The sequence below is a fragment of the Mustelus asterias genome, chromosome 28, assembly GCF_964213995.1.
Source record: "Mustelus asterias chromosome 28, sMusAst1.hap1.1, whole genome shotgun sequence".
Taxonomy (NCBI): domain Eukaryota; kingdom Metazoa; phylum Chordata; class Chondrichthyes; order Carcharhiniformes; family Triakidae; genus Mustelus; species Mustelus asterias.
The window spans coordinates 12,702,812-12,754,497 of record NC_135828.1 but is presented as its reverse complement, the minus strand read 5'-3'; the positions used below and the strand labels follow the sequence as shown (position 1 = coordinate 12,754,497).

Sequence of the window (51,686 nt, the reverse complement as noted above, 5' to 3'; positions counted from 1 at the left end):
TAGCGCGCAAGAAACAATACTTCTCACTGAATGTTAATACATGTGACAATAATAAATCAAATCAAATCAAATCAAATTTTGCTTTCCAATTGGTGTAGGAAGGGGAGTGCGTCACAAGGATGGATGTGATGGTCGGTTGATAGCTGAAGTGGGAGGTGGGGGTGTGGGGGTGGGGGAGGGGGGGGGGAAGTCGTGTGATGAAACCTCCAGGAATACATTTAATCAGAGTTGGCAACCCTATTCAAGAAGAGTTCAAAGATGGTTTATTGTTGTCTTAAACATTCTCTAAATATGTTAGCTGGACTGAGGTGCTGGAGTTATGGTGGTCAGATGAGACTGGCCTAGCTTTGCGGGGGAAATAGTGGGGAGATTACTTTTTTTTCTAAATACACTGCTAGTTTGATGAACAGGTTTGATTGATCCAAATGGATCTGGATCAGTCAATCAGCAGAAATATTCATTCTGCTGTGCTTCGCTGTTGGCTGCGTCTTCAGAATCTAAGCTGGACCTCGGTGACAGAAGTCTATTGGACTCATCTTTATTGTGGCGGGTCAGGTACTCTCCTTCAGTGGCACTGGGCTTGGGCCCTGTCGACAGGCTCTCAAAGGTGACAAAAGAATCATTCTGGAAGCCCTCTTCAGGGGGCTTGATCAGGAATTTTCTGCAGCGCCTCCTCAGGGCCCCGCCGCAGACAATGAGCGTGAGGGGGACCACAATCACACAGGCCACGGTGATCACCACCACGTTGATGAGTTTCTGTGTCCCGCTCGCGTGAGCCACCTCGTCAGTGGAGAAAATCACGCACTGCTCTTTCCTGGGCACCAGACCTTTGACACAGATGCAGACAATATATTTAGTTTGTGGCATTAAACCGTCAATGGTGATTTTGGTCTTTCCAGGACCCACATTGATTCGCCGCATGTCCCTTTCACCAAACGTAGTGTATAGAATACTAAAAATGGTGACATTTGTAGCCTTCGGGGATCTCCAAGCCAGGGAAACACTATGATAGGTACCCCCTATAACTCTAACAGATCTGACCAGACAGTCTGGCTCTGGCTGTGTTGAATAAGGACTGAATGTAACATTATCGGGATCATCGACACTTCTTCGTTTTTCCAATAAGCCTCTAACTTCAGGAGGGTTCATATTCTGTGAAACGATCACTGGTGCATCTTCATTTGGTTCAATCTGGTGATTACGCATGAGAAAATAATCTGTCCTACCTACAGCATAGGATCTCCTCGGTGACTCCCCTTGTGACACTGTGGTGGTCGGGGTACTCACATATCTGGCCATCAGCTTCCGACTGTATACTCCAGCCTTTTGTTTCCTCATTTTTCTGACGCACGTTCTCTTGGGCGTGCTTTTGGCTGGTACCAAAGCAATGCCAGAGTTCGCCACGAGAAGGGATATCGAAGCATCTGATGTACCCACCAAGTTATTGGCCCTGCACAAATATTTACCAGAATCCTGATATGATGCAGCTGGTAGACTGAACGTAGACCATTTTAATCTCTCGCCAGAATTGTCCAGTATCACTGTAAAACACAATGATTGCAACATGCAAGATTATATTTGGGAAAGGACAAAGCAGCCTGCTTGATCGGCACCCCATTCATCACCTTAAACATGCACACCCTGCACCACCAATGTACAGTGACAGCACTGTGTACCATCTACAAGATGCACTGCAGGAACTGGCCAAGACAGCACCTTCCAACCTGCAACCTCTAGAAGGACAAGGACAGCAGATGTATGGAAACACTACCACTTAAAAATGTATTTATTAGTCACAAGTAGGCTTACATTAACACTGCAATGAAGTTATTGTGAAAATCTCCAAGTCGCCACACTCCGGCGCCCATTTGGGTACACTAAGGGAGAATTTAGCATGGACAATGCACCTAACCAGCACGTCTTTCGGACTGTGGGAGGAAACATGAACACCTGGAGGAAACCCACGCAGACACGGAGAGAATGTGCAAACTCCACACAGACAGGGACTCAAACCGGGAATCGAACCCGGACCCCTGGCGCTGTGAGGCAGCAGTGTTGACCCTAAGGACTCCTAATAAGAACATAAGAACTAGGAGCAGGAGTAGGCCATCTGGCCCCTCGAGCCTGCTCCGCCATTCAATAAGATCATGGCTGATCTTCTCGTGGACTCAGCTCCACTTACCCGCCCGCTCACCATAACCCTTATTTCCTTCATTGTTCAAAAATTTATTTATCCTTGCCTTAAAAACATTTAATGAGGTAGCCTCAACTGCTTCACTGGGCAGGGAATTCCACAGATTCACAACCCTTTGTGTGAAGAAATTCCTCCTCAACTCGGTCCTAAATCTGCTCCCCCTTATTTTGAGGCTATGCCCCCTAGTTCTAGTTTCACCCGCCAGTGGAAACAACTTCCCTGCTTCTATCTTATCTATTCCCTTCATAATCTTATATGTTTCTATAAGATCTCCCCTCATTCTTCTGAATTCCAATGAGTATAGCCCCAGTCTACTCAGTCTCTCCTCATAAGCCAACCCTCTCAACTCCGGAATCAACCTAGTGAATCTCTTCTGCACCCGCTCCAGTGCCAGTATATCCTTTCTCAAGTAAGGAGACCAAAACTGTACACAGTACTCCAGGTGTGGCCTCACCAGCAGCTTATACATCTGCAACATAATCTCGCTGTTTTTAAACTCCATCCCTCTAGCAATGAAGGACAAAATTCCATTTGCCTTCTTAATTGCCTGCTGCACCTGCAAACCAACTCCTTGAGATTCCTGCACAAGGACACCCAGGTCCCTCTGCACAGCAGCATGCTGCAATTTTTTACCATTTAAATAATAGTCCATTTTGCTGATATTCCTACCAAAATGGATGACCTCACGTTTACCAACACTGTACTCCATCTGCCAGACCCTCGCCCACTCACTTAGACTATCTATATCCCTTTGCAGACTTTCAGCATTCTCTGCACACTTTGCTCTTCCACCCATCTTAGTGTCATCTGCGAATTTTGACACACTACACTTGGTCCCCAACTCCAAATCATCTATGTAAATCGTAAACAATTGCGGTCCCAACACTGATCCCTGAGGCACACCACTAGTCACTGATCGCCAACCAGGAAAACACCCATTTACCCCCGCTCTTTGCTTTCTGTTAGTTAACCAATCCTCTATCCATGCTAATACATTACCCGTAACACCATGAACCTTTATCTTATGTAGCAGTCTTTGGTGCGGCACCTTGTCAAATGCCTTCTGGCAATCCAGACACACCACATCCACAGGCTCCCCATTGTCCACTGCACATGTAATGTTCTCAAAGAATTCCACCAAATTAGTCAAACATGACCTGGCCTTTATGAACCCATGCTGCGTCTTACCAATGGGTCAATTTATATCCAGATGTCTCGCAATTTCTTCCTTGATGATAGATTCAAGCATTTTCCCTCCGACAGAAGTTAAGCTAACTGGCCTATAGTTACCTGCCTCTTGTCTACCTCCTTTTAAGGAACTTACAGGTTCCCCTCCAAGCCACACAAGATCCTGACTTGGAATTGTATCACCGTTGCTGGGTTAAAATCCGGAACCCCCTCCCTTACAGCACTGTGGTTCTATCTACGCCACATGGACTGCAGCGGTTCAAGACGTTGGCTCACCACCATCTTCTCAAGGGCAATTAGGGAAGGGCAACAAATGCAGGTCCAGCCAGTGACACCCACATCCCGTGAATGAATAAATATAAAGATAGGAGCTACTAACACATTGCGCTTTTTAAAAAATTAAGAATTAAAGCCATTCAAATGTGCCGATTGTCCTTCCTCAACTATGTAGAAATTGCCAACAAGTATTGTAGCTCTCAATAAACAAGGCAAAGCAATTTTTTAAAAACAGAGAAAAAGACATTCGCTTCATGATGAGTTCTCTGACTTGAAGCCTAAAATTTACAAGTTACAATTATTCTTTGATTGACACATTTTCAAGGAGGTCCAATCTATCTCCGGAGACCACTTTCCGATCAGCAGTTCTTAAAGGGTGGTCTTAAAAAGACAGGAAACTAAAAATACCAGACAGATGCATTTCATGTCAATATATGTTGCATTGCACAGCATAATTTCAAGACCTTGATCATTTGCCACTGCCTGCATGTTTTGCAAAATGTTACGGGTAGATTATACTGGGCAGGCTATTGATAAGTTTATGTTCAGCAAGGGAATTAAGTCTAATTGAATCAAGAATGGTAATGGAGTTGGGCTACAAATCAGTCATGATCGAATTGAATGGCGGAGCATGCTCGAGGGGACAAATGCCCTACTCTTGTTCCAATGTTCCTCTGCTAAAGTACAATCCTTAATCCCAGTTAATTGGGTTAATCCAAGAATAATCCAAGGAACATCAAAGTTTTATTAGGAACACTGGAAGCAAATATTTGTTTCCCAGCAGCAGTTTGATGCATTTTCTGAAGGCAAAGCAATATTTATGGACACGTAAAATGGGTTATACAATACATGGGAAGGAGGAATCTGGAGCACCCGGAGGAAACCCACGCAGGCATGGGGAGGACGTGCAGACTCTACACAGACAGTGACCCAAGCTGGGAATTGAACCCGGGTCCCTGGCGCTGTGAGGCAGCACTGTGCCAATGTGCCACCCACTGGCCGTGCTAAATTCTCCCTCAGTGTACCCGAACAGGTGCCAGAGTGTGGCGACTAGGGGATTTTCACAGTAACTTCATTGCAGCGTTAATGTAAGCTTACTTGTGACACTAATAAATAAATTTTAAACCAATAGTTCTTTGATATGCTTTAATCAGTTAGAAAATGACTTTATCCACCTTCACAGTGATCAAACATCTACCTGTTCCATTCAGCAGGGTATTATCCAGCCTGGCCCAGCTGATGCTGGGAATGGGAACCCCTGTTGCCACACAATGCAGTGAGACACTGCTCCCTGTGACTGTGGTTACTTCAGCTTCCTTGGCATGGATGGTTGGACACTGGCACTTTTTCAGCTCTGTGCTGTTGAATGGGGATCCTGCGAGGTTTTCTGGCCCAGTGCACATCAGTCCAGGGTCCATCAACGCTGCCGTTGGACTGTGCCTCTTTACAAAACGAACGAGTTCTGACAATCTGCAATCACAGTTCCAAGGGTTGTTGTGTAGTCCTGTTGAAGGAAGCACATTTGCATATTTTGGTAAGGTGAAAAGTTGACAAAAATGTCATAGATTCAAACAGTTGTATATAATTTCTTCCATTTTGGAACATACTTCATTGAAATATACTCCATACACACTCTTTAATTATAGATTCATAGAAGCCTCAGAGAATCCCTACAGTGCGGAAGGAGGCCATTCGGCCCATCGAGTCTGCACCCGACCACAATCCCACCCAGGCCCTGTTCCCATTACCCCACATATTTACCCTGCTAATCCCCCTGACACTAGGGTCAATTTACCATGCCCAATCAACTTAACCCGCACATCTTTGGACTGTGGGAGGAAACTGGAGCACCCGGAGGAAACCCACACAGACACGAGGAGAACGTGCAGACTCCGCACAGACAGTGACCCGAGGCCAGAATTGAACCCAGGTCCCTGGTGCTGTGAGGCAGCAGTGCTAACCATTATACCACTGTGCCACCCCAAATTCTGCCCCCGTAGTAGTTTTCAGGTCTTTTCTGAAACTTTGATGAGGAACTATCTCCCTAACGGCATTGTGGGTCAACCCACATCACGTGGACTGCAGCAGTTCAAGAAGGCAGATCACCATCACCTTCCCAAGGGCAACTTGGGATGGGCAATAAATGCTGGCCAGCCAGGGACACCCATGTCCCATGAATTAATTTTTAAAATGTTGTCTTAGAGCATTGTTCAATAGATCCTAGCAACCCAAGGGACTAACCAATCATCATGCAATGAGCCTTAGTAAAGTATTGTACTCTGGACCAATTCTGAACCAAACATTAGCATATCTCCATCTGACATGCATAATTATTTATTTATTTATCAGTCGGCTTACATTAACACTGCAATGAAGTTACTGTGAAAAACCCCTAGTCGCCACACTCTGGCACCGTTCGGGTTCACTGAGGGAGAATTTAGCACGGCCAATCCACTTAACCAGCACATCTTTCAGACTGTGGGAGGAAACCAGAGCACCTGTAGGAAACCCATACAGACACGAGGAGAACGTGGACATAGATTAGGAGCAGGAACAAGTCTTCATTAATAACACTGGCTTGACTTTTCCCATCACTGGAAATGCCAAACCTAGTTGTAGTGTCCCCATCGCCACACTACCTGAGAACAGCGAAATCGACACATGTAATACAGTAAATTTATGGCATTTTCATAGAATCCTACAGTGCAGAAGGAGGCCATGCACTGACCACAATCCCACCCAGGGCCCTGTCCCCTAAATAGTCCCCCTGAGACTAAGGGGCAATTTAGCACGGCCAATCCACCTAATCTCCACATCTTTGGATTGTGGGAGGAAACCGGAGCACCCGGAGGAAACTCACAGTGACACGAGGAGAACTTGCAGACTCCACACAGACAGTGACCCAAGCCGGGAATCAAACCCGATCCCTGGCGCTGTGAGGCAGCAGTGCTAACCACTGTGCCACCGTGCCATCCATTTCTGGTCTGTTTAGAACAGTACAGCACAGAACAGGCCCTTCAGCCCATGATGCTGTGCCGAGCTTTATCTGAAACTAAGATCAAGCTATCCCACTCCTTATCATCCTGGTGTGCTCCATGTGCCAATCCAATAACCGCTTAAATGTTCCTAAAGTGTCTGACTCCACTATCACTGCAGGCAGTCCATTCCACACCCCAACCACTCTCTGCATAAAGAACCTACCTCTGATATCCTTCCTATATCTCCCACCATGAACCCTATAGTTATGCCCCCTTGTAATAGCTCCATCCACCCGAGGAAATAGTCTTTGAATGTTCACTCTATCTATCCCCTTCATCATTTTATAAACCTCTATTAAGTCTCCCCTCAGCCTCCTCCGCTCCAGAGAGAACAGCCCTAGCTCCCTCAACCTTTCCTCATAAGACCTACCCTCCAAACCAGGCAGCATCCTGGTAAATCTCCTCTGCACTCTTTCCAGCGCTTCCACATCCTTCTTATAGTGAGGTGACCAGAACTGCACACAATATTCCAAATGTGGTCTCACCAAGGTCCTGTACAGCTGCAGCATAACCCCACGGCTCTTAAACTCCAACCCCCTGTTAATAAAAGCTAACACACTATAGGCCTTCTTCACAGCTCTATCCACTTGAGTGGCAACCTTTAGAGATCTGTGGATATGGACCCCAAGATCTCCCTGTTCCTCCACAGTCTTCAGAACCCCACCTTTGACCCTGTAATCCACATTTAAATTAGTCCTACCAAAATGAATCACCTCACATCTATCAGGGTTAAACTCCATTTGCCATTTTTCAGCCCAGCTTTGCATCCTATCTATGTCTCTTTGCAGCCGACAACAGCCCTCCACCTCATCCACTACTCCACCAATCTTGGTGTCATCAGCAAATTTACTGATCCACCCTTCAGCCCCCTCCTCTAAGTCATTAATAAAAATCACAAAGAGCAGAGGACCAAGCACTGATCCCTGTGGCATTTTGATAAAATATTCCACATCCTATCTAACATAACAGAAGGATATTTCTGAGAAGGACGTTGAACAACCCTTGAGTTTAAGGCGATTAAGAAAAACATAAAATTAATCCTTATATTGATTTAGCAGTGTCTGGAACATATAGCAGAACTGATAAGTGATGAAACCAACAATCTACATGGACATACACCCTTATGTTTGCAACCACACTGTGTTTCGTTGTTGATATTACAATATTAACTCACTTTCGGGTGTAATAACAGCAAATATCGACATTCGCCATCGTAAAGAAGTGGTTTTAATTAACATTAAAGCCTTTCTTTTAAGACAGGTACTTGAAAAATTAAATATCATGATGAAAACATGCTGTGAAATTACAGCAAATTAATTGCACTCCTAACTTATTATGTGGTAAATGTCAATGATGATTGTACAGCACACAAGTGCAATACAGTTTAATTTTTGTACCAATAATTGAGCACAGTGCTGATATTTTCTTCAATGTGGTCTGAAACGATAATAGGAAAAGTCAAATGGGATGTACAGTGGCCACAACATTGTCCTATTCTTTTGCATTATAGGGATGTTTGCCCTTGCTATTAAGCTATGAACACAGTTTCCAGCTGTTTTAGTGCCAACAATGTGGCAGCTTAGACCTATTTCTTAAACACACACACACACACATGCACACAGACAGAGACAGATACATACGCACAAACAGACATGCACACACATCAACACACAGATAGACAAACACACACGCACACAGACAGACAGACACACACACATGCACGCACACATGCACACAGACAAACAGATACACATGCACACGCACACACACAAACAAGCACGCACACACATATGCACACAGATAGATAGACAGACACGCATGTGCACACACACTTGCATACAGACACATGCATACACACACACTTGCATGCACACACGCACGTGCACGCACACACACGCACACACACACACACACATGCACACACACACAATAATAACTTGCAATTCAAAAATCCTTGCAGCAGCAATAAGTTAAAACTTTTAGTTAACAGAAATAAAATTGCCTTGAAGTAATAAGGCACCTTACTAACATGTAGATAGAAGATAAATTTAGTAAGTTAAGCAAGAGATATTTTAAATAAATGCATGAGTAGTAAAGAGTGATAAAGGAGAAGTGGGGCTGATCAGGGACTGAAAGGGGATTTGGACATAGTAGTAGAGGGCATAGCTGAGGAATTAAATGAATATTTTGCTTCTGTTCTTGCTAAGGACAAAGATGCTGCCCAGGCCATGGTGAAGGAGGAGGGAACTCAGACACAAGGATGGCTTATAATTGATAAGGAAAAGGTATTGAATAGGCTGATGATACTTAAAGTAAGGCACCAGGACTGGTCGAGATGTGGCACTGTGGCGCAGTGGTTAGCACTGCTGCCTCACAGTGCCAGGGATCCCGGTTCGATTCCTGGCTTGGGTCGCTATCTGTGCGGAGTCTGCACATTCTCCCCGTGTCTGAATGGGTTTCCTCCTGCTGCTCCGGTTTCCTCCCACAGTCCAAAGATGTGTTGGTTAGATGAATTGGCTGTGCTAAATTCTCCCTCAGTACCTGAATAGGCGCTGAAGTGTGGTGACTAGGGGATTTTCACAGTAGTGTTAATGATTTTCATTGCAGTGTTAATGTAAACCTACTTGTCACACCGATAAATAAACTTTAAAAAAATATGCATCCAAGGATACTGAGGGAAGTGAGGGTAGAAATTCATAGAATTGAATCATAGAAACCCTACAGTGTAGAAAGAGGCCATTTGGCCCATCGAGTCTCATTGACCACAATCCCACCCAGGCCCTACCCCCATATCCCTACATATTTACCCACTAATCCCTCTAACCTACGCATCTCAGGACACTAAGGGGCAATTTTAGTATGGCCAATCAACCTAACAGAGATGCTGGCCATTATTTTTCCGTCTTCCTTCGACCGGGGGAGTGGTGCCAGAGGATTGGAGAATTGCATCTTCTTCAAAACATGGTATAAAGATTAATCCAATGACGACAAGCAAGGCAGTTTAATTTTGTAGTGAGGAAACATCTAGAAACAATAACCAGGACAAAATCAACAGTCACACGGACAAATATGGGTTAATTAAGGAAAGTCCGCATGGATTTCTTAAGGGTAAATCGTGTTTAACCAAGTTGAGGTTTTTTTGAAGAGGTAACAGAGGTGATAGTTGAGGGCAATGCACTGGATGTGGTGTACACAGACTTACAAAAGGCTTGTGAGTCAGTGCCACACGGCAGACTTATAAGTAAAGTTATAACTCATGGAATAAAGGGTCACTTGCAGAACGGAAACAAAGTTGTCTGATTGAAAGGAAGCAGAGAGTTTTTGAAGGTTTGTAGTGGAGTTCCCCAGGGGTCAGTGTTGAGGCCTCCGCTTTTCCTGAAATATATTAATGACCTGGACCTTGTTGTACGAAGTTGGTCAACGTTTTTGGATGATGTGGTACTTGATAGGATTGTAAAATGTGAGGAGGGTAGTGTAGAACTTCAAGAGGATATGGGCAAGATGATGGAATAGGTGGCCAGATGGCAGATGAAGTTCTGTGCAGGGAAATGTGAAGTCATTAATTTTGATAGGAAGAACACGGGAGACAATAGACAATAAAGGGACAAGGCAGAGTGAGTATGTGGGAGCAAAGGGATGTGGGTGTCTACGTGCAGGACAGGCTCAGAGAATCAGTACAGTGCAGAAGGAGGTCATTTAATCCATCAAACCTGCACTGACAACAATCCCACCCAGGCCCTATCCCCGCAACCCCACATACTTATCCTGCTAATCCCCCCTAACCTTAATCATAGAATCCCTACAGTGCAGAATGAGGCTATTCGGCCCATCGAGTCTGTATGAACCACAATTCCACCCAGGCCTATTCCCGTCACCCTATGCATTTACCCTGCTAATCCCCCTGACACTAAGGGGTAATTTAGCACGGCCATTCAACCTAACCCACACATCTTTGGACTGTGGGAGGAAACCAGAGCACCCGGAGGAAACCCACACAGACACAGGGAGAAAGTTCAAACTCCACACAGACAATGACCCAAGGCTGGAATTGAACCTGGGCCCCTGGTGCTGTGCGGCAGCAGTGCTAACCACTGTGCCATCGTGCCACCCAGTTTCCGGGGCAATTAAGGGGCAATTTAGCATGGCCAATCCACCTATCCTTCACATCTTTGGACTATGGGAGGAAACTGGAGCACCTGGAGGAAACCCACGCAGACACGGGAGGAACGTGCAGACTCCACACAGACAGCCAAGGCCGGAATTGAACTTGGGTCCCTGGTGCTGTGAGGCAGCAGTGCTAACCACTGTGCTGCCTGTTGAGAGAACAGCTCATAAAGTATAATATAGCCTGGGCTTTATTATTAAGGGCATAGAGTACCAGAACAAGGAGGTTGTGTTGAACTTATATGAGACACTAGTCTGGCCCCAGCTGGAACATTGTGTTCAATTCTGGATGCCGCACTTTCGGAGGGATGTGAAGGCATTGGAGAGAGTGCAGAAAAGTTTGACAAAAATGTTCCAAGGATGAGGAACTTTAGTTATGAAGATAGATTCGAGAAGTTAGGACTGTTGGAGAAAAGAAAGCTGAACGGAGATTTGATAGAAATATTCAAAATCATGAGGGGTCCGGACAGAGTAGGAAGGGGGAAATTGATCTCACTCATAAAAGGATTGAGAATGAAAGGGCACAAATTTAAAGTAATTAGTAAAAGATGCAAAAGCGACATGAGTTAAGAACTTTTTCAGGCAGTGAGTGGTTAAGGTCTGGAATGCACTGTCTGCGAGTGTGGTGGAGACTGCATTTGAAGCATTTGAAAGGGAATTAGACTGTTATCTAAAATGGAAGAATGTGTAGGGTTTCAGGGGAGAAGGCAGGAGAATGTTGAAGTGAATTGCGCATTCAGAGAGCACGTGCAGACATGATGGGTTGAATGGCCCCTATCTGAGCTATAAGTTACTTCTGTGAGTTTAACCATGGCAGGCTAAAGTCAAGTGATTCAAAGTAAGCAAGTTGAAGTGACAATATAGCAGAGAGACACTTACTATGCTGCAACGGCACGGTGGCACAGTGGTTAGCACTGCTGCCTCACAGCGCCAGGGACCCAGGTTCGATTCCCGGCTTGGGTGACTGTCTGTGTGGAGTCTGCACATTCTCCACATGTCTGCGTGGATTTCTTCCGGATGCTCCGGTTTCCTCCCACAGTCCAAAGGTGTGCAGGCTAGGTGGATTAGCCATGCTAAATTGCCACTTAGTATCAGGGGGACTAGCTCGGGGAAATGCATGGGGTTATGGAGATAGGGCCTGGGTGGGATTGTGGTTGCTGCAGACTCGATGGGCTGAATGGCCTCCTTCCGCACTGTAGAATTCTATGATTCTAAATGTGTGAGCAAAATGTGCGACATGAGAATAATAAGTTTCTGATATGATACTGTAACTTTCTCCAAAATTGTGAACTCAACAAGAAAGTACTCATCAATCCAAGTATATTACTTTAAAGGAGTTTTACACCAACAACTCAGATATAGATCTACCTTCCATTAAAATAGAAAGATGTTGATGGGTTTGTGTAGAAAAGATTCTACCGAACAATAGGGTTAGGAGAGAATTACTGTTCCTTGAGCCTACCTAGGATGAGTTTTGAATTGCCGCTTGTGTTGGTCATCTTTGGAGCGGTCAGCCATGTTGAGATGACTTTGGCTGACAGTGTAGTCAGCCTGTTATCCGATAAATCCAGGTAGGTGATATTTCGGATATAAGTGACAGCGTGGTTGGGGAATGATCGCAGGGTGTTGCCACGCAAGTCAAGGAGCCAGAGTTGCGGCAGATAGGCGAGGGCTTCCCATGGAAAAGCCGACAGAGCGTTGCCGTCCAGTCGAAGTTCCCTCAGTGCGGTCTGGCCTCGCAAACTCTCCCCACTGAAGCTGCTGATGGTGTTACAGGACAGCCAAAGGCACTCCAGACTGGGGGCAGAGGAAAAGGCTCGCGTGGAAACTTGTCTGATTGATGTTTTCTCGATCACCAACTTCAAGGTTTCAGCCGGAAGGTCGTTTGGAATCTGGGTCATTTCTTCCTTATTACAAAGCACAGTCCTGAAAGCAAAGAAAGTCTTTAGTTGGTTCAATCATTCTCTGTAAGCCACAACATATAGGCGGGACAGTAATTTGCAATGAGGAAATAAGAACCTTACAAATGGATAGATATAGATAGGTTAGGAGAGTGGGCCAAAATGTGGCAGATGGAGTTTAACGTGGATAAGTGTGAGCTCGGAAAAATGGGAAGGCGACTTATTATCTAAATGGGTAGAGACTTCAGGGTGGTCCGGTGCAGAGGGATCTGGGTGTCCTCATTCATGAGTCACGGAAAACTAGCATGCAGGTACAGCAGATAATAAAGAAAGCGAATGGGATATTGGCATTTATAACTGAAGGAATAGAATATAAAGGTAAGGAAGTATTGCTGCAACTATACAAGGAATTGGTGAGGCCGCACCTGGAGTATAGTGCACAGTTTTGGTCCCCTTATTTGAGGAAAGATGTAGTGGCATTGGAGGCAGTTCAGAGGAGGTTCACTAGATTGATTCCAGAGATGAGGGGTTTGTCGTATGAAGAGAGATTGAACAGTTTAGGCCGATACTCTCTGGAATTTAGAAGAATAAGGGGAGATCAAATTGAGGTATACAAGATGATAAAAGGTATGGATAAATTAGACGTGGAGCGGATGCTTCCTCTTGTGGGGCATTCTAGGTCGAGAGGTCATAGTTTTAGGATAAGGGGTATAAATTTAAAACAGAGTTGAGGAGAAACTACTTCTCCCAAAGGGTTGTGAATCTGTGGAATTCACTACCCCAAAGTGCGGTGGATCTGGGACAGAGAGAAAATTTAAGGAGGAGTTAGACAGATTTTTAATTGGTAATGGGTTGAAGGGTTATGGGGAGAAGGCAGGAAAATGGAGATGAGGAGCATATCAGCCATGATCGAATGTTACCTGGAAAGGCAGGGTGAGGAAAGCAAAGACAGATCCTAGCTTCAGCTGATCACCATATCAATAACTTCTCCATTGCTGAAGTGAAGAACAGGATCCCTGACTGATTTGACCCTTCTGAACCCAGCATGACCTGACTCCAGCCTTCTCTGAAATCTAGCCTTGGACTTGCTTTGCCTCTGGCTCCACTACCTGGAGCGTAGGAGGCTTAGGGGTGATCTTACAGAGGTCCATAAAATAATGAGGGGCATAGTAATAATGAGGGGTAGATAGTCAACACCTTTTCCCAAAGGTAGGGGAGTCTAAAACTAGAGGACATAGGTTTAAGGTGAGAGTGGAGAGATACAAAAGGGTCCAGAGGGACAATTTTTTCACTCAGAGGGTGGTGAGCATTTGGAACAAGTTGCCAGAGGTAGTAGTAGAGGCGGGTACAATTCTGTCTTTTAAAAAGCATTGAGACAGTTACATGGGTAAGATGGGTATAGAGGGATATGGGCCAAACGCAGGCAATCAGAACTAGCTTCGGGGTTAAAAAAAAAGGGACGCCATGGACAAGTTGGGCCGAAGGACCTGTTTCTATGCTGTAACCCTCTATGACTCTATGATTATGACTCTATTGATAATATATACAGGAGAAAAACCAATTGTATCTCAATCTAGTGAAGCGATTGTAATCATTCAAACGTATCCTTTAGATAAACACGCTTTTGATATTTGTCATTAAGTAAGATATGGCGGCATGGACAAGTTGGGCCAAAGGGCCTGTTTCCATGCTGTAAACCTTTATAGCTCTATGACTCTACCAATGAAAAGCATTTGGCTCAAAAAACCTTATCGCCATTCAGGTGGCTCTTAGTTCCACTGCTCAGAACAGCACATGAACCCAGGGACAGAAAGGTGTCCCTTACACTGAGCATTATTGATGCATAATGAAAGGGAATGTAGCGTAGAATGTATTTCCATCATTTAGGAGTAATTATGATAAACCTGATGTCACCTCAGGTGGAAAGTATCGGAAGCAGCAAAGACAAACGGGGAGATGGTGAGGTGATTCCCAAAGAGGTTTCACCACATTCTATTTCAATCCTGCATCTAATGCACCTGAGTAAAAAATCTAGTTTTTTTACAACTTTCTCTTCAATGTTCTCATCAAATACACTCCTGCATTTGACAGTAACATGTATTATAGCTCTGCAATCATAGAATCATAGAATCCTACAGTGCAGAAGGAGGCTATTCGGCCCATCGAGTCTGCACCGACCACAATCCCACCCAGGCCCTATCCCCATACCCATGCATTAATCCTAGCTAGTCCCCCTGACACTAAGGGGTAATTCAGCATGGCCAATCCACTTAACCCACACATCTTTGCACTGTGGGAGGAAACCGGAGCACCCGGAGGAAACCCACGCAGACACAGGGAGAATGTGCAAACTCCACACAGACAGTGACACAAACCGGGAATTAGAACCCGGGTCCCTGGCGCTGTGAGGCAGCAGTGCTAACCACTGCGCCAACGTGCCGCCCCTAATCTAATCAATCTAAATCTAGATGCCTTAATGAAGGATAAGGAGACTCAGGTTAAAGCAGAGGAGATGAAAAGGTCGTGACTAATCATTAAGAGCAAATGGATTAGGCCGAAGCTCGGGAAGAGTAGCATCTGACCTTACATCACAGCAACGCAAGAACTGCATAATAATCTCCTGAACTGAACATTATTCCAGTATTTGTCACTATGCATTATTTCACACGAAACAATACGGCCAAAGTGTAAAGCAAACAATATCGAAGAAAAATGCAATGATAAATATTAAATAATATGCACAGGATTTAGGATACTGAAACACGGCAAAGTTGTCCTTAATACTTTTGGAGCATTTTAATATATTTATTTAATAATACTAATACTTAATACACAATGATATTTTGCAATTTACCATGGTACAAAATGCATATACATTAATATTATCCCAGATACCCAATCATCAAATATAGTCACTTAAAAGAACAGAATCAAAATGAATCTCTGCAATAGATTAAATGTCGGCGATGATAAATGATGAGTGTGGAACTTTAGAAAGGAGAATTTCCACTGTATAAGTATGCAGTCTGAGTTGTTAAAGAATGACAAGTTCCTACTAATCTAAGATCAAACTTGAAAGGCTGCGATACCTTGCCTTGAGTTCATCACTGTAACTCTGGAAGGTGCAGATACACTGGGAAGGGCAGGAGCAGAAGAATGGAGACAGGCATCCAAAGCACACAATGAAAAGCAGCCAGATGTTGGGTGACATGTTCCCTGCTCCAGCAAGGTCCGGTCTGCTTGACTGGCCCACACCAGCAACCCGTCCTCGTGTCCCACACTCTCAAAGTCCTCAGCTGCCGCAGCGCATCCCGAGATAAAAAAGGATAGAAAAGGATTATGGAAGGCTTTTTACTTTAGATGCTTATTGCTTTCTGCAATCGTGAGAATGACGGAGATATTATACTGAGGGAACCAACATGCAAGGCTGTGAATTGTCCCAGTCGTAATCTCTGCATAAATATTTATATACATAGATGAGATTTACTGCAGAGTAACATTCTATTATGCTTGTGTAGGAGAGTGGGATTAAATCAGATGGTTCAGATAGAGCAGAACACTATTTTCTTTAGTCATTTATGGGATGTGGGTGTCGCTGGCTAGGCCAGCATTTATTGCCCATCCCTAATTGCCCTTGAGAAGGTGGTGGTGAGCTGCCTTCTAGAACCATACGGATGCCCATATGGTGTAGGTACACCCACAGTGCTGTTTGGGAGGGTATTCCAGGATTTTGACCCAGCGACAGTGAAGGAACAACGATATATTTCCAAGTCAGGATGGTAAGTGGCTTGGAGGGGAACTTGCAGATGGTGGTGTTCCCATGTGTCTGCTGCCCTTGTCCTTGCGGATGGTAGCAGTCATGGGTTTGGAAGGTGCCATCTAAGGAATCTTGGTGAGTTCCAGCATTGCATCTTGTAGATGGCACACATAGTTGCTGCTGTGCGTCAGTGGTGGAGGGAGTGAATGTTTGTAGATGGGGTGCCAATCAAGGGACTGTTTTATCCTGGAGCTTCTTAAGTGTTGTTGGAGATGCACTCATCCAGGCAAGTGGAGAGTATTCCAGCACACTCTTGAATTGTGCCTTGTAGATGGTGGGCAGGCTTTGGAGGCGAGTTACTCTCCACAAAATCCCAAGCCTCTGTCTTGTTCTTGTAGCCATAGTTTTATGTGGCTAGTCAAATTCAGTTTCTGATCAATGGTAACCATTAGGATGTTGGTAATTGGGGAATTCAACAATGATAATGCCATTGAATGTCAAGGGGTGAAGGCTAGATTTTCTTTTGTTGGAGATGGTCATTATCTGGCATTTGTGTGGCATGAATGTTGCTTTTTCAGTCATCAACCTAAGCCTGGATATTAGACATGGACTCATTCAGTCAACAATGATGCTGAACATTATGCAATCATCGATGAAATCTCCATTTCTGTCCTTATGATGGAAGGAAGGTCCCTGATGAAGCAACTGAAGATGGTTAGTCCTAGGACACTACCCTGAAGAACTACCCTAATATTGAATTGATGAATATACAAGCATATGAATTAGGCGGTGCACATTAGTGGGCCACTTGGCCCCTCGAGCTTACTTCGTCATTCAATAAGAGCATGGCTGATCTGATTGTAACCTCAACTCCATATTCTTGTCTACATCGATAATCTTTCACTCCTTTTTTATCAAGAATCTGTCTACCTCTGCGTTACAAATATTCAAAGACTCTGCTTCCACTTGTTATAATTCAGGTCAGAAACTCCAAAGTGTTTTATGGAGCCTGCCTGGATCATAAGTTTTGCATCTTGAATTTGGCTAGGATAAGCTTGATATGTTTCACTTCAGGTATGATTCAAATGACCCACCAGGGAGCTTTTATCAAAGTTTAATTAAGAATATAGTTAACATGTATGGAAAGAAAATTAGTAATAACTTTTATCAATTACAAACAAAAACAAAACACCCAAGATAATATATAACCCTTAACAAATATATCTAAGATGTTCCAATCAAATATAACTTCCCAAAGACAAAAACCCTTTCCACAAGTTTAACACAGCAAAGACTAATGCTCACGTGATACTGGAACTGAGCCCTTTCGTTGGAGAATTGAAATGCTGACTTCTCAACTGCTCGCAGCTCTCTGGATATACCCAGAATAGTTTGAAGTCAGAACAGCTTCCCAGAACACCAGGGAGAGAGACTCTGGTCGATAGCTCCAGGAAGGCAAGAAACCTTGCTTTTAGCTAACCAGCAGAATTTCCAAAACCAGGGAGAGAGAGAAAAACACTTCTTCCCAACTTGATGTCCCTTCTAAAACTAAACTGCAGCCAACCAAACAAAAAATGAAATCTTAAATTCACTAAGAAGGAAAAATAAAACTGTCTGGAACACCTTCCTCCAGACAATGCAGGGTCATAAAAGATCCCAAGGTAAAAATAAGCAAGCCCCATTTAAGGAGCAATAAAAGGACTTCTCCAGACAACCCAGTGCCGCAAGGAAAAAAACTGAAGCTGCGAGAGATGTAGAGAACATGATGTTTTAAAAACCCCTTAAAAGTAGACTAACGTCACACACTGCCTTTTGAGGAAGAGAGTTCCAAAGACTTATTACCCTCTGAGAAAACAAAGTCTCCCCATCTCAGTTCTAAATGAGCAACACTTTATTTTTCAATTGTGACCTTTAGTTCTAGATTCTCCCACAAAAGGAAACATCCTCTCCACATCTACCCTGTCAAGACCACTCAGGATCTTAAATCAAGTTAGCTCTTACTCTTTTAAACTCCAGTGGATAGAAGTCTAGCCTTTTCAACTTTCCTCATAATACAAACTACCCATTCTTGGTATTAGTCTGCTAAATCTTCCCTCAATTGCTTTTAATGCATTTACATCCTTCCTTAATTAAGGAGACCAATCCAATACACAGTATCCCATATGTCCAACAATGAGCCAATGGTCTGTTTCTGTGTTATATCGTTCTAAATCTCTGAAACAAAAGCAATCCGTTAAATCTTCAATTGTCAAATATTTGATTTTGAACACTGGTCATCAAATGTTAAACTTCCGCAAAGCTAAAGGTAAATGCTGTGTGTAGTATGGTTGACATTCTGTCACCTTCGCATCTTTATTACCCTTCACTACGGCAACAAAGAAATCCAATCTCAACAATGACACAAATCTCAAGCTGCAGTTTTATAGAACCTTAGTTAGGCCGCACTTGGAACATAGTGTTCAATTCTGGTCGCCACACTACCAGAAAGATGTGGAGGCTTTGGAGAGGGTACAGAAAAGATTTACCAGGATGTTGCCTGGTATGGAGGGCATTAGCTATGAGGAGAGGTTGGAGAAACTTGGTTTGTTCTCACTGGAGCGACGGAGGTTGAGGGGCGACCTGATAGAAGTCTACAAGATTATGAGGAGCATGGACAGAGTGGAAAGTCAGAAGCTTTTTCCCAGGGTGCAAGAGTCAATTACTAGTGGAAACAGGCTTAAGGTGCAAGGGGCAAGGTTTAAAGGAGATGTATGAGGCAGATTTTTTACACAGAGAGTAGTGGGTACCTGGAACTCGCTGCTGGGGGAGGTAGTGGAAGCGGATACGGTAGTGACTTTTAACGGATGTCTTGACAAATACATGAATAGGATGGGAATGGAGGGATATGGTCCCTGGAAGGGTAGGGGGTTTTAGTTAAGTCGGGCAGCATGGTTGGTGCAGGCCTGGAGGGCCGAAGGGCCTGTTCCTGTGCTGTAATTTTCTTTGTTCTTTGTTCTTTGTTCTGTGCGTGAATAAAATAATTGAGACAAAACCCGGTGGAGGAAAAGACCTCTGGGCAACTGTAAGTGGGAAAACGTTTCAAAAGGGAATTCACTCAAGGCATTAGGCCTTTTGTTCCCACCTGGTGATTGGGCTTTCATGAGCTGGAATGTCAGGTATAGTTATTTGGTTCTGTATTTTCTCACAGGCCTCAAATCAATGAGGGTTGGGCAAGATATACTGGCCATGCACTAACTACAGCATCCTAGAATCATAGAATCCTACAGTGCAGAAAGAGGCCATTTGGCCCATCGAGTCTGCACTGACTACAATCCCACCCAGGCCCTATACCATAACCCCATGCATTTACCCTAGCTAGTCCCCCTGACACTAAGGGACAATTTAGCATGGCCAATCCACCTAACCTGCGCATCTTTGGACTGTGGGAGGAAGCCAGAGCACCCGGAGGAAACCCACACAGACACAGGGAGAATGTGCAAACTTCACACAGACAGCGACCCAAGCCGGGAATAGAACCCGGATCCTTGGTGCTGTGAGGCAGAAGTTCTAACTACTGTGCCACCATGCTGCCTGAAAATGAATGGGAAGTAAAAATACACTTCATTGGCAAGAATGTTGGCCGTCAGGAAGCCTTCAAGGTAGCATGTTCGAAGGATGAAAGGACAAGTGGAAAGATGTCAAGAAGAGTTGGTGCTGACTCGATGGGCTGAATGGCCTCCTTCTGTAGGAATTCTAAGGCCAAGCTTCCTGATTGGTGTTCCGTGCTCTTCCGGCCACACCTACACCCCAACAATTGCAAAGAAGTAGAAAAGCTTACCTGGGCAGACATTGGTAACGGGTTCCTTTTCCCAGTGACGTCGGTGGAACTCACAATGGCAGCACAATGAGCTATGACTGTCTAACACTTGGCGAGGAGGACCTTTTCACAGCATGGTACTGTATGAAAGAAGGCAGGCCAACATGTTCAGGAAACAATGTGGCCTCTTTGCCCACACCTATCAAAATGCCACAAAGTATTTCTGTGGGCTCTACCAAACTCAGCATCCATATCTTTACATGTTTACATCCTTAGATCTTGCTACTCCTCCACGTATGTTAGCATCTTCCCATTGAGTGAATGCTTTATTTTCTTGGTTTTCCTTATCACGTCTTTTCATTAGGCTTCATCTTTCACATCAGGTTGTTTTGCTAACCTATCCGTGCCTTCCTGAAATCCTTTACTCTGTTCTTCACTTTTTACCGAACTGTTGAGCTTTGTGTCAAACAACAAATATTGATATTATCCTCCTCAGGTCCAAGCACAAATCATCAGCCGTGTTCAACAACCTAGTTTTATCTCTGATGGGTCGCATTTTACTTTGTGCTTTGGCTAACTTTATCCAAAGTAACTACTTTCACCAAGTTACCACAGCTGCTGAATACATTAAAATAACGACATTATTTAGTCACGTCGCATTGCTCTCTCAATTAGCCTCAAAACAACTCTTGTTCCAACCGGTGGCATGGTGGCACAGTGGTTAGCACTGCTACCTCACAGCGCCAGGGGCCTGGGTTTGACTCCCAGCTTGGGTCACTGTCTGCGCGGAGTCTGCACGTTCTCCCCGTGTCTGCATGGGTTTCCTCCGGGTTCTCTGGTTTCCTCCCACAGTCCGAAAGACGTGCTGGTTAGGTGCATTGACCCGAATAGGCGCTTGAGTGTGGTGACTAGGCGAATTTCACAGTAACTTCATTACAGTGTTAATGTAAAACTCACTTGTGACTAATAAATAAAGTTTTGGCTCACTGTCTGTGTGGAGTTTGCACAGTCTCCCCGTATCTGCGTGGGTTTCCTCCAGGTGCTCTGGTTTCCTCCCACACTCCAAAGATGTGTGGGTTAGGTGGATTGGCCGTGCTAAAAAAATTGCCCTTTAGTATCAAGGGGACTAGCTAGGGTAAATGCATGGAATTGTGGGGATAGGGCCTGGGTGGGATTGTGGTCAGTGCAGATTTGATGGGCCGGATGGCCTCCTTCTGCACTGTAGGATTCTATAATTCTAAAACTTTAATAATAAGATGGCTCTCTATGACTTTGTGTCTGTTAATTTTACTCTGGCCAGAATTCGCCAACCTTGCCCTGCAGCTGGGATTATCCAGTCCCGTTGCAGTGAATGAAGATTTGGCTGAGCGCCAAATTCTTTGTTCCTGTTGGTGGTGGTAGTAGGGTGTAGGGGACTGGAGAATTCCGGCCTCTGGTTTACATTCTTTGCAAAATGATTTGTGAATTTCTGCATTTTCGAATTGTTAATTGCGAGTGTGCAGCCAGTGTTAAAGGACTGCATTATGTTTATAAATATGGCATGGCCTCCAGTCACAAGTGTCATCTCGAGTTATGATTTCCTTAATCTACCCCAGTGCTCGGCCCGATCTGAAAATCCAAACCAAATGATGATTCACATCCTTCACCATCTGTTATTTTGCAATTTACGGAAAACATACTTATCTTAATAAAATCTGACCTCACTGAGATGTAATGTAGATGGATTATCACATTCACATGCTATGATGATATGAATGTTCCCCGGGGGTGATTTTGGGCCCAAACTCTCTGTGTGTCTGTTTACCGGAGTGTTGTCAAAATGTGAGACTGGGAAAGTGAGATTCGCGGCAGTGTATTCGAGTGGTGTGATTTTCAAAGTCCTTCACCACTGGGGTACTCATTTTAATATATTTGCATCTCATTATCAGGCACCCTCTCTGGATTTTCACCCCATCACGGGATATCCACAGGATGCCGGAGTGACGCCACGCTGGTGTGATTTACAACACCTCCATAAAACTGTGAACCTGGCGCCTTACCTCCTAGAGGGATTTCAGAGGCGAACGCTCCAGGAAGTCAGGGCTCAAAGCCCTGGGACATCGGAGAGGACGCAGGATATGCGGATAAGTGGAACACAAAGCCAGGAGAGGGGATCATTTGCCCTGAACCCCAGGGGAGAGATCACCTGCAGGCCTTACCTTCCCTTCATGCCAGAGCACCCCTTGCTTTAAAGGGGTTCGGTGGCTGGCATGTAGTCAACCCTTCCCATGTCCTCCATGCTGGGCTTGTGTTCAAATCGTCGCTGAGTGAGTGCCCTCCCTTGGTGGGAGCTTGATCGGAGGTGGGAGGAGGTTTCAAAGTTTAAAGTTTTTATTTATTAATCACAAGTAGGCTTACATTAACGTTGCAATGAAGTTACTGTGAAAATCCCCTAGTCGCCACACTCCGGTGCCTGTTTGGGTACACCGAGGGAGAATTTAGCATGGCCAATGCATCTAACCAGCACGTCTTTCGCACTGTGAGAGGAAACCGGAGCACCTGGGAGAATGTGCAAACTCCACACAGACAGTGATCCAAACCAGGAATCGAACCCGGGTCCCTGGCGCTGTGAGGCAGCAGTGCTAACCGCTGTACCAGCATGGCGCCCAGGTACAGAGGGTCTGTACTGGGCCGGCTATGTGCTCCCTAGCTGCGGTTCGGTGAGAAGTCAGGCTGCAAGGGCAGAATGGGGTGTCTCAGGAATGGGACACTTCCCTGCCTCCTGAAGTATGAGGACTTGGGGGAGTGTGCAAAACCCACACTCAGGCAGCAGAGTGAGGCCGAAGGAGTAGAGGTGCATGGGAGCTCAATCCACTTGTCAGGGAGGTTTGAGTGTTAGGAATTAGTGTTGGGATGGATGGCCGTGGCCAATGGAAGCCAGGTCAACACTACAGCCCTTGTGACCTGGGGAAATCAGGGTGCCCTCTCGGGCTGTGCTTGGCATGCTAACCGCAATCCCTTCATGAATCAGCAGTGCTTCATCAGCCAGAAGAGGAAGTCCAATGTCAGACTAGCAACCTCACCCTCCCCTGACTAGTCATTCTGTCAATTAAATGCCCAGAGCTACGAGTGTGCCTTTGACTGGAGCCCAGCTCCTAACCCTTGGCCCCAAGCATTGAGAGGCAAAGTTCATATGAACTTCAACATTACATAGATGACGTTAATGCGTACCCCTATGCAAGGGGACCAATATGTGGCGATGTAGCTATAGTGTCAGGGGGGAGGGTGTGAGGGATAGCGGAGAGGCAATCACTGAAGTGTGGAGCGCTTGGATGGAAGTGGCAGAGGCATTGAGAGATGAGGGTCAGAGCTCTGTCAGGAACCCTCATAGCTCACTGTGGTGTTCTCTTCCTTTCAGTGCATGATTCTGGAGAATCCTGGAGCCAGTTGAGTTGGCTTTTCTACTCATAGCACTGGAGCAGCATCGGAGACACTGACTGTGAACTGTCAGGACTGGTGCCCTGCAGATGAGCGGGAATCTGGGCCTGTAGATGTTGCAGGAGCCTCGGAGGAGACACTACCAGCATAGGGCTTTCGATACCCGTCATCCTACCTACAGATGACGAAGTTTCAGTGCTGGAGAAGACTGCATCTGCGCAGGAGGATGATAGACAGCCTTTGCCAGGTCCTGTAAGAGCTGGCACCACATGGAATGGGAGGATGCCCGCAGCCTGGGGACCTTAAAGTTACCGCTGCTGTAAACCTCCAGGCAAGCAGCTGGTTTCAGGGCAGCATGCACTGCCCTTCTCGCTGTGCTGGGCTGGAGGTATGTCACTCAAAGTGAGGGGAGTGTCAGATGGGTTGGGCACCCCCAGCGTCCCCTGAGTGGAAACCCCCATGCAGTGCTCATGCCGTTCCTCTTCCCTCTGGGTGCCTGAGGTCCCTGTTCTCCTCCATGGGTTAGAGGGACAACTGGAGTGAGATCCAGAAATCCCGCCGTCCTCTGGCATACTCACAGATTCCCACCAGTGCCTGCACCATGCTGTTGAAGCTCTGCGCCATGGGGGTCAGGAGCTGAGCCACGGGGCGGACATCGCCCACCATGGCGTGCACCTCCTGCACCAAGGTCTCCACTGCCATCCTTGCTGTAATGCTCTCATTGCATGGGAGTGAAGGCACCATCTCATCAGATAGAAGGTGACAGAAATTCTCCAGTCAGCCTTGCACTTCGAGGAGAGATGCCGTTATCCCTTCTTGATGCTTGTGACTCTGTCTGCAGTTCCAGCAGCCCTGGAGACAACCAGACCTAGGGCACATCATCAGCCAGGGGTTCAGCAGAGTCCTGGGCCTCACTGTCTCTCTCTGAGTGCCGGTTCCCTGGTTCGTTCTTGCCTCCAGCTGCAGTGGATCTTCTGCTGTGAGGTGCTCACCAGTGAGAGACCCAGAAGCCTGCCTACTTGTTAACCTCAGCAAGGTGTGAATATCTGCGCTGGTGGAGGGTGTGGCTGACAGATGTTACACCTTTTCTTTGGTGTCCCGTGGTCTCCACGGGGCAGGTGGATGGTGCTGGCTGCTGGACTGTTTGACCTGCAAGGGAGCTGGCACTGGTGCATCATGGGGGATGAGTGCAGGGAGGATTGAAGACTGCATCTCTTCAGGGTTCTCACTTTGGTCTGCTGCCCCTCCTTTGCCCTCTGTGCAGGGACAGTCTTCATCCTCTCCAGCCAGCTCCAGGGCCCTTTACTCATTCACTCTCCCCCCAGTGAGATGGTCCTTATGCCTCATGAGGCAGAGTAGCTCCCCATCACTGAGACCCCCCATTCTGCCCTTACAACCTGGTCTTCCCAAAGCAGGACCCCAGGATTTCATGGCCTCACCCAGTGCTGCCCCCCTGTTGTGGCTGCCTCCCACTCAGTTTGCAGCTCCTACAAAGAAGGGCACTCCCTCAGCTACTGTTCGAACACTAACCCAGTGTGGAGGAGCAGAGGAGTGATGTCTGCTTGCCTGCACTTGACTGCGGCCCCAGCATTCTCCCTGGTGCCCCTTGTGTTGGATTGCCCATGGAATAATGGCTGCCTGAGCACTCACGTCCAATATCTCCCCTCGGAGGTGTCGGCCCCAGGTTCACGCTTACATAGAGCTGTTATAAATGGCCCCGAGGTGACGTCACACCAGCACCAGCTGAATATTTGGTGCGGTTTCAATATCTGACCAGAGTGCTTGCTAATGAGATGCAGATGCATTCAAATTAGGTTCACGCCCTTCCCCGGCATGTCCCACATCACTCCACTGGCAAGGTTAGCTCCAAATCGGGAAACGCGATCTTGCTGGCGAGAATCCCGCTTTTCCAAACACTCCGCATTTTGAGTCCGTGCCGCTATTCCCAGGGACGGCAAACATGGGCTCGAGATCCCGCCCTAAGCTCGATGTCAGTTTTTTGATGGCATTCTTTTCTCCATTTACCATTTCCCTTGAAACAACCGACTCGTCCTGACTGGTGTCCCCTCAAGGTAACTGGCTAAATGGTCATTCTCCATATCATCTTGACAGCAAACATTAGGAGCAGTAGAATCCCTACAGTGCAGAAGGAGGCCATTCAGCCCATTGAGTCTTCACTGACCACAATCCCACGCAGGCCCTATTCCCGTAACCCCACATATTTACCCTGATAATCCCCCTGACACTTGGGTCAATTTAGCATGGCCAATCAACCTAACCCACACATCTTTGGACTGTTGACCATGGGGTGACCAGGAATTCATTGAACTTGGGGAGAATCTCAACACAGGCTGATCCAGTCCTCACATGAAGTCCGCACATCTATTCTTGCAAGAGGGGTAAAAGCATTAACCCTGTCTATTTCCCCATACCCTCAGCCAAATGTATAGCTGCCAGTTTTAATGCTCACTGCTACAAACCCCAGCTGAGAACAGTTCATTCATCACAATTGGGCCAGTGGGCTGACGAATGGCGGATGGAGTTTAATTTAGATAAATGCGAGGTGATGCATTTTGGTAGATTGAATCAGGGCATGACTTACTCAGTTAATGGTAGGGCGTTGGGGAGAGTTACAGAACAAAGAGATCTAGGGGTACATGTTCATAGCTCCTTGAAAGTGGAGTCACAGGTGGACAGAGTGGTGAAGAAGGCATTCAGCATACTTGGTTTCATAGGTCAGAACATTGAATACAGGAGTTGGGATGTCTTGTTGAAGTTGTACAAGACATTGGTAAGGCCACACTTGAAATACTGTGTACAGTTCTGGTCAGCCTATTATAGAAAGGATATTATTAAACAAGAATGCGTGCAGAAAAGATTTACTAGGATGCTACTGGGACTTGATAGTTTGAATTATAAGGAGAGGCTGGATGGACTGGGACTTTTTTCTCTGGAGCGTAGGAGACGCAGGGGTGATCTTATAGAGGCCTATAAAATAATGAGAGGGATAGATCAGCTAGATAGTCAATATCTTTTCCCAAATGTAGGGGAGACTAAAACTAGAGGGCATAGGGTTAAGGTGAGAGGGGAGAGACACAAAAGGGTCCAGAGGGGTAATTCTTTTAGACAGAGGTGGTGAGTGTCTGGAACAAGCTGCCAGGGGCAGTAGTAGAGGTGGGTACAATTGTCTTTTAAAAAGCATTTAGAAAGTTACATGGGTACGATGGGTATAGAGGGATATGGGCCAAATGCGGGCAATTGGGACTAGCATAGTGGTTAAAAAAAGGGGCGGCATGGACAAGTTGGGCCGAAGGGCCTGTTTCCATGCTGTAAACCTCTATGACTCTATGACTATGTCTCTGTTGATAATATATACAGGAGAAAAACCAATTGTATCTCAATCAAGTGATGCGATAGTAATCATTCAAGCGTATCCTTTAGATAAACATGCTTTTGATATTTGTCATTAAGCAAGATTATTTGCAAACATCAGAGGATTGTTGCTAAAGAATGTCTGGGAATAAAAGCAGTGTTGTACCTAAATGGGACTGTAAGCTGCTGACTGCAGTCCTCAACACAGCTCTGAATTACGGCTCCTTCACAAAGACCTTGTTGTGATTTAATGAATGCCTTGCAAGGTCTGCACAAACAACTTAGTAGGCTTCTGTACTCTCGCAGTCATGAGACACTGTTCAAGGTTGCTAAACCTTCCCTCCGCCCTCCCCTCTCTCCCAGAATTTACAAAAACAACCGGCATGTATCCGTGCCAGGCTAATGCCTTTCCAGAAGTGGCTGTGTTTTTGCTAAGCCGTGCTTCTAGGGAATAAGTCAGGTTCTTGCCGGACCCAGAGTGTGAGGATGGTAGCTCAGAAACCATTTATCGAGGGATTCAGTGAGCTGGAGGTTTTTGCACTGGGGAACGCTCTGTTACTGGAAGGTAAGTTTATTCCTGATTGCCTGGTTTCACAAAAGCCAGTGAAAGTGATATATGTTAATGTACGTTTGACCAATTGCTTCTGTCTCTTCAATTCCTGCCATTGTTTATGAACAGCGACAGTGCAATGTGCCTGAATATCCATGTGCCTTAGCGTATTAATGTTCATGTGAACATGTGAACAAGTAGGGTTATGGAAGTCAGTGGAATTTGTGTATGTCTAATGTGTGACTGCGTGTTTAGCAGGAGAAAGGTTGTTACTCTTCCATAAGTTTTGTTTTAGCATCAAGTTGTGTGCAGCCAAGAGAATCCCATGACACCAATGGGAATTTTGAAAGTGTATGCCTGGCGGTAAGTATATTTTAGCTACAATGTGCATTTGGTGAAATGCTGTAAGGTTTGGATCAATTTTCTGTTTGATTACGTTGTAAGTGTAAGAGCTAGTTTGACAATGAACTAAACTTTTCAATCTGTTTCACCACTACCGAATAGATGGGTATTTTACGAAATGGTTATGTGTAGATAGAAGTTCTTCAGGTTTCAATTAAGTTTAAAGATGCACTTGTCTCGTGGTTTTGTCTGAATTAGATTCTGCTTTTCCAAAAAAAACAGCGTTACATTTGAGTGACCCAATCCAAATGAATAACAGGAACTTGCGTTTTTGCCACTTGAACTCATTCTCAGATTTCTCTGATCTCTCTCTCACAGCTCTTCTTGGACTGCTCCTGAACGCCATAACGATTTTGTCCTTTTGCAAGATAAAAGAACTCCGGACACCGAGTAATCTCCTAGTAGCCAGCTTGGCTGTGTCTGACTCTGGGATCTGCCTGAATGCATTTGTAGCTGCTTTCTCAAGCTTTCTGAGGTAGCTGTGCAAAATCAATCATTCAGTTTGGTTTGGGGGGGATTCTGTAGAGTGTACATCACAGAAATAGGTCCCTGGGCTGTACCAGTGTTATTCCACACCAGCCTCTCCCACTGTACTTCATCCCAACCACTCCCACTGTACTTCATCCCAACCACTCCACAGAATGTTCTATTCCTTTCCCCTTCCCGTGTCCTCTTAAATGCATCTATGTTATTGGTAGCATGCTCCACATTATATCCATTCCCTGGATAAAGACGTTTCCTCTGAATTGAAAGGTTATAATGTTTATTTTAATTAGTGTCACAAGTCGGCTTAGATTAACACTGCAATGATGTTACTGTGAAAATCCCCTAGTCGCCACACTCCGTTTTAGCACGGCCAATGCACCTAACCCCCACGTCTTTCGGACCGTGGGAGGAAACCAGAGCACCTGGAGGAAACCCACGCAGACACATGGAGAACATGCAGACTCCGCACAGACAGTGACCCAAGCCAGGAATCGAACCCTGGTCCCTGGCGCTGTGAGACAGCAGTGCTAACCACTGTGCTGCTTTATTAATGGCCATTGCATTTTTAGGATATTTAATTTTGGTCTCCCATAGACACCTTTATACATCTCTTGCCTGCCTCCCTCCTAGGTACTGGCCTTATGGAACTGAAGGTTGCCAGACCCATGGTTTCCAAGGATTTCTAGCATCCCTGGCTAGCATTAATGCATGTGCAGCCATTGCCTGGGACAGGTACCACCTAAGCTGCAGCAGTAAGTCATTTCAAACTAATTCTTTGACGCAATTAACGCAGATTAAATTGCTAGTTGGCAAAGCATCTGTGCATGTTTGATTCTATCTTATTCTCAGTTTGCGTTTTCCTAAATAAATCTGAGGGGGAGAAGTTCAGGAAATTTGAGACTTACAAAAAAGAAATGGGCATTGTGTTTTGCCAGGAGCTCTAGATTAAGAAATTGCCTTAAATTGCAAGGAAAACATTGTTAAAATATTTGCAGGCGACGGCTTGCCTGATGTGCCACACTGAAACCCCTGGGGAACACGCAAGTTTGTTTATCCGAATGTCAGAGATGTGAACAAAAATGTGAAGGCAGAACAAAGAATTCCAAATCCACTTGAAGCCTGTTGATGTTGTGTCCAGATCATCTTCAAAGAGGCAGTCTCCGAGTCTCATTAGAATTCAGCCTTTGCAAGCAAATTAAGGATTAGTGAAAGACTGGCCTTAGTACGTTTTTAAATTGATCTTTGTTCACGTAATCAGTTGGTTTATTTTTGCCAAGAAGTTGGAGCTTCTACTTATTTCAGTTTCTCCCTTGACAAAACATTGCAAGCAATGTGATTTCTGACAGTTGGAACGCTGTTCTGTTATGTAAGGAGCTGTGGAAAATAATCCCTTTCTTGGACTCAGCTGAGCACTAAAGCTGATTTCATTTTTAAATTGCTACCATTCTCCTCCTCGAACCCGAGGATGAGGACTATAATTCCCTAGCTCACAGTGTGGCCGCCATTCCCCAGTGAACCATAGCTGTACAGCCGTCACAAGCAGCTTAATTATAGGCAAGGCATGGGGGCAACCCCAAAATGGTCCATATGTGCACTTTTGCTAGAAAAAGGGGTTAAATTCCCCTAGCCTAATCTATCATGGATCAAACTTTGGCCCATGTTGGTATATCATTCGCTGAATGGGTGATTAAAATCACTGAGCCATTGATATCATTTTGGGAGGTCTAATACAGATAGGAAATATACAGTAAATGGCAAAACCCTTAAGAGTATTGATAGGCAGAGGGATCTGGGTGTACAGGTACACAGGTCACTGAAAATGGCAACGCAGGTGGAGAAGGTAGTTAAGAAGGCATACGGCATGCTTGCCTTCATCGGCCAGGGCATTGAGTTTGAAAATTGGCAAGCCATGTTGCAGCTTTATAGAACCTTAGTTAGGCCGCACTTGAAATATAGTGTTCAATTCTGGTCGCCACACTACCAGAAGGATGTGGAGGCTTTGGAGAGGGTACAGAAAAGATTTACCAGGATGTTGCCATGCATGGACGGCATTGGCTATGAGGAGAAGTTGGAGAAACTTGGTTTGTTCTCACTGGAATGATGGAGGTTGACGGGTGACCTGATAGAAATCTACAAGATTATGAGGGGCATGGACAGAGTGGATAGTCAGAAGCTTTTTCCCATGGTGGAAGAGTCAATTACTAGGGGGCATAGGTTTAAGGTGCGAGGGGCAAGGTTTAAAGGAGATGTACGAGGCAAGTGGATACCTGGAACCTGCTGCCGGGAGAGATGGTGGAAGCAGATACGATAGTGACTTTTAAGGGGCGTCTTGACAAGTACATGAATGAGATGGGAATAGAGGGATATGGTCCCCGGAAGGGTAGGGGTTTTTAGTTAAGTCGGGCAGCACGGTTGGTGCAGGCTTGGAGGGCCGAAGGACCTGTTCCTGTGCTGTAATTTTCTGTGTTCTTTGTTGATACTTTATCTTTAATGTGTCGTAATTATGACTGTTAAAGTCCAGATCAGAAACTCCAAGGTATTTTATGAGGTTTGCCTGGACCCCAACTTTTACATTTGATTTTGGCATTAGGGTGGGCATAAGGTGCTTCACTCCAGGTATGATTCAAGTGACCCACGAGGGAGCTTTTATCAAACTATATACCAAAAAGAATTAGCATAACTTTTATCAAATAAAAGACTTAAACATGACAAAATATAATTCTTAACAGCTAGCTATCTCTGTTATTCCAATTCAGCAGTATCCCCCTAGATGTAAATCCCTTCTTTGGAACTGTTGGAACAAACAACAAATATGCTTACAAGAAGCCAGATTTCCAGCCTTTTGACACTTCTGGAGAATGATCTGGACAGACACCTGGCTTCTAATTCTCCTGCATCTGTTTCCAGAGAAAGCTCCACCCCCAGAGCATAGAAGCTCAGAGAAAGAGATTTATTTCTAGATTCCAGTCTCCAGACCTCAGATGGAGTGAGAGATACAGAGAAAGCGATTTCTCTCTAAAGATCCCAAAAGCAGACTGCCTTGAATTTTTTGTGAAAGCCTAGCTCTACCCAGTTATGTGACCTTACCTATCAATCAGCCTAATCACCCTACTCTGCAATATCCCAGGGGAAAACACACAGTAACAACAGAACAGCATCAGTCCAGGTGAACAAGGTAGCAATTAAGATCACTAATGCTGTCCCAGAAGCAATAGAAGATGCCGCTTATGTACAGAACGGCCCTGATAATAAAATAAAAACTGCTACAACAGACCCTGCACAAAAAAACATGATAAATACATTCCTTAAAGGCACAGTATCATCACATAACCATTGTTGGCCCATGGCCTGATAATTGAGCAAGCTTTGATATTAAACGCTGACATATTTTGTAAATTAATCACTAAAATTCTAATTGGCAATCTCAATGGTATGAGTTGGTTTAATTTAAATGTTCTCTCATTGAAGGCAATGGACCATTGATCTGCACATTGACATCCATGTATTAAACCTATATTACAGGGTCAAGACTGCAATGGAGGAGCATTGCAGTTGTTCTAGCAATTATCTGGGGGTTTGCTGCATTCTGGGCCGGGATGCCACTATTGGGATGGGGTGAATATGACTACGAACCATTGAGAACTTGCTGCACTTTGGATTACTCCAAAGGTGACAGGTGCGTATGTGAATTTTTCAAAAATGCAATTCATTCTCAGGATGTGTGGGCCTGGCTGGCAAGGCCAGCATTTATTGGTAAACCCTAGCTGCCCTAAGAAGGTTGTGGTGAGCTGCCTTCTGTGTAGTAGCTTGGTAGAATTGGGTTTGCTACACAACTTCGGGGAGCAGGTAAGAATCAACCACATGGCACGGAATGGGAGTCACAATGAACATAAGAACTAGGAGCAGGAGTAGGCCAACTGGCCCCTCGAGCCTGCTCCGCCATTCAATAAGATCATGGTTGATCTATTCGTAGATTCAACTCCACTTACCCGCCTGCTCACCATAACCCTTAATTCCTTCACTGTTCAAAAATTTATCTATCCTTGCCTTAAAAACATTCAATGAGGTAGCCTCAATTGCTTCACTGGGAAGGGAATTCCACAGATTCACAACCCTTTGTGTGAAGAAGTTCCTCCTCAACTCAGTCCTAAATCTGCTTCCCCTTATTTTGAGGCCATGCCCCCTAGTTCTAGTTTCATCTACCAGTGGAAACAACTTCCTTTCTTCTATCTTATCTACTCCCTTCATAATTTTATATGTTTCTATAAGATCTCCCCTCATTCTTCTGAATTCCAATGAGTATAACCCCAGTCTACTCAGTCTCTCCTCATAAGCCAACCCTCTCAACTCCGGAATCAACTCCAGAAGCCACATCAGATAAGAAGACGAGGGATTAGACTTTTTGGAGTTTATGGGAGGAAGCATGGAAGTGGGCAGGTACAGATTTCATGCCACCAGCTGGCACCATTCTTGCCTAAGAGCCATTTATCTGGATGCAGGGTGGGGAATGGTAGGGTTAACCACCCATAAGTGGGAGGTAGCCAGTTAGGTCTCTTGAGAAAGGCTCTTTAAGGCTGATGGTCAAAGGCAGACTAGGATCTCCCAGTCAGTCTCCAGGTTCCCCAGAGGCGTCGGGGAGCAGGTCAGCTGGGTAGAGGTGTCGTCCCCGCGACAGCCCTTTATTCCAGGGCTCCAGGCAGGATTGAGGCCCCTCCCCTCCCCGCCTGCCTGCCTGACTGCTGCCGCTGGCTGCCCCGTGAAAGGGCTGCCCCTACATAATGGCATCCTGGCTGCTGAAGGGGATTTTTAATTTTAAAGTTAACAAAGCAGGTAAGTCCACCTTGAGACCAAAGCGTCGTGTGATTTCAAGAAGAAATTAGATATAGCTCTTGGGGCTAAAGGGATCAAGGGACACGGAGCGGGGGGGAAGATGGGATCATGGTGTTGAATTTGATGATTAGCCATGATCAAAATGAATGATGGAGCAGGCTCGAAGAGCTGAATGGTCTACTCTTGCTTCTATTTCCTATGTTGCTATGAGGTGCTCTCTATCTTCCTTACCTGAAAAGGAAGCCTACAGTGCCTCCTATTGACCCTACACTTGCAAAAACCCTTAATTGGATGGTAAGCCCACCCTCTAGCCATTAATTGGCCAATTGGAGGCAAATCACAGATGAGTGACTGTTCCCCACACACCACGGGCTTCTGACCCCCATTTGACACTAATGTTCGGCTCTCAAAACCCGTGAGGTAAATCTTCTCCTGGGATTTCATCCTTAAAGGACATTAATAAACTAGTTTGTTTCTTTTTAATGATGGAACAGTTTCAGGGCTGTTTTTGCTAGCATTATCTTTTTACTCCGAGTTTTTTTTGAAGTGACAGCAAAGTCTCAGAAGATCATGGCGAAATTTAACTAATTTTCTTGGGATTATTTAATCCTGGCCTCTGCATTGCTGGGGTGGTCATGATGTGGAGATGCCGGCGTTGGACTGGGGTGAACACGGTAAGAAGTCTCACAACACCAGGTTAAAGTCCAACAGGTTTATTTGGTAGCAAATACCATAGGCTTTCGGAGCACTGCTCCTTCGTCAGATGGAGTGGAAATGTGCTCTCAGCAGTTAGCACTACTGCCTCACAGCACCAGGGACCTGGGTTCAATTTCCAGCCTCGGGTCACTGTCTACGTGGAGTTTGCACGTTCTCCCCGTGCCTGCATGGGTTTCCTCCGGTGCTCCGGTTTCCTCCCAAAGATGTGCGGGTTAGGCTGATTGGCCGTGCTAAATTGACCCTAGTGTCAGAGAGATTAGTGGGGTAAACATGTGGGGGTTACAGTGCCTGGGTGGGATTGTGGTCGGTGTAGACTCGATGGGCCGAACGGCCTCCTTCTGCACTGTAGGGATTCTATGAATAACAACAGAAAATTCTAGAAATAACATTTCAGGTCATTTTCTGTTTGGATTTCCAGCATCTACACACCATATTTTGCTCTGGATTGCTAGTCTAGTAACTTAACTGTATAGCATACCCTTGGTAGTGTGGTACTCTGAAACTGAAATCATTAAGACCACTATAATCACCGCACCGCCCCCCCCCCAACCCCACCCCCCCAGTATACCAGCTGACTTGTTTCTCTGAGAAGTGGCTTTAGTCTCCCATCAGCACAACCTACTGGACTATTAATGCAATTACAAATGCCTGAAGTACAGCAGCACTTCAAACACCAGATGCCACCTTGTGATGATGATGTGTATTGCACTGAGAAACGCTACACAGAAAGTACAAGATTCATTATGGTTATCAAATTTCACAAACGTAACTTTTAGGAAAATCCCATAAGCTTCCAGATGCTCAGAAATTTGAAATAGGTGCTTAAAGAGAGACAATGTTTGGACAACTTAGGTTCGTTGGTGGTCTTTTTCTCAGGACAGGCAGTATTCCTACCTATCATAGAATAGTAATAAGTCTCACAACACCAGATTAAAGTCCAACAGGTTTATTTGGAATCACGAGCTTTCGGAGCACTGCTCCTTCATCAGGTGAGTGGAGATAGGTTCACAAACACGGCATATATAGGCAATGACACAATTGCAAGCTAATTACAGATTGGAATGTGAAGAATGGTTGGAATGTGAGACTTCTTACTGTGCCCACCTCAGTCCAATGCCGGCATCTCCACATCATATCATAGAATATACTTTAATATTGTAGAATCCCTACAGTGCAGAAGAAGGCCATTATGCCCATCGAGTAGTTAGCATTACAGTGCCAGGGACCCGGGTTCGATTCCTGGCTTGGATCACTGTCTGTGCAGAGTTTGCACGTTCTCCCCGTGACTGTATGGGTTTCCTCCGGGTGCTCTGGTTTCCTCTCACAGTCCGAAAGACGTGCTGGTTAGGCATCATTGGTCCTGCTAAATTCTCCCTCAGTGTACCCGAACAGGCGCCGGAGTGTGGCGACGAGGGGATTTTCACAGTAACTTCATTGCAGTGTAAATGTGAGCCTACCTGTGACTAATAAATAAACTTTAACTTTGAATCTGCAGTGATTCTCCAATGGAACATTTTACCCAAGCCCTATCTCCATAACCCTACACATTTACCCCGCTAATCCCTACCTATACATCCCAGGATAATAAGGAGCAATTTAGCATGGCCGATCCACCTAACCTGCACATCTTTGGAGTGTGGGAGGAAAACTGAGCACCCGGAGGAAACCCACGCAGAAAACCTGCAAACTCCATACAGACAGTCACCCAAGGCCAGAATCGAACCCAGGTACCTGGCGCTGTGAAGCAGCCATGTTAACCACTGTGCCATTGTGGGACATCCTGAATGATGGTTTCCAATGTCTGCACTAAATTCAGCTTTCTTTTCCCCAAATAATCCAAAAGAAAGCATGGCGTTAAATGTAGCCAGCGGCCTTTGAATAGCTGCTGGTGCCTGCTAACCTGTTCTCATAACCTCAATATGTCACCTGCTTTGGGATGCCCTCAGTGCAATTACTTTATTATAATGTTGATGCCATTATGATGTGTAGTTCTGTGAAGTTCTCTGAATGAGTTATAGAGTCATAGACGTTTACAGCATGGAAACAGGCCCTTTGGCCCAACTTGTCCATACCGCCCTTTTTTTTTAAACCCCTAAGCTAATCCCAATTGCCTGCATTTGGCCCATATCCCTCTGTACCCATCTTACCCATGTAACTATATAAATGCTTTTTAAAAGACAACATTGTACCCGCCTCTACTACTACCTCTGGCAGCTTGTTCCAGACACTCACCACCCTCTGTGTGAAAAAATTGCCCCTCTGGACACTTTTGTATCTCTCCCCTCTCACTTAAACCTATGCCCTCTAGTTTTAGACTCCCCTACCTTTGGGAAAAGATATTGACTATCTCACTGATCTGTACCCCTCATTATTAAGATTATCCCTCAGCCTCCTACGCTCCAGAGAAAAAAGTCCCAATCTATCCAGCCTCTCCTTATAACTCAAACCATCAAGTCCCGGTAGCATCCTAATAATGCAGGCTCCGTTAACCCATTGGTGTAATTGGATATTGTGAATGTTTAGAGTTTTGCAATGTTTGATCACCCCATTGTCATTAGAACAGAATAGAATGCTTTCTATGGTGCATCTGTAAAAGTTGGTGAGAGTCGTAGCTGACATGCCAAATTTCCTTAGTCTCCTGAGAAAGTAGAAGTGTTGTTCATCTAACCTTTTCTTCGCTGGCTTGACTACCATTTTCCATCTGTGAAGCTCCTGAGAATCTCTCTTTCTACTTATTAAAGCAAGTTATAGTAGAGTGGAAGAGAACTCTTGGAGGAGTTACAAATTTAGATCCTTTGAACAGCATGAGGAGAATCACTGTTCTCAAAGGAAGGGTAGGTTGACCAAGCATCAGGGTGGCTGGGGGGGATGTCCAACAGTCTCCAGGAGAACACAATCAACCAGGTTTGACGCCATGTTGGATTTGGAGCCCATGCAGCATCAAACTGAACCAGCATGAGATTACCATTCCAGGTCAAGCCTGATTCCTGGTCTGCGTTATCAATTTACTGCCATGGGGATTAGAAACACTCATGCTAAACTCCCGGTTATGAGGTACCTTTGGAAACATCCGGTTTAAATAAGGAGAGAGTCTCCTGTTCTTTCTGAGCACCAACCCCCCAGCAGATGCCCCCATTGTGGCCTTGAGAACAGTTCCTGAAGTCACATTGCCCACACCAGGTTAAAGCTCAAAGTTCACAGCCAAGTCCATTGCTCTGACGAAGGATCATCCAGATTCAAAACGTTGGCTCTATTCTCTCTCCACAGATGCTGTCAGACCTGCTGGGGTTTTCCAGCATTTTTCTGTTTTTGCTTCAGATTCTAGCATCCGCAATATTTTGTGTTAACTGTTGCCTGAATAATAAACATAAAAGCAAAATACTGTGGATGCTGGAAATTGAAATAAAAATGTTGTTTTTTGTTTTCCTCGGCTTGCCCCAATATAACCCCATCCCGCACCCAGAAGGTCATCACCTTTTGTTATTTTAATTAGTTTTCGGTGAGCACTGACCCTTGTTCACTGTTAACACATTCTGCTGTCTTAGCTTTAGCCCACTATAAGTGCAACTTTAGGCCACTATTAGCGCTCCTTCAGACCCCTTAATGCTACTATTAACACTCCCTTCGTCTTGTGTCCATGACACCTTTGCCAACCTCTCCTTAGTTCCGACCTAATCCTGATCTTCTATCCTGCCCCGCCTCCCTCTCCAACTGTATAATTCATCACATTTCTATCCCTCTTTAGTTCTGTAGAATATTCATATGGACTCGAACCATTTGTTCTGTTCCTCTCTCTCCACAGATGTTGTCAGACCTGCTGAGTTTATTCAGCATTTTCTGTTTTTTGCCTGAATAATACAAACTGCAGATATAACAAAACTATTCATTCATAGAGTCCCTACAGTGCAGAAGGAGGCTATTTGGCCCATCGAATCTGCATCGACCACAATCCCACCCTAGCCCCATAACTCCACATATTTACCCTGCTAATCCCCCTAACACTAGGGTCAATTTAGCATGGCCTATCCATCTAACCCGCACATCTTTGGACTGTGGGAGGAAATCAGAACACCCGGAGGAAACCCACACAGACACAGGGAGAACGTGCAAACTCTATGTGGTGAACCATCGTTGGTTCCCACTGTGGGATTGTTCTAATGTTGTTGTTGGGCTAGGGTGGGATTGATACACCTGTGGTTGTTACTGTTGTGGCACATCCCAGTCGGGCTCCGCCTCCTGGGAGAGGTATAAGATCCCCTGCTCGGGCGGGACCTCTTCAGTCTGGGATAGTGTGTTGAAGTTCTGTTAGTTCCATTGTTAGTTAATAAAAGCCTTCTTTTACCGAAGCTTTGTGCCACGTGTGAGGCAGTAGTGGTAATCACTGTGCCACCGTGCCACCCTGGGACAGTGGCACAGTGGTTCAACTCTATAAAGCATGAATCAGATTCTGATGTATAATATTGCTTGTTCCTTGATTTTATTTTCCCAGGAAATTTGTCTCATTCTTCATTCCGGTGGCAATTTTTGAATTTGCCCTTCCACTTTTCATCTTAATTACCTCTTACCAGTCCTGTGCAAGTAAATTCAAGAAAACTGGGCAAGCCAAGGTAAAAGGAAGTTGCATTATCTTGTTAAGAGCACAGTAGAAAATCCTTTGATCATTTCACTGTCATGGCAACACACTTTCAGATTCAAAATGATTTTATGCGTTCGTAGAATGCTTACAGTGCAGAAGGAGGCCATTCAGCCCATCGAGCCTGCACCGACAACATTCCCACGCAGGTCCTATCCCCTTAACCCCACATATTTACCCTGCTAGTCCACTGACACTAACAGGTAATTTAGCATGGCCATTCCACTCTTTGGACTGTGGGAGGAAATCAGAGCACCCGGAGGAAACCCACACAGACATGGGAAGAATGTGCAAAGTCCACACAGACAGTGACCCAAGGCCAGAATTGAACCCGGGTTCCTGGTGCTGTGAGGCAGCAGTGCTAACCACTGTGCCACCATGCCATTCCAAAACCCTCTTGTGTAAAAGGGACCCAATAGGTGTCTAGTTAATGAATCAGGATGGTAATACACGGTGAGCTTCACTCCGAGACCAGGACTCCCCACCCAGCGCAATGTGTTTCCTGGTGGTCGAAGCTGCTCACCATTGACTGCCAGCGAAATCTTCTGGTCCCACCGAACTCAGTGACCATTTCCGTTGCTCGCTGGCTGTGCCGCGGGGGAACCCAACAGTGTGGGGCGGCGTGTGGGGTGGGGGGGGGGGGGGGGGGGCGTTGCCTTCGGCGGGACTGGAAAGTCCGCCAGTGGGAAAGGCTGGAAAATCCTGACCAGAGAGACAATGGCAATGTATTGAAATTGAATAGCCAGCTATTAATGGGGGAGAGTTACTTAACAGAATGAGTGAGAAAGGTTGAAACAGTACGTCAGTGTATCACTGTAAATTAGCATTCACAGAAGCTGAATGTTAATTATTGCACTGATCAGAGTCTGACATTGTTACAGTTGGTGAATTGGGGTTAAATTCCTGTCAGCCTGACAGTATTAGATAATCACTCAATCGAACGGCTCAGTGTCTTTCAGGTCGACTTAAATGGAAAAGGAAATTGGGCAAAAGAATGTTCATTTGCTTTTGTCCATTTTGCACACCTGTTGGATTTCACTCCCCATGTCTCTGAATGGGAATGTTCCAGAACTTTTATGGCCCTCTCTTTATGAGCTGTGTGACTGAGTCCAACTCCTTTCCCCCTTCAAACACGTCTTAGTTGCTTGAGTCTCATGTTGAGGAGTCCCTTCTGAGGAGGGTTACCTGTCTCACTAGGATCTAAAGCATAAAGTTCATTTATTAGTCATAAGTAAGTCTTACATTAACACTGCAAGTAAGTTACCGTGAAAATCCCCTAGTCACCAGACTCCAGTGCCTGTTCGGGTACACTGAGGGAGAATTTAGCATGGCGAATGCACCCTAACCAGCACATCTTTCAGACTGTGGGAGGAAACCAGAGCACCTGGAGGAAACGTGAGGAGAATGTGCAAACTCCACACAGGCCGTGACTCAAGCCAGGAATCGAACCCGGGTCCCTGGCACTGTGAGGCAGCAGTGCTGACCACTGTGCCACCCCATCCTCTAACTGAGACCACCTTGCACATGAGTTCTATCGAAGCTAGCTGGCTCCCCTCTCACCCTCCCTAATCTCAGAAAACTGTACAGTTAAACAACTGGAACTTCTGCCTGTAGCAAGCTAATACAACCTTACTCTGCCTTGACAGGCCTTGAGTGTGTAGTCTTGAAAGTTCCCTCTCTACATCTGGTAGATGAAAAAATATTTACAGAACAGGGATGGTGAAAACAAAAAGAATCTCCTCAAACAAAGAGAAGTTAAGAGACTGAAGAAAGACAGGAAAAGACTGTTTTGATTACCATTTATACAGTGACAAAGAGAGACTGACTCAAATAGAAGCGAGTCTAACAATGTTTGCTACAGTTATTGGGAGAGATGCCATGTCCTATCATCAAGAATAAAGAACAGTGCAGCACAGGAACAGGAGGAACAGGCCCTTTGGCCCACCAAGCCTGCACTGACACATGCTGCCTTTCTAAACTAAAGACATTTTGTCTCTACATGGTCCGTATCCCTCTATCCCTGCTTATTCATGTATCAGAAACTTTTATATCCCATTAAGCAATCTGAGTAACACATTTAGTAAAATGGGATCCCATTAGATTTCAAAACACCCTAAAGTCCTGAGGCTGATGTTAAATTGGTGAAACAGGGATAGTTGAAGTTTTTGAAACTTGGCATATTGTCTTTGATCCCAGCGTGATTTTGACAATTTGATGTTTCCCTAAGTATTCCTCTTGGGTCTGCTGTTCGGAAATGGCTAAGGACACCAGTGGTCTGGTGGTGGGTTACAGATCACTCAGGAAGTCCGAGTTGCCGTGGAAACAAACACTTTTACCTGCGTGTTGTAATTAATCTGCAGCTATGGATAATGATGGTGGAGAGTCCAACATCTTTTCCATCACGTGGCTTGCCAGGAATCTTTCCCGCTCTTACCATCTGCCAACGGCATGTGTTGGAAGGAATTACAGAATTTCAACCTGTATGGCCGGATTATGAATGCATTTAGAGAGGAACTAACGTAGACCCATAATCCAGTGAGGAATCAATACACTTAAAGGTTAGGTAAAGGATAAAACGCCAGCAAACTAAAGCAATGAAACCAAGGATAGGGTAGGGATTTATGCAGGCTTGGGTTGGTATATCTCTGATAAATAAAGTGGCAGAGGCGCCGGGAGTTTGGGGAATATCATAGACACAGAGTAGAGAGAAATTCCGGTGGGACCTGGTGGTTTAGCTTTATGGTGATATAACCATTGCATGACTTGAACCATTCTAATTCCGTTTATTTTCTTTCCATTCAGTTTAATACTGGACTGCCTTTTAAAACCCTAATCATTTGCTGGGGACCTTACAGTGTGTTGTGCATGTATGCGGTCGTTGAAAATGTTACCGTCCTATCTCCAAAACTCAGAATGGTAAGTCAGAGGGGCTGGTGTCCTATTTAGAAGGGTACGCGTACGAGGTGTGGAGTGGGGCTCACATTACACAGATGGAACTAACTTAGTTCAGAATGAACCAGAACAATTTGTCTGATTTTCAGTCCATTTTGCAATTGTACTGATTACAGACAAACAGAACGAGATGTTAGCCACTTGTTCAGAGATGCGGTAAAATTGACAAGAAATTTGGAAAATGCTCAAATAAAAGCAAAATACTGCGGATGCTGGAAATCTGAAATAAAACAGAAAATGCTGTTTAAACTCAGCAGGCCTGGCAGCATCTGTGGAGAGAGAAGCAGAGTTAATGTTTTGAGTCCCAATGACCCTCCTACAGAACATTCTCTGTTTTTATATTTGGAAAATGCATTAGTTTCGTTTTGGAGGGAGGTGTGGATATGCGACTGTCGATTCACGTGGGGTCTCTAGATATTTGCTGCTTCTATTACTCAGTTTAATGGACTTTCAAAGTGAATGTCACTATAATACTCCGTAAGAAGTCTCACAGCACCAGGTTAAAGTCCAATATATTTATTTGGAATCACGAGCTTTTGGAGCGCTGCTCGTTCATCAGGTGAGTGCACGCACGGGCCACTCACCTGATGAAGGAGCAGCGCTCCGAAAGCTCGTGATTCTAAATAAACCTGTTGGACTCTAACCTGACGTTGTGAGACTTCTTACTGTGCCCACCCCAGTCCAACGCCGGCATCTCCATATCATGACTTTCTGTTTACCCTTGTTTTGCCAGCTTCCTGCCATCCTTGCAAAGACATCCCCCATGGCCAATGCCTTCGTCTATGCTCTGGGGAACCCAAACTACAGAGGAGGAATCTGGTCATTCCTAACGGGACAGAAAATGGAACCCATTGAAATGGATGGAAAAGTTAAATAAATAAATAACACAACCGTTGACAGAACAATTGTTGGAACATGAACTCACGTGCAAAGAGAAGTTATCGACCCAATCTGTATATCGTAAGAAGATAAGAACATAAGAAATAGGAGCAGGAGTAGGCCATCTAGCCCCTCGAGCCTGCCCCGCCCTTCAACAAGATCATGGCTGATCTGAAGCGAATCAGTTCCACTTACCCGCCTGCTCCCCATATCCCTTAATTCCCTTATCGATCAGAAAACTATCTACCCGTGATTTAAACATATTCAACGCGGTAGCCTCCACCACTTCAATGGGCAGAGAATTCCAGAGATTCACTACCCTCTGAGAGAAGAAGTTCCCCTTCAACTCTGTTCTGAACCGGTGCCCACTTATTTTGAGGCTGTGCCCTCTAGTTCTGGTTTCCCTTCTAAGTGGAAAGAATCTCTCTACCTCTACCCTATCCAGCTCCTTCATTATCTTATATGTCTCTATAAGATCACCCCTCAGCCTTCTAAACTCCAACGAGTACAGACCCAATCTGTTCAATCTCTCCTCATAAGCTACACCCCTCATCGCCGGTATCAACCTGGTGAACCTTCTCTACATTCTCTCCAAGGCCAATATATCCTTTCGCAAATAAGGGGACCAAAACTGCACACAGTACTCCAGTTGCGGCCTCACCAGTGCCTTGTATAGTTGCAGCAAGACCTCCCTGCTTTTATATTCTATCCCCCTCACGATAAAGGCCAACATTCCATTCGCCTTCTTGATCACCTGCTGCACCTGCAGACTGAGTTTTTGCGATTCGTGCACAAGGACCCCCAGGTCCCTCTGCACAGTAGCATGATGTAATTTTTCTCCATTTAAATAATATTCCAATTTACTATTATTTCTTCCAAAGTGGATAACCTCACATTTGCTAACGTTATATTCCATCTGCCAGATCCTCGCCCAGTCGCTCAGCCTATCCAAATCTCTCTGCAGACTTTCCGTGTCCTCCACGCAATTCGCTTTCCCACTCATCTTCGTGTCATCAGCAAACTTTGATACCCTACACTCAGTCCCCTCCTCCAGATCATCTATGTAAATGGCAAACAGTTGAGGCCCCAGCACCGATCCCTGCGGCACGCCACTGGTCACCAACTGCCAACCAGAAAAGCACCCATTTATTCCAACTCTCTGCTTCCTGTTAGATAGCCAATCCCCAATCCACGCCAACACCTTACCCCTAACTCCGTGTACCTCAATCATCTGCAGCAACCTTTTGTGAGGCACCTTATCGAATGCCTTCTGGAAATCTAAAGACACCACATCCACCGGTTCCCCTCTGTCAACCACTCTAGTCAGATCTTCATAAAAATCCAGTAAATTCGTCAAACATGACTTTCCCTTCATATCAAGTTGTGTCTACCCTAGAAATATATCATACCCTGTACAAACAAGAGGTTAGAATGAATGTAGTGTTAGTTTATAACAACAATTGAAAATTCATTGAAGCTTTTGACTCCCAACATCCTTAAACCCAAAGCATTTACAATGACTGTTCAGTCTGTTGCAAATAAATGATGATCTATATTCCATGTTCTGTTTCAGCCCTTTTGACTTCACCTGTTTTATAAAAGATTTGGGTGGCTTGGTGGCACAGTGGTTAACACTGCTGCCTCACAGCTCCAGCGGCCTGGGTTCAACTCTCAGCTTGGGTCACTGTCTGTGTGGAGTTTGCATGTTCTCCCCGTGTCTGCATGGGTTTGCTCCGGTTTCCTCCCACACTCTAAAGATGTGTGGGTTAGGTGCATTGGTCATGCTAAATTGATCCTAGTGTCCTGGGATGCGTAGGTTAAAGAGATTAGCAGGGTAAATATGTGGGGGATAGGGCCTGGGTGGGATTGTTGTCGGTGCAGGCTTGATGGGCCAAATGGCCTCCTTCTGCACTGTAGGGTTTCTATGATTCTATTTTCTATGATTGCGGAAAAATTATTTAAGAGGAGCAATGTATAATTAGCAATACACAACTTGGTTTTAACAAGGTAAAGCTTGCAACATGAATAGATACAATTTTAAGTTTTTAAGTTTATTTATTAGCATCACAAGTAAGCTTACATTGACACTGCAATGAAGTTATTATGAAAATCCCCTAGTTGCCACACTCCATCCCCTGTTCAGCTACACTGAGGGTGAATTTAGCATGGCCAATGCACCTAACCAGCACGTCTTTCAGACTGTGGGAGGAAACTGGAGAACCCAGAGGAAACCCACGCAAAAAAACATGCAAACTCCACACAGTCAGTGATCCAAGCCAGGAATCGAACCTGAGTCCCTGGCACTGTGAGGCAGCAGTGCTAACCACTGTGCCACTATGCCACCCCATCTCAGGGTGTGTTCATGTGGAATATGCCTGCATATCAACAACACCATTTTCAAAAAACACATACTCAGGAATGAAATGGAGCCTGCTGCCTTGTGCCAGTTACAGAAGGATTGCAAATCGGTCTGAAGATGGAGCTATTGTTGGAAAGATTGGGACCAGAGTAAACATTATTTCGCAATACTCTTAGTTCTTTTCAATGAGCTTTCTGTATTATTCTGACCAGTTGCAGAATAAGACCATAAGATGTACAATGTTCATTAAGCTTTGTGACATAGCTTTCACTGGATAGTCATTTGTTTTGGCGGAGTGCTTATCTTTTCCATTTTAAACACCTCAACACAAAGGGTTTGATATTAGATTCAATTTCAGACATTTATCAGTTCACTGAAATCCCATTCTTAAGTGGTCAGCTGTTTCAACGGAACTTGGAAAAGATTATTCAAACACTTGTAGAAACTTTAGAGCAATTGTAAGCTTAGCTGAAAATACATAGAATTCCTACAGTGCAGAAGGAGGCCATTCGGTCCATCGAGTCTGCACCGACAACAATCCCACCTTGGCCCTATCCCTGTAACCCCCCCGACAAATTTACCCCACCAATCCCTCTAATCTATGCATGCCAGGACACTAAGGGAAAACTTAGCATGGCCAATGCACCTAACCCATACATCTTTGGACTGTGGCAGGAAACCGGAGCAAACCCACATAGGCACGGGGAGAGTGGGTGCAAACTCCACACAGGCAGTGACCCAAACCGGGAATTGAACCCAGGTCCCTGGAGCTGTGAGGCAGCAGTGTTCACCACTGTGCCACCGTGCTGCCCACAAGTTGCCAATTTGAAATTGTTAATTGTAAATTGTTAATACCCTACTCTTTTTAGTTGATATATGTGCATGTACTGACCCTCCAATCTATGTCTACCTTTGGATTCAACATTTAACAATACACTGAATTTAGACATTGTTACAGAAAATGACAAAGGCATTTTGTTTCTACATTCAAGGATTAATGTAAATATATTTGGATTGTAGAGGTTGAAAAATGGCTATTTGATTACCCACTGTAGTGGTAAACCATTGTAATCCTTTATCCTTGGCACAATGTCAGCCTCAGTTAGTCAGTGCAAGGGAATCGGGCAAAGCTTTGTGATATATTTCTCAAAAACAGATTTTTTGGCACTATTTCATTAGCTCACCTTGGATGAAAGATTAGACTATTAATGTCTTATTACTGTATCGTCAGGGATAAAGGGGGGTTGTGTTTTTATCAAAAAACTCAAAACACAGATGACACTAATGTAACAAAATCTTAATTCATAACAGCATTAAAATTCTACCGAGTGCAATTTGTGGAAATTACAATTGTGAAATATTGGGCGCTATTGAACACTTTAATCATTTCATTTAATAAAAACTATTCGTCAGGTGAAAGTCTTTGAAATATTTCCGAAGAAAATATGAGTTATGCTGCTACTGTTCCTGATCATGATGGATGGGGCCACTGTTTCTATATTTCGTGAGTTATAAGAATGTTTGTAGATTTGGCAAACCTTCCTTGCCATTCAGTCAGGAATGTCTGAGTTCCCGAACATTTTATTCATTCTTTTAAAAAGAATTTTTACTTTTCATTCTTGTCCTGCTTTTCTCTCTTCATCCACTCTCTGCCGTATTTCTCTTTCTGTCTCTAATTTGAGTCTAATTCCTTCTGCTTGCCTTCCCTGCCACTTGCTCTGTTCCTTTCTCTATCCCCTTCTTCCATGGATTAAAGGGATGGGTCATTGGGCACAACATTCACAAGGCCCAGGACGGTACACTGACATTCCTGCTCCATTGCTTTGTGAGTTGAATGTTGTGAGTGGTTCTCTGTGGAGTTGCAAAGGTTAGGACCGTTCCAATCCATCAGAGTTCCCTTTGGGTATGAATATTAAAACTGCATACCTCAGTGTTAGCCCAAAACATGAAATTAGATCTGTGAAACTATAAACTGACAGGCTTAAAGAACCTAATAAAAAACACTTGAATGTAGGTTTTAAGCAGTTCTGGTACCAGGCTCTCCCAAGCAGAGAAAATCAATCATTCAGTTACTACTTTACAGTAAGTATAAGCTCAGTTAATGCCAGCGAGATAAATATTAGAGATCTATGAAGTATTCTCAGGTGGGGGGCACGGTGGCACAGTGGTTAGCACTGCTGCCTCACAGCGCCAGGGACCCAGGTTCAATTCCCGGCTTGGGTCACTGTCTGTGTGGAGTTTGCACATTGTCCCTCGTATCTGCGTGGGTTTCCTCCGGGTGCTCTGGTTTCCTCCCACACTCCAAAGATGTGCAGGTTAGGTGGCTTGGCCATGCTAAATTGAGCCTTAGTGTCAGGGGACTAGCTAGGGTAAATGCATGGGGTTATGGGAATAGGGGCTGGGTGGGATTGTGGTCAGTGCAGATTTGATGGGTTGAATGGCCTCCTTCTGCACTGTAGGATTCTTGATGTTAGGCAGATGTGACTAGTTGGTGGTAGACTAAAATTCCACATGTGCTCAGCCTATATCGCAGAGCCCTTGCTGCTCAGAATGAATTTCCCTTTCCCATTCCACAATCTTTCTAAAATTGCTATCTGGAATGTTAATGATCATGAAATTAATAGTGATTTGAGCAGTGGAAGCATGTCCACCAGGAACTGGATGAAGACTGCCCTAAAATCATTTCAATGCATGGCCCCAACTGCTATCAGTATAGATAGCGTTTGTATTCAAAGTTGATTCATTCGTGCGACAGTAGGCTTACATTAACACTGCAATGAAGTTACTGTGAAAATCCCCTAGCCGCCACACTCTGGTACACTGAGGGAGAATTTAGCATGGCCAACACACCTAACCAGCACGTCTTTCGGACTGTGGGAGGAAACCAGAGCACCTGGAGGAAACCTACGCAGACACGGGGAGAACATGCAGACTCCACACAGACAGTGACCCAAGCCAGGAATCAAACCCTCGTCCCTGGCGCTGTGAGGCAGCAGTGCTAACCACTATACCACCTCACCATTATTCTCGTATTCCATTTAGTTGAGCTAAATTCAACTGAAAGTAACAGATGAAAATAATATTGTGTATTAATGACTCTTAATCCACACAATGATAAAGATCCTGAGCTATGGGGAACATTTATAACCAAAGTTATATATTGAGAAAATATAATCAATAAAACAACCCCTAAATAATTCAACACAAAAGTCCAGAAAGTGGATTGAATGGTGTCTGATTCCTGAATGAAAGGCTGATGTTGAAGGGTCTTTACTGGCAGAGCATGACAAATTGGTTAGACCAATCAAATTGCCTGCCTGAAAATTACTTTAGCCTCCCTTCCCTATCCAAATAAAAGACCAAATAACCATTTCATGCCTCTTTGGGATATTGGATTATATGTGGAGTGAATTTTGTGTGTTAATTATTTCTCGATTGTGTTTTATTGTATGCCAGTGGAGGGCATTATTTGGGGTTTCACTTGAGCACATGTAAAGAGAGACTGAAGTTGGGTGTTGAGTCAGGAAGCCTACGCTTGTAATGTTTCAATCTGGAAGTAAATCTGAGGCTGAGCAAAGATTGGTTCCAGTTTCATCCTTCACCAACTAGCTTTCTGAAATATAACACCCTGATCAGATTTCTGAAGGTAAACCATGTAAGGATCACTGGAAACTGTCACCAGGATGTTATGTAAATAAGTGTTAAGCACCTGAATATGAGGCTGAGAGGTGTTTCCTTTGGCACTTCCTTGAAATTGGCTGTTGTGTGCTTCTGTAGAACCATAGAATTCGTACAATGCAGAAGGAGGCCATTCGGACGATTGAGTCTGTACTGAGTCTCCAAAGGAGCTACTTATCCAGACCCATGCCCCCCACCCCATCTCCATAACCCCATGCATTTACCATGGCCAATCCACCTAATCTACAAATTTTTGACATTAAGGGACAATTTAGCACGGCCAATCCACCTAACCTGCACATCTTTGGAGTGTGGGAGGAAACAGGAACACCCAGAGGAAACCCATGCAGACACGGGGAGAACGTGCAAACTCCACATCGACAGTGACCCAGTGCCAGAATTGAACCCAGGTCCCCTGGTGCTGTGAGGCAGCAGCACAAACCAACAGTGCCACTGTGCCACCCTGATCTCTTCTCTCCCCAGACATACAGTCAGACCAAAGTCAACATCTGTGCTGCATGACTATCCGCATCTTCACAACCACTTGGGATGTAACTGGAACCTCCAACACACCCACCCATGAAGATGCAAGAGGAGTAATTTCACATGGTCCTCGTGTATGCATTGCTGCTGCTGTTGTGTCTGTACTTGGACACGGGTAATTTCAAAGTTAAATTGATCTTTTCAGATTGTTGAGTTTTTATTTAAATGGTGTCTTCACATCTTTTTTTAAATCAAAACGCCTTACGCAAGGAAGCAAGATGTTAAGTAGCGTAACATTAATAATTTATTGTACATTTATTTATTCCATGTTATAGATTCCCAAAGGACAATGATTAATTACATTGAATCTACAGCATAGAAACGGGACTTCAGACCCAACTTCTGATCCAACGTAACTTTTATGCCACACACAGGCCTCATCCTATCCACCGTCCTCTAATCCAGCAACATTTCCATCTATTCCTTTCTCCCTTGTGTGTTCTGGCTTCCTCTTAAACACATCAATGCTATTCACCGTGGCCACACTCTGTGAAGAAGCAATTGAAACAAATCTGTTTTCTGGGCTGGATAGATAATGAACATTAGGAATAATGGAAGACATTGGGCAAAGAAATCTCTCCATCTCAGAGACGGAGACCGGAATTTTACCAGTCCACCCACCACGGGAATCGGAGCGAGTGAAGGGCGGACAATGGGAAGGTCCGTTGACCTCAGGCAGGATTTTACGGTTACGGGCCAAGCGAGGCTGTAAAATCCCACCCAGGTTCTTTTTTTTATTCATTCATGGGATGTGGGTGTCACTGGCTGGGCCAGCGTTTATTACTCATCCCTGAGGGCGTTTAAGAGCCAACCACATTGCTGTGGGTTTGGAATCACATGAAGGCCAGGCCAGGTAAGGACGGCAGATTTCCTTCCCTAAAGGGACATGAGTGAACCAGGTGGGTTTTTGCGACAATTGACAATGATGTCATGGTCATCATTAGATTCTTAATCCCAGATTTTTTTTTATTGAATTCAAATTTTACCATCTGCCATGGTGGGATTCGAAGCTGGGTCCCCAGGACATTACTCTGGCTCTCTGGATTACTCGTCCAGCAACAGTATTATTGCGCCACCACCAGAAAGTGCCACTTTGCGAAAAGGAAATTACCAACCTTGCCCTCTACAGTGGCTCTGGAGTCATATGTAGGCCAAACCAGGTAAGGATGGCAGATTTCCTTCCCTACAGGCATTAGTGAACCAGATGGGTTTTTCCCCACAATTGGCAATGGTTTTATGGTCATCGGTAGATTTGTAATTCCAGATATTTTTAAATTGAATTCAAATTCCACCATTTGCTGTGGTGGGATTCGAACCCGGGTCCTTAGAACATTAGCTGAGTTCCTGGATTAATAGTCAGGCGATAACACCACTAGGCCATTGCCTTATGTACAGTAATAGTTAAAAGAAATAGCCACTACATGCAAGATTTATAGTATAGTATTACCAGATCAGTTAGCCTGTCACTTACAACATGTTGGAAATATAAATCTTTGTTACAAACAATTTAACATGTCACTGATCAGTCTTAACAAGATGAGTGAAAGTCTATTTATTTTTTCATTGGGAATCACTGCAGTATTTTCAGAATTAAACAAAGACAAATGGGAGTATTTATCCCCAGTCACCATCAATTAGTATTATTTTGTTCTTAGATTATGTATACAGTGTTTTTTCTCTCATCATTTGGCCATGAGAGAGGTAATATAATCCTTCAATGCTGTTCCAGTTCTACCAAACCCACCATCGCTCATCTCTAGAATACTTCAACCTGACTTCCCCACTCCTCCAAAATCCATAAACTGCATTGTACTCCCAGCCCCCTCCATACTATTATAGAATCATAGAATCCCTGCAATGCAGGAGGAGGCCATTCGGCCCATCGAGGCTGCACCGTCTCTCCGAAAGAGCATCTTACCCACCTCCCCACCCTATCCCTGTAACCCTGCACATTTACCATGACTAATCCACCTAACCCACACATCTTTGGACACTAAGGGGCAATTTAGCATGGCCAATCCACCTAACCTGCACATCTTTGGAGCGTGGGAGGAAATTGGAGCACCCGGAGGAAACCTACGCAGACACGGGGAGAACGTGCAAACTCCACGCAGAGAATCACTCCACTATGATAACATTTCCTGTCCATAACTGTGAATGACACGCACACATCATCAGCACATCTTACAATATTGGCCCTTTGATAGAACTATTCAATGAATCCACTCCCCTGCTCTTGCCACACAGCCCTGTATATGTAGGCCCTTCAAGGATTTATCCAACTCCCTTTTGAATGTGACAATTGAATCTATTTCTAGGCGGTGCACTCCAACGGACAATGTTCAAAAATGGTTTCCCTGTGTCGTTTTAGTGCCAAGGGAAAAGGCAAGTCAGACTTCCAACACATTTGTATTTATTGCAATGAATCATGGATCTCCATCTTCCATTACTGCACATTGTAACACTGAAGATGTGTTTTATAATAAATTATATATAAAAATGGAAACTTGCCACCATACTGCATAGCTGAGGTGAATAGTATCGATGGGTTTGA

The 51,686-nt window shown here is 44.9% G+C and overlaps 2 protein-coding genes across 2 annotated transcripts; one reads left to right on the top strand and one right to left on the bottom strand.

Moving 5' to 3' along the window:
- Window positions 1–444: 444 nt before the first annotated feature.
- lrit1a (leucine-rich repeat, immunoglobulin-like and transmembrane domains 1a) lies at window positions 445–15,972 on the bottom strand. The gene is made up of 4 exons (XM_078199275.1): window positions 15,851–15,972; window positions 12,323–12,786; window positions 4,857–5,162; window positions 445–1,541 (listed from the first exon to the last, which is right to left on the bottom strand). The coding sequence occupies exons 1-4, from the start codon at window positions 15,970–15,972 to the stop codon at window positions 445–447; spliced, it is 1,989 nt and encodes a 662-aa protein (XP_078055401.1).
- An 11,617-nt stretch (window positions 15,973–27,589) lies between these two features.
- rgra (retinal G protein coupled receptor a) lies at window positions 27,590–42,550 on the top strand. Its single transcript, XM_078199520.1, has 7 exons — window positions 27,590–27,668; window positions 28,374–28,530; window positions 29,172–29,293; window positions 32,064–32,217; window positions 38,578–38,695; window positions 41,524–41,637; window positions 42,407–42,550. Exons 1-7 carry the CDS (start codon window positions 27,590–27,592, stop codon window positions 42,548–42,550), a joined length of 888 nt encoding a protein of 295 aa, XP_078055646.1.
- The last annotated feature ends 9,136 nt before the right edge of the window (window positions 42,551–51,686 follow it).

Bases quoted from the DNA above. Each gene is read 5' to 3' on its own strand.
- lrit1a (XM_078199275.1), bottom strand. From the start codon at position 15,972: ATGTCACCCAACATCTGGCTGCTTTTCATTGTGTGCTTTGGATGCCTG. The intron at 12,787-15,850 runs GTATCGCAGCCT...CTTTGCTTTCAG, and splicing joins AGTGATGAACTCAAGGCAAG to GACTGTGCTTTGTAATAAGG. The intron at 5,163-12,322 runs GTAGGCTCAAGG...TTCCTTCAACAG, and splicing joins CAATTCAAAACTCATCCTAG to GACTACACAACAACCCTTGG.
- rgra (XM_078199520.1), top strand. From the start codon at position 27,590: ATGGTAGCTCAGAAACCATTTATCGAGGGATTCAGTGAGCTGGAGGTT. The intron at 32,218-38,577 runs GTGCGTATGTGA...TTATTTTCCCAG, and splicing joins GATTACTCCAAAGGTGACAG to GAAATTTGTCTCATTCTTCA. The intron at 38,696-41,523 runs GTAAAAGGAAGT...CTTTCCATTCAG, and splicing joins AGAAAACTGGGCAAGCCAAG to TTTAATACTGGACTGCCTTT.